The 71,923-nt window shown below is 46.1% G+C and overlaps 1 protein-coding gene and 1 long non-coding RNA gene across 2 annotated transcripts; one reads left to right on the top strand and one right to left on the bottom strand.

Annotated features, from left to right (window-relative positions):
- Nucleotides 1–42,580: 42,580 nt before the first annotated feature.
- LOC132341441 (uncharacterized) lies at nucleotides 42,581–56,199 on the bottom strand. Its single transcript, XM_059873030.1, has 2 exons — nucleotides 56,061–56,199; nucleotides 42,581–51,623 (listed from the first exon to the last, which is right to left on the bottom strand). The coding sequence occupies exon 2, from the start codon at nucleotides 45,837–45,839 to the stop codon at nucleotides 44,862–44,864; it is 978 nt and encodes a 325-aa protein (XP_059729013.1). The 5' UTR covers nucleotides 45,840–51,623; nucleotides 56,061–56,199; the 3' UTR covers nucleotides 42,581–44,861.
- LOC132341442 (uncharacterized) lies at nucleotides 55,669–60,627 on the top strand. The gene is made up of 3 exons (XR_009490212.1): nucleotides 55,669–56,829; nucleotides 56,948–58,924; nucleotides 59,758–60,627. It is a non-coding gene; the product is annotated as an uncharacterized LOC132341442 (long non-coding RNA).
- The last annotated feature ends 11,296 nt before the right edge of the window (nucleotides 60,628–71,923 follow it).

Genomic DNA, 71,923 nt, shown 5'->3' with positions numbered 1-71,923 from the left:
GAGGCACAATAGGCAAAGATCATGGGTTGAGATAAGAACAATTTACTGGAAACAGCAATGAGATAAGAAAATAAGCAGTAACAGCAACAATATTAATAACAAAGGATATAAGAAAAGGAATTATTCACACGGACAAACATTCCCAACAATAAACAATATCAGACGGCTCAGTCCTCTAGTTTTCTTGACTGGAAGGAACCCCTTCTCCCTGGAAGACAGAGTCCCTTTCCCCTGCCCCCAGCAGTGATGAGGGATGATATTCATTAACCTCAATGTCTTAGTCACACGCCCCCCACCATACTGCAGAAAATTAACCCTGTCCTGGCTGGAACCAGCCAGCACTCTTCAACTACCTTAAAGGAGGTTGTAGCCAGGTGTGGGTCAATCTCTTCTCCCAGGTAACAAGTGACAGGATGAGCGGAATCGGCCTCATGCTGTGCCTGGGGAAGTTTAGATTTGATAGAAGGATGTGTGAACTGAATATATGCAGGCAACACCAAGGTGCCCATGATCCACAGTTGAAGTGTGAAGTGTTCAGTGACAATAGGAGTTAATAGATCCTTTTCACCCACTAATAAGTGAAGAGATGCAGCACCACCTCCCCAAGCTCATAACATCCATGCCAGTGTACTCTTCCCACTCTTCTGCTGATAAGTCTCTAAAAATTCCCATAACTCTTTTGCGGTATAGGTCCGAGTGACCTGTGCCCCTCTGTCTGGCAGATTCTGCTGCCCCTCCATTTGTACGAGGGGTCACGCTTCTACCACTTCTTTATCTGCTGAGTGTGGCTCAATTTCACAGTCCGAGGACCCCACCCAAATATTTCCATTCCAAGCCTTGGGATCCCATGAAGGGTTCTTAATAAGAGAACAAACCTGAGAAGCTGAGACCTTACTTTTCCCATATTTTTGCCTATGTTCATTAGCAATGTGTGCCACCAGACATTGCTGCTTACAACAGCATTTCTTTTGAGCAGTAAATGCTTCTTGCACGAATTCCTTTGCATCCTTTAAAGCACTGTTCTTTTTCAGCTCTCCCACTCTAAGGTTATAACTTCATGGTCGAGAGCTCTGAGACCAGTGAATGACAATCATCCCAATCTCCCTGCTGACTTGGAAGCAGAATTCCATGGTGCTTTCCATGGTAATTCACACATAACCAATCTGATTGTCTGCAGAGTAACTGCTGCTGCATCATCAGCTTCAAGCCGTGCCTCCAGTAGAGCCACTGTTGCTAGGAAAGTGGCCACAGGAGTCCAATGCTCCGTGCTTGACCATCCCAAAATGGGGGGAGTCACTGTCAGAGCCTCCCCAGTTCCCAGCGTTTTCCATGGCCATGGCATGGCCGTTCTTGGCAGTCACCGACTACACCAAATATGTCAACCGAATATATGCAGGTAACACCAAGATGGCCACAATCGACAGCTGAAGTGTGAAGAACAGATTTATTCCATCATTTCACTGGCAAAACAGGGAGACATACACTGCTGAGCTTATATCATTTTAGCAGGGGCAAAAAGCACTTGGGCCATTCCTGGTTCACATATCAAAAAGGTCTGGCACAGGTGTAATTCTTCACAAGGCTGTGTTTTACAATCTCTAAGCTTCTGTCTTGGTTTGAAAAGACAGGTGTCTGCTTAAAGAAGGCAGGAGTCTCCCCTGAAATGGAAAATGTAAACCCCCTCCCTCCGAATTATTATAATTTTGAAATTAAAAGGGTCTCAGGCAAAGATATGGGAATAAGAATAACAGTTCTTTATTAGGAAATCTAAAAAAAAAAAAAAAAAAAAGAAAAAGAAATGTAATAGGACAAACAAAAAAAACCCCCACTGACAGAGTCAGATTATGACCTGACACCCTGTAGGTCAGGGTGTTGGTAGAAGTCCAATTAAATGGTGGCTGCAGTCCTCCTGGAGTGACAGATGCAGTTCTGTTGAAGCAGTGATCCTGTAGAAGGATGTAGTTTTCCTCTGAAGGTCTGGTGGTGATGTAGATGGGCCTGGTCTTCCTCGGAACACAGTGGAGAAGACAGCTGCTCTGCTGGGAATCCAGTGTAAAAAGGCTCCTTGTGCTCTTCCAATTCTCTGATTATATCCAGGTAGGAATGCTTGGTTCCTCCCTCTGGGCGGAGCTTCTCACAATGGGATGATGTAATTTTTATCAGTCATGCAGTGAGACTCAATGGCCCATTAACAGAAGCTATGTCCAGGAGGGAGGGTTGGTTGTGGAAGAGATAACGAAAACTGCCCAATTAACAGAAGATAACTGCTCCACCTCTAACAGATAGGAATAGAATACCCCTATTTCCAACTTATACAGCTTCTTATCTCCCTTTCCCCCTTGTCTGACAGGCTTAGGCCAGTGAAGAGTGCTTTTTAGGTCTTTTATAGTATTCTATCATCTTCTACACAAATTCACTTCTCAGGACAGGCTAAAAACAACATGAAATTCCCCAGATTGAATAACAATAGCACTCCCCAGCTGCAAGGTCATCTTGAGCAAAAACAATTCTAAAAACAACTCTTTCTCTGCATCAGTCTTCTGGCTTTAACCCTTTTTCCTCCAGAAAGGAAACATTTTTTCACTGAAAAGGTGGTCAGGCATTGGAATAGGCTGCCCAGGGAAGCAGTGGAGTCGTCATCCCTGGAAGTGTTCAAAAGACATGTCAATGTGGCACTTGGGGATGGGGATGTGGTTTAATGGTGAACATGATGGTGCTGGGTTAACAGTTGGACTTGATGACCTTGGAGGTATTTTCCAACCTTAGTGACTATGAAAATAATGGAAAACTGATAGAGAACTTGATTAATAGAGAATTCGAGGCTAGATATACAGTCAATTCCAAGAAACAGGGTCATGTGGAAAATAAGTCTGTTTATCAAAAGCTTATTTAATTATTTGAAATTGTTTGGCTGATAAATGTAATATTTGAGTCAAGGGGTCAGCTGAAAATATATTTAGGATAACTGAAAATTGGAGATGAGTCGAGGGGCCAGCTGGGAATATAATTGGTATAGCAGAAGATTGCATATATTAGTTAAGATTTTAAAATTAGTTAAGAAGCTAAGTTAGTAGTATAGCTGGCAAGAATCAAGTACCTTACTTAAAGAGTAATAAATACAGTAGTAAAGAGAAGCTGGGAGTGACAGGCATAGATGTAACAATTGTGAAGGAGCAGAGACCATATAAATACCTTGCCTTAAGAATAATCAAACAGTTAGGAGAGGCTTGGACCGTGAACAGCAGTTTAAAAAGTCCTGCCAAGTGGCCATGGGTGAAGAGTTCACCACGAGGAAGATGGCTTTCTTCCTCCCATACACCCACTCCCTTATTTCAAAATCCCACCAACCCAATGAAGGGAGTACAATTGCGCAGCCATAATGGATATTCAGCTGATTATAATATGAAGCGGGCAGGTAATGATTATGTATTATGCATCCTTAGAAACCACATGGATATGTCAAACTTTTTCTGTATAAATAGAGAGCAGGAGTCTGTGACTCCTTGCACATATGTTTGGAAATAATTCCACGTGTCCAACGCACTGCAATAAATACCCTTATTGTCAACTTTAATTAGTTGAAGAGTCATCTGTCTGTGCATCACAGTGAGCATATCACCAAATTAATTCAGAGAGTATGACAGAACAAACAGTACACACAATTAGCAGAGCATGCACTACACGTGTCCTGGTTTAAGGCAAATTTGGGAGAAAACCTCCAAAGGGGTTCCTCTAGAAAGCAAATTCAAGTGGCCCCCTCCCCCAACTGGTTCAGGAAAATATTTCCTTGGAGAAAAGTGGAAGAAACCTGTTTATTTAACAGGCAAAGCATTTACCAGCACAAAAAATGAACCATATTAAACAATAAAACCTCTTGCCACTCTGAAAAGAGGACAAACTCAGAAAGTCCCCTTCGTGGGCTGTAGCTTGGCTCACTCAGTTTGTTATCAGTCCTTACAGCGCTGGGAAATGCCACGGCCCAGGCCCAGCCTGGTGGGCCACAGGTGTGACCTGCCAGTGCTCTTCTGGGTTTTTAGTCCAGAGCAGGTTTGAACAGTTCCAAGAAAAAGAAAAACCACTGTCCAGGGAACTTCTCTGCCTCAGTTACCTAAAAACTAACTAAAAACAAAGGAAAGCTCTCTCCCACCATCTGTTCGTTCTGCAGACAACACAGTCCAGGAGTAGAATGCGGGGGAGCAAGTACAGTTTCTGATAACAAACTCCGCTCTTCTTCTCTTCCCCCCTTCATTCTCGGAACCAGTCTTAAAGGTGCAAAAGTTATTTCTGGGCTAAACAGGTGACTGGGGATACAAGCATCATAAAGTCACCCCATGTTAACAACTTCCAACATCCTCCCTGAAACGTGTTTGTAGCAAGATTCTGCAGTATCAGTATCAGGCTCTGGACAGAGTAGAAATTTTCCAGGGTAGAAATCCATTTTGATTTTGGTGAAATGTACATCTTTAAGTTAAGTCTCTAGTTTGAAAACATAGCTATTTAGTCTGACTGCCTGTTCTCACAAAGAGCCTAGGCTCAGAGAAACTGCTTCAGTGAAGGACAGAGATAAGGGAGGGGAGACAGAGGGAGACAGAGAGAGACAGAGACTGCTGAGGGGGCAGGTCAACCTGACTTAGGAATTCTTTCTGATAAAGAAGAACTAGCACCAAATGTCATACGAAATTTGTAAAATTGAATATGTATGAACCTATTGTGAAATTGTATGCATATGTATTTGAGAGGGAGATAAAAAGGGACTTGAAGTTCTCAGAGGTATGCACGCCTTTTAAGGAGAGCAATCTCTGCATGCATCCAGGGCTGCAATAAACATACCGGCTTTACAACTTTCACAAAGTTGTGGAGTTTTTGATCTTCTCCACAAAACAGCTCAAATGTGTTGAACTGTCTCAGCAATATGGAAATAAGTACAAAGTCACAGCAGTTTAAAATATTTTGTGAAAAAGTTTAGACAAATGGAAAATAACAATGGGATTAAGGTGGTTGTACAGAGCAATTTCAGATCCTGGTCACGTGAAAATGCATCACCTTTTTCATACAGCCAAAGTACCATGTGGAGCAAAGGCTGCAGTGGAAGCCTACAGAAGAGGACCTTTCTCCAGGTGCACACTGACTCTAAAGGATGATCAAGTCAGCCCAACATGAATTTCCAGGATGATGCTGAGACATGAGGGACTAATTCAGCCCATGTATGTTAGGAATGTTTATAGCTGAGGTTGTATGAAGGCTAGACGATATCATTACCCTTCCTGTCTTCAACATTGTGAATGGCATCTATAGCAGAAGAGCTTGCTACCACAATGGAAATGGCAACCCTTTCAAGTACAAATGTTGCTGAAGTCTTGTTTCTGTGTGCATATTAACACAATCTAAAATGCATTGGATCCTATTTCTAGAATCTTTACAAGTTTCACCCCAAATCTAAATGCAGCAGCAATCCCTAGTATACCCAAAGAAAAAATCTCTTGAGAAAACCCCACTCCACATCCAAGACTTTCAATTGTTCCACTATAACTAGAGAGAATTCCTAATGCCCTGAAAATTCATCTGAAGCCTGAAAATCAAGCTTGATTTCTATGTCCAGAACTTCCTTACAGAGTCTGAGTATGACTGGATTTGTTGCCTCTCTGAGGCTACTGGAGTATATTTTGGAAAAAGGTAGTGCTGTTGTTGCAGGTGTCATGGATTAAAAGCTGTAAGAACAGTTTGCAGAGAAGAGCAGTATTTTCATTAGACCAAGTGATGTAACCAGGGGCAAAAACAGGCACAAAGGAAATATAAGCTTCAGACTAAATAGTGAAAAACTGCTCTGAACTTTAGCTCACTTGGACCAGTTGTCCAATGAGTCTGAGGGACAAGGGTTGGTAGTCTGGAAAGTTGTCGTGGTTTGATTAAGAGGAAGTGAGTTTTTGGGATGCTGTGGTCAAACCAATAGGTGCTCCGAATTTAATATTGGCATCTGGTTTGTCCACTGAGGGTATGGATACGCCTCTGAGAACACAGGGGGTTAAAAGCTGTGAACTCCCGGGGGAAACCCTCTTGGGTTCCGGTCGTGGAGGAGAGCAGGCCTCCCCTGCCCAGCTCCAGGCTGGGCAGGGGAGGGGAGGCCATGCGGCTGGATGAGGTAGGCCAGGCCTGGGACAGAAGGGAGGAGGCCCCTGTGAGATGGAAGGGTGGAAGAGCACTGTGAGGCTTCGGGCAGCCACCCCCCCCAGAGGGAGAGAGAGGGAGAGAACCTGTGCCTGTGATAGCACGGCGGCTGGCGTGAAGAAGGGGGGTGCCCGGCAGGGCAGCCAGCCGTGGGAGTTCATGGACAGGCAGGGCTTGAGACTTTTAACCCTTTTCTTGTGGATGATGGAAACCTTGCAAATGCTGATCCTCCTGGAGTTGAATGAGGAGAGAGATGGAGATGGGGGAGTAGGATAACAGGAAATGGGCAAGTGTGGTGCAAGTGGGTGCAAGTGAAAGAGGTTTGAGAGAGGCTCAGAAGAATCCTAGGTGGGAGAAGATGATGGAGTGGCCTTTGGCTGGACTTTTCTTGTATAGCCATGGGCAGAACCACTTGTGTTCCTGTGACACAGAGACTGCATCTAGGGGGAGGCAATGGCTCAGAGCGAGGAGAGTGCTGTGATGTGAAGGAGTGCATGAATAGAGACGACGGGTGAGGAGGGTTGATGCCCTCCGTCTTCAGAGAAGAAGATGATCTCTGTTCAGGAGACCCCTCGGCCCCAGGGGGTGAAATTTGGGGGGGACAGGTGTCCCAAAAGGAGAGGGACTGTGCTCTTTTTGGAACTGGACAAAGCATCCTTTAAAAGGAAAAACCCTAGAAGCAGCTCTGGTCCATGTGCAGTGGTGAGAGCACTGGACATGGAAGGAAGAGGTCACGATTACAAATGTTCTCCGGGCTGTGCCACATGTGACATGGAAACACGAGAGGTTTCAACTGTTTCCTGGGGAAGTCTATGGTACAAGAGGGACTCCTCTCTTCTCGAGGAATTGAGAATTGATTATCTGAAGGGTGGTGACGGACTGAGAGTTAGTGATCTGAGGGGTGGTAGCTGAATTGAAAATCCAAGGTTTTGTCTTACTGTGATGTGTTGGAAATCTAGTGGGGGAAGGAGGAGGATATTTGGGAGGTTTTCATTCTGTGTTCTGTGTGTTTCTCTTATAGTCCTGGGTTAATAAAGTTTTTTTTCTTTTCATTCTTAAGCTGAAGCCTGCTCTGCTCTGTTTCTGATCACATCTCACAGTAGATACCAGGGAAGAAGTATTTTCATGGGGGCACTGGCATTGCGCCAGGCTCAAACCATGACAAAAGTATTGCCGGGGTCTCTCTTTCTAGCTGGTCAGAGTGACCCCGACTAAAGTTCGAAAGTTTCTTTTCCCAGCCCGGTGCTTGAAGAAGAAGTCAGGGCTCTTCATTTTTTCAGTCTCAAGATTGTTTATTGCATCTTATCTATAAAGTTCTTTCTCCCTGTCCAGCCGAGATCCGTTTGGCAGGACAGCCAGAGGCACTCCCCCCTCCTCCAGGGCGGTGTTATCTTTATATACTACAAACTACGTGTACAATATTTACAGTTATTTTCCAATACCTATCATCTATATTAGACAGTGAGTTTCTACTTTAGACCAATCTAAAAGTGCCAACATCACCAGACAAGATGGAGGTAGAGAAGAAGAAGAAAGGCTAGACACGCCCAAATCCCTCCATCTTGTCACCAGAAACCCCTATACCAAAAATCCTAAAACCTACAATTAGACTCTGTAATTATTTATTCTTACACTATTTACACTATTGTGGCTTTTATCTCTTTCTATAAAGGTGACAAGTTATTCCGTGGTTCATAATCGAACCCACTGGTGTTCTGGGCTGTGTGCCAGGGTCTCCGAGCCCCCTGGCAAGGGTCCCAGGAAACTCCGGACTCCCAAAGGAATGTCCTGAGTTCCGACAAGTATAAGAAAGCATTAGTGAGAGGAGGGAAGATATACTGCAGCCTGAACTCGTGAACAATAGATGGTTTTCATTTATGTCTGTAACACAAAAGTAGAGCAGACTCCTGAACCAGGAACAGGGTGATATTCTTTACACAAGTGGTTTCTCCCTGTTGAAAATGATATAACTTTCCTAAATTTGTTTTCTAATTAATGCTTTTAGGTAACTTTTTAATTGATTGTTTTAGTTGGTCATGGGCGGTGTCCACTTTTGCCAGCAAGTGGCTGGGTTTCTTCTCACGGATTTTGTTGTTGGTTTGTGTCCTAGGTGACCCCAAAAAAAGTGTATTCCATATTTTCTTTACATCAATCCACACAGTCTGTTTTGTCTGTATTGGGTGTGGCCGAGCTGGAGTTAATTTTCCCTTAGCAGCCCTCACAGTGCCATGCTTTGCATTGGTAGCTGGAAAGGTACTGATAACACCAGTGTTTTGGCTACTGCTGAGCAGCGCTGCAACAGCATCAGCCCTGTCTCTCTGACATCCCCCCCTCCATTAAAGGTCTGGGGGTGGGAAACTGTGAGGCCCCTAACAACTTGCTGAAAGGGGTTTACAGAGGTTCCTGTACTCTGGGTTAGATGCATGGGAGAAATAGCAACCAGATATTCTCAAGAGGTTAAAATTACTTTACTGGCAAACTTAAGAAAATCAGGGAACTTGGACAAAAGATTTAGTACAACAGCAAATCAACATAAAACACCTCTCACAATATAAATTTAGTCCATTTAACTTAGCAAACTTTAAACCTGTTCAATGTTAAGTTGCCTAAAATGTTCAAAGAAGATGTAATTAGAAGAAGGAGAGAAAATATATAGAAAAACACATATAGCTACTAACTCTTGGGTTCCAGCTATGTTCAGATACAGACTCCAAGAGGATGATATGGTTCAAACATGTGCATGCCTCATGCTCAGGCTTAAATACCTCTGGGCCTTCATGGGCCCTTCCCCCCAGGTGGGACTTCCGATCATTTGGCCACTCAGGAGCTGGGTTAGGCAGAGTGGAGCCCTGCCTCTGGTGTGCCAATGATTGGCAGGCACTGCAGGGCTGGGATGCTCTAGGACTGGGTGCTGCAGGACAGTTCACTGCCTTGCCTGGGCAAGGTCTGACTTGTCTCCTCCCTCACACACATTCATCCTCACACACATTCATCCCAAAATGTCTCGAGACATCAAGTTTCCAGTCTCTGACAGCAAGATCCTGGGAGGGGACAAAACTAGGCCAGCTGACCCAAATTAATCAAAGGGATGTTCCATACCATATGATGTCAGTTCAGATATAAAAGCTAAGGGTGAGAGGAGGAATGGGGGCATTCGTTATTTTACAAGGTTTGTTTTCCAGAGCAGCCACTCCTCATGCTGAAGCCCTGCTCCCCAAGAAGTGCCTGAACTTTGCTCGCTGATAGGAAGTAGAGGTTAATTTTTTTCCCCTTTGCTTATGCACATGCAAACTTTTGCTTTTCTATTTTTTGCTTTAGTAATGAAAGGAATGGGAGGGATGTGTCTTTACAAACAAATTGTGGGCCTGCTGGTAGATTTTACTAGTTTGAAAGCAAACCAGTGAGAGATTATAAGTCAGAACTATAATTTATTATGAAAATTAAAATAAAGACAATAGTACAGAAACACTGACTTAAACTGGCAGTCAGAATATGACCTGATACCCTGTTGGTCAGGGTGGTGGTAGTGATACCTAGATAGGCTACCTGGAACAGAGGCTAGACAGTGTTAAAGGAATAAAGTAGGTATTTATTAGAAAGGACTTCAAAGGATTCACCTTGGGTAGTACAAGAGCCTGGCCGTGGCTCCACCCAAGATGGACCCAAGATGGATGACTGGTCATGAGTTTTTACACTTTTATAAGTTTTGGTTCATTTACATATTGGGGTTAATTATCCAATTACAGCTTCAGATTATGAAGTCCTATTGTCCCAGACTGCTCTCCTCAATTTGCTGTTGTTTATACTTTTTGGGCCTGAAGTTGCAATGGTGTCCTTGGTCCTCAGGCTGGAAAAGGATTGTTTTGTCTAACTAAACTGTGAAGAGAACTTGCTAACACTTTATATGAAATTCAGAGTTACATACTAATACAGTACAGAATCTGGAAAATATGAAAGCTAAAACTTAAGGCATCAGTAGCAGTCCAATTAAATGGTGGCTACAGTCCTTATTGGAGTGATGAATGTGGTGCTATCTGTTGCAGTTAATGTTTGTGTTACCCCAGTTTTCAGTTTCGTAATCCAGGTTCTCCGATAATGGTTGCTTCCAAATCCCTTCCTATGTTCCAAGTTGGTTTCTCCCTAAGTTGTATCCACCCCTGATGTATACCGCTTCCCTTTCTCCTCCCCTTTACTCTCATTGGAACCGGCTCTGTAAACCACTCCCCTTACTCCTCCCCTAAGGTTATCCCATTGGCTGGCTGTTTCTACCTGCCCACTGTTTTTGGCCTGTTTATAAACCCCTGGAGGGCTGGTCTGTCCCTCTTTTGCTCTGGATTAAAGAACTATTGGGAGATCAGGCGGAGAGCATCCTTCGACTCTTACTTTTCTCCCTGATGCTGATACAGTTAATCCCACTGTAGAGCCACAGCTCTGAAGTTCAGCTCCTGGTGAATTCATCCTGGAGTTGTTCCATACACCTTGGCATGGTGGCTGGTGTTCTAAAAGAGCTTGCTAAAGACTCCAGTGGCTAGCATCAGCTGTCAAAGTGGTGATCCTGTAGAAAGATCTGGCCGTTCTTCAGTGGTGGTTGTCAAGCTCTTGGCATCTGGGAATACATTAGATAAAGCTGCTATTGTGTTCCAAACCTCTGATTATATCCAGGTAGGAATGCTTGGTTCCTTCCCCTGGGTGGAGCATTTTACCATGGGATGATGCAATTTTATCAGTCATGCAGTGAGACTTGATGGCCCATTAGCAGAAGATATCCCCTGGAGGGACTTATCAGGGATGAGTCATGGAAGAGATAAAGAACACTGCCCTACCTGTTTTTAACAGTTTATGAAGATGGTGATTGAATAAGGGGTGGACAATGTCTTAGGTTACAATGTAAGATGTAACCAAAAGTATGTATTCTATCACTATCTACATCATATCCAAATCAATACCCTCTTAAACTCTACTTTTATATATATATCTATTCACAACGAAACCTTACACACATTTCTCACATAAAATTAGGTCTCCTTGTGGTACACAACAGGCTTCTCTATCTTTCTGCATTACCCACCAAGTGTAACCAGGTCCTTTGAGCAAAAAACAGTCCCTTTGATGGGTTTGCCTTTGCCTGAGGTAGGACTAATCCAGTCTTTCCTAAAACACGTCTCGTGTGTACCACAGGGACTTTGCCTACATCCACTGTGTGCAAGGGTTCAAACTCGGTGGGACCAACTCGATTGATGGAGCCTAATGTGTTGACCATCCAGGTGGCCTTTGCTAAATTCAGTTCCCAATTTCTAAAGGTTGCCCCGCCAAGTGCCTTCAGGGTAATCTTAAGTAGTCCATTCCACCGTTCAACTTTCCCGGCTGCTGGTGCATGATAAGGGATATGATCTATCCATTCAATACCATGTTCTCTGGCCCAGGTGTTTATAAGGCTGTTCTTGAAATGGGTCCTGTTGTCGGACTCAATTGTCTCAGCAGTGCCATGGCTCCACAGGACTTGCTTTTCGAAGCCCAAGATGGTCTTCCAGGCAGTAGAGTGAGGCACAGGGTAGGCCTCCAACCATCCAGTGGTCTCGGAATTTCTGCTGGTCAGAGTGACCCCGAGATACATTAGAAAGTCTCTTTTCCCAGCCCAGCAGTCGAAGAAGGAGTCAGAACTCTTCTATTTTTGTTCTCAAGGTTGTTTATTGTTTCTTATCTATAAAATACTTTCTCCGACCCACCGAGGTCTGTCTAGCAGGTCGGGTTGAGGCACACTGCCTGCCTCAGAGGCAGTGTTATCTTTTTATACTAAAAACTATGTGTACACTATTTACAATAACTTTCCAATACCTATCACCTATGTTAGACAGTGAGCTTCTACTCTAAACCAACCTAAGAGTGCCAGCATCACCCAGAACATGGAGGCTCCAGGAAGGACAATTTTCCCCAGCCACAGTGTAGAACACATTCTTCATATCCTGTCCCGTTCTGACTGGCCCAAGGGCTGATGCATAGGCAATCTCCTCCTTAATTTGTTCAAAGACTTGTTATTGTCCAGGGCCCCACTGGAAATCATTTCTCTTTCATGTCACGAGATAAAGAGGGCTTACAATCATGCTGTACTCCAGGATATGCATCCTCCAAAAGCCCAAGGCTCATAGAAAAGCCTGGGTTTCCTTCTTGTTGGTAGGTGGGGACATAGAGGTAATTTTTTTGGTTATCTCCATTGGGATCTGGTGACATCCATCTTGCCACTTGACTCCTAGAAACTGAATTTCTTGAGTAGGTCCCTTAACCTTACTTTGCTTAATGGCAAAACCAGCTCCCAGGAGAATCTGGAAAATCTCTCCTTTCTCGAAGACTTCCCCTGCTGTGTTCCCCCATACAACTATGTCATCGATATACTGTAGATGTTCTGGAGTCTCACCCTCTTCCAGTGCAGTCTGGATCAGTCCATGGCAGATGTTGGGACTGTGCTTCCACACCTGGGGCAGCCGGTTCCAGGTGTACTGCATGCCTGTCCCGGTGAAGGGAAACTGAGGCTTGCACTCAGCTGCCAAAGAAATGGAGAAAAATGCATTGGCAATATCAGTGGTCACATACCACTTTGCTGCCTTGAACTCCAGCTCATACTGAAGCTCCAGCATGTCCAGCATGGCAGTACTTAATGGTGGCATGACTTCATTCAGGCCATGGTAATCCACCATCAGTCTCCATTCTCCACTGGACTTTTGTGTCACCGACATGTTTTATGAAAAATCCTTTCTTTAGGATTTTTTCCTCCTGAGAAGCTGAGGCCTCAGGAACAAAATGTAAACAATGATTATTTGCTGCTGTGGAATGCAACAGGTGGATCTGTGATTGGCCTCATCTGGTTGTTTCTAATTAATGGCCAATCACAGTCTAGCTGTCCAGACCATCTCAGTCAGAGACAAGCCTTTGTTATTCATTCCTATTCTATTCTTAGCAAGCCTTCTAATTAAATCCTTTCTTCTATTCTTTTAGTATAGTTTTTAATATAATATATAACATAAAATAATAAATCAAGCCTTCTGAACATGGACTCAACTTTCTCGTCTCTTCTCTCATCCTGGGACCCCTGTGAACATCGTCACAAATGGTGACCTCGAGGAAAGGACCACCACAAATGGTGCCTCGAGTGAAGAAACCACCACAATTGGACCCCGAGTGAAGAACAATTCTTCATTTGGTAAGCCCAGAGGAGCATTGCTACACTGGGTAAACCCAGAGTGTGTGGCATTGATGGTCACTACACAAGTGACCACAGAAGTGGCTTCTAGCCTGGAGCTGAAGAACTGAAGATCCTGAATTTGGACAGAGTTCACAGCCAAGGCTGACCACAGAGAAACCTTTTGAAAAGTCTCCCAGACAAGATGTCCGGAAGTCTTCACAGCACGGAGCAGCCTGCTGAAGCCCAGAGGACACTGTCACAAGGTACTGTTAACTCTTTCCTTCCTGAAAATGCTGCCCTTCGCACGATGTGGCTTCGGAGGTGGCAGAGGGTGCCTGCGGAGGCGGAGGCTCCATTCTCTCCCTCAGAGGAGAAAATTATTGCCCTCTGGCAAAAAAGAGGTCATGAAGACAGAGTTTCTATGGTGGAGAGACATTTCTATGAGTTTTTCAGGTGGGCAAAGTTCCATGGCTTTTTCACTGATGTGCTGTATTCCCTTGATTCATACAAAAGGGTAATGCATGAAATTAACTATCTGAAACGTTTTTTACCGGGGATTTGGATTTCCTCGGGTTTATCTTTCATTCAAAACTCTCTTCCCAGTTTTGAAATGGAAAGCGTCTTCATTTGAGTGGATTGCGAACTGCAGAGGTCAGGCTCCCTTTCCGCCGGACCCGGCAGGAGAGGAACCTGTCCAGGAGCACGACCTGCAGGTTCCCAGCCCCCCTGAATTGCGGCAGAGGGAGGGAGGGAGGGGGGGGGAGGGGGGAGGGGGGAGGGGGGGGGGGGGGGGGGGGCAAGGCTTTGCCCGCAGCTGAGGAAAAGTTTTTTTCTGCGCCTTTGGAGCATGCTCAGACGGAGCCAGTTTTTCCCCGCCTCATTGCTCTCAGGGGGGATGTGCCTTGGCTCCAGAGCCGCGGGCCTTGCCCCAGCCCGCCGCAGCCTGGACTGGCAGAGCTTGTCAGCGTTCTGATCGCGGAAGCAGCACCTCCCTCGGCTTTGCCCGTGTTGCTAGGCAACACACTCAACAGCAACGGTGATCGACAGCAGCCCGTCCCGGAGCCAGGGGCAGAAGCTGCTGCCACCCCTGTGCCTTCTCCTTCTGCATCGCAGCCGGCAGTTTCATTCACAGCGGTGCCGGCGGGGGCTGACCCCGTGCCGCCCCTGCCAACCCCTCCCGGGGTCGCACCTCCAGCAGAGCCCATGAGGGCTCCGACCGCGGCGGCCCCGCCTTCGCCTGCCACACCGGTGGAGGAGGTTGAAGCTGAGAACAGCGGCCAGCAAGAGGCACCGCCCCTGCTGCCCCCACCGGCTGTCTCGCCATCTCCCACGTCGGCTCCGCCGTCTTTGCTGTCTGCGCCTGCGCTGCAGCTTCCGGAACCTGGAGAAGACACGGTGCTGCCTCCAGCCCGGCGGGAGATGCACTCCCTCCAGCCTTGCAGCCCCCACCGACCCCCCCGGCGGCCTCGCCGCCTTCCGCCGAACCGGCACCAGTCCAAGATGATGCTGGTGGCGGCGACGAGCCCCTGGAGCCATCATCGGAACTTCCCGTGGCCCTTTGCTCCTGGCGGGGGTTGCCGCAGGGCCTGCGATCAGCTCGGATTCCCTCCTGAGTTTTTTGGGCTGTCCCGAGGCTGCCCCTGCGGGGGGAGCTGGGACAGGGGAGGGGGACGCCAGTCTGCCCCTCCTTGGGGGAGACGTGGCTGGGCAGCTGATTGCGGGCACGGCACGGCCCTCTGCTTTCAAACTCAGCGTTTTTCGTGGGCCAGTTCGCATCTGGTTGGGGGGTTCCCGTCGGAAATTGGAATGCCTGACTCCCCTCGTGTGCCCCAGCGGCGTGGGGGAGGTGACTCCTGAAAGTTCTGCCTCTGGTCCCCAGCCCAGAGGGGGTGGTACCGAGGGGCAGAATGGAGGGACATCTTTTGTGTGGGAGCTCAGCACATCACTCCTGATGTCCAGAGCTACCGAGAGAACCCTTGGGGGGGGCTCGAGAGTCCTGGAATGTTGCCAAAAGCACTTAGTAGCTTGATTTTGATCCATCTAGAGATGTGCCACCGATGTATGAGGAAATGGAACCTGCGAGAATCACTCGGGTGTAAATGGTGAAGGGAAGATATCATTATAGGGTGAATCACAAATTTTGGGGTTTTGTACAGGGGGGTTGCAGAGACAAGATGGAGGAATCAGGGTGTGCCACCAGGCTCTTCCTTCTTCTTCCTGTCTTCCATCTTCTGGAGTGGTGTTGGCATTTGGGGATTGGTCTGGGATGAGAGTGTAGTTAGTGACGAAGATGATAGGTATTGGGGACAAAAGGTAAATATGATATACGTAGTTTTTGTTATAAAAGATGCGGCCGCCTTGGGGGTGGGCGGAGTGCCTTTGGCTTCCGTGCTGGTCAGATCCTTCGGGCAGAGAAAGGACTTTATAGATAAGAGATAATTAATAAACAATTTTGAAGACCGAAAAAACCTAGCGTCCAGTCTCATCCTTTGAAGCCCAGCGTGCAAGAACCATCCTGAGCGTGTGTGGGGGCAGAGACAGACAGCCAAACCCATACTTTTGCATTTGCGTTGCAGAGGCAAGAGAAACAGTGGAGAAAAGACATCCCCTGAACTGAGATGAAGATTCTCGGGACAGCTTCTCTTCCCCAACTGCTGGTCTGCACCGGTTCAGGGGGGACGAAGCGTTCGGTCACTCGTGCTGCCCAGGCATTGGCAGCAGGGTACCGGGTTGTAAGAACACAGAGCCCGCTCTGCAGGCCGGGTCTGAGCCATTTGGCTCTGTTCCCTGGGCCAGGGCCTCTGCCCGGCCATCGGCTGTTGGGTTTGGGGGCTTTGCTTCCCCCGTCAGGACCTGGGCCACTGTTCTGTGGGCCAGGTCTGGGATCCCTGATTCTTCCACGAGGGCCAGGGCCCCGGCAGGGCCTCAGAGGCTCCTCTCTGCTGCTGCTCTTTCAGACAAAAAACCAAAAAAACAAAACAAAACAAACAAAAAAATTAAATAAAAAGAGTTGAAAGAGCTAGCAGCTCAAAGCTTTGAAAAGCCAAAAATTAGCCTCAGCCCAAGTGGTTCAATTAAGGGCTGTAGCCAAGACATTTCAGAAATTTTCTCAGAATTGTTTGATAACTGTCAATGGATTTTGATAACTGTTGATGATTTTCTTCAGCAGTTTTTTGTTTCAAGATTCTGCACCCCTGTTTCAGGACCAAAAGGGACTTTCAGAGATGTCAAAGAGGAACATCTTCAGTCCATGGACTTTCTCCTGAAACTCAGTTGTTTGGACTTGAAGCAAAGAACTTTCTTTGCATTGTTTTTGCATTTTCTTATAATGTAAGATTGTTTTGGTGATGTGATGGAATTTGGTGTTTTGCAAGTGAAGAATTTTCTTAATCGTTCCACATCAGCACTTGATTGAGGTTTTGATTGGCAACACTGAGCCTCTCAGGTGTTTTTTCTTTCCTCTGCATGGGCTCAGCAGATGAAATTGCAAACACTTTTCTTTTTAATTTATTTGAAATAAAAAGGGTGATATGTCACTGACATGTTTTATGAAAAATCCTTTCCTTAGGATTTTTTCCTCCTGAGAAGCTGAGGCCTCAGGAACAAAATGTAAACAATGATTATTTGCTGCTGTGGAATGCAACAGGTGGATCTGTGATTGGCTTCATCTGGTTGTTTCTAATTAATGGCCAATCACAGTCTAGCTGTCCAGACCATCTCAGCCAGAGACAAACCTTTGTTATTCATTCCTATTCTATTCTTAGCAAGCCTTCTGATGAAATCCTTTCTTCTATTCTTTTAGTATAGTTTTTAATATAATATATAACAAAAAATAATAAATCAAGCCTTCTGAACATGGAGTCAACTTTCTTATCTCTTCCCTCATCATGGGACCCCTGTGAACATCGTCACACTTTTGCACTGGCTATATAGGGCTATTAAAGGGTGAACAAGCCTTGCTGACCACCCCTTGGCTCTCCAGCTCATGAATCATCTCATGGATGGGAGTCAGAGTCTCTGTTGGCGTGGTAGTGCCAACAGTGTACTGTTGCTGTGGTGATTGGTACCTGTCGTTCTTTAACCCTCAGCAGTCCCATAGCAGACAGGTTGTCTGAGAAACCAGGCGGGGTATTCAGTTGTCTGATGACTTCTGTCTTTAGAGCAGCTATCCCAAAAGCCCAACTAAGTCCTTTTCTATCTTTGAAATACCCATTTCTGAGATAGTCTATGCCGAGGATGTATGGGGGCTCTGGGCCAGTCACGATGGGGTGTTTCTGCCACTTGTTACAAGTTAAACTCACTTCAGCTTCCAGTACGGTTAGCTGCTAGGATCCTCCTGTCACCCAGAAATAGAAATGGATCCTGCTCCCACATAACTTGATGGCATCAGGGTACATTGAGCGCCAGTGTCAACCAAAGCCATATATCTTTGTGGGTCAGATGTGCTAGGCCATTGGATCCACACAGTCCAATAGATCTGATTGTCCCTTTCCTCTACCTCGCTAGAAGCAAGACCCCTCTAATGCTGGTCATGGCACCCGTTGCTTTCTTCCTGTAAATATGTTTCCAAGGTCCCTTCAAGAGAATCGGTCATATTATCATTCCTATACCATCTGGAGTTCTGTCCACGAGAGACCAGAGCAGTGTTGACCCTAGATGAGCTTCTTGTGGTAGATGCTCTTCTTTTCAATTCACGTACCCAGACTGCCAAGGAGGAGGTGGGTTTTCCATACAACTTCCTCATGTCTTCTCCATGTTCTTGAAGGAAAAACCAGGGGTTACCTCATGGAGTGTATCCTCTCTCCTTCGCTGGGGGACGTCTGCTCCTAATGGCAGAGACTCTTGTTGGTTCTGGCGAGATGCGGTGAATTCTTTGCTTAAGCTCCTTTCTCAGTTTCTGATGGTCCTTTTCAATCAAGCTCCAGACTGGCTCAGCCAGCTTTGTTTCCACAGATGAGACAGGGGTGCATAACGGGATGGTGACAGCGCCCTCGTAAATTTTGTTTGTTGACCGACGTGCCCACCTTGTGCTCTCCTTCCATCCATTGCAGCGTCACTAGGTAACGGGAGTATATCCCTGGTCCAAGCTGCTCAAATTTCAACCACTTTTGCTACATGCACTGAACACCATCTGGACTCTTTGGGAATCTTTCATCTTCTGAGAAAATGATCTCCAGCACAGACAATTCCCTTAGGCATCAGATACCTTGTTAAATTGTGCTCTGTTTTCCTTGGTGCACATGGAGGTCTTCACAAAGGTATCTGTCCCTTATACTTGTCAGCAGTTGCCACCAGAGGCTGAGAGTTTCCTGGGTTCTCCTGATCCCCTGGTCAATGACCACATCCAAGAACAGGGATCCCAATTGCCTGGTCTCACTTCCGTCCAGAATGGTGTAATTGGCTGCAGCATCCCAGATGCAGAGCAGCCAGGTCAGGACAGACTTGTTCACCTGGCAAGTGAACTCCCACTGCAGGTCATGCAACTCACCCAGGGATAGAGAACGAGTGATGACTTCTGGCTCCATCTCTTCTGCTGGGTGTGAAGGTCCAGCTGCCTCCTCGTCAGTCACTATGAGGACTGATTTGCTCTTTGATTTCTTTTTCTGAATAGGGGCAACTGCTACCGGCTTAGGCTGTTCTGCTTCGGTGACGGTTTGTATGGAGACGCTGACGGTTCTTTTCACAGGAGTCGAAACACAAGAAGCTGCATTTCACAATCCTAAACTGTTCCAGAGTGAGTTTTGCAATACCTTTTCACTGCTGCTGCTTGGGAAAGCCCAACCTCGGGCTGCATCATTTTAGTGCTCACCAGGACAGTTCCCCCCCGCACCTCCCCCCATGCAGCAGGGACTTGAAACTGCAGCACTGACACCAACTGGGTCCAGCCATGCCAAAAGGGAGCAGGGAGGCTGACACTGCAGGCCTGGAGCCGCCTCAGACAATGCCAGCTCCCCCATCTGCCACAAGAACTGCTTTGTAAATGCCTATCTTACTATTTTTTTGTTCCAGGAGGAAGGTTGAGCCAAGAGAGGCTTCTCTCCCTTATCATCCTTATCTTCTGGTCCACGTGGTCTGTTACAGTGGCCTCCATCTTGGGAGGAGGGGGCTCGTCTGGCATCTTGTTTTTTTTGTTCTGAAAGGAGTTAAACAAAGAATTTTGTAATTTTGCCTAGTTTAGTAGTTTGTTTTTACTTTTTTTAGTAGTTTGCCTAAACATTGTAAGTTTCATTTTATAATTTACTTTTACCTACTTGATTTTGCTTAAAATTTGTAACTTTCAATGGCTAGTTTAGTTTTACCATACTGATGCCTTAAAGAACCTATAAATAAAACAATACACTTTTGAGATAATATTAGTATAGGAGGTAATATAAAGGTTGGTCTTTATTGGAGGCCTCCAGGAGCAGATATGGAAAATGTCCACAAAAATGCCCACCCCCCCCCCCCCATGGGGTGAATACAGTTTTATAATTTTAGGAAATTAGCATAACTGACCAAAAAAAAATCACCATTTAGAGACATAAGAGGTGATACAATTTCCCCTGGTTCAACTTTCTCTAAATCCTCCCCACTCAGATGGAAACTCAACTTTGTTTATGAAAATGTGTCTTGAAGAGCTGTTTTTTGGCCTTGGTTCCTAGAAAGAACCAAGATAGGCTAGGGGCTTTGTAATGTGTTTTGTCTTTCTGCCTATCAGGGCAGGGAAAAGTACTGGAAAAACTAGCTATGAATACAATAAAAGGCTACAGAGCTCCAAATATATGTCTAAAGAACACAGAGAATATAGAAAAGAAAAAGGCAAAAATCATTCAATATCAATATACCCACCTGTCTTGGTTTGAAAGACAGGCATCTGCCAAGGAAGGCAGACACCTCCCTTGGAATCGGAAATATGACCCCCTTCTCTCGAAATTATTGTAACTCTGAAATTACAGGGCTGTCCTAGGGTGATGCTTGTATTCCCAGTCGTTGTTCTGTTTATGTTGGATAGTGTGTTCTGCGCCTTCAAGACTGGCTCTGAAGAGCGAGGTTTTGTTTTGTTTTGTTTTGTTATCAGCCTGCTCACTCCCCCAACGGTCGGCGGGACACACAGACGGGGCAGTATATAGTGCGGCGTTTACTTTTTGCTTTGGTTTTTACTTTGCTCTTGCCCCTGCTTTGCTCCCGCTTTGCTCTTGCTTTTGCTTCTGCTTGTTAGTTAGTTTAGTTAGGCAGTCTGAATTTTCCCTGGACTGTTTTTCTTTCCCTTTCTTGGAACCAGTCGAGCCTGCTCCACACTGGTACCTGGGAAACACCGATAGTTTGCACTTTGTGGCCTGCAGCAGCTATTCCCAGCGCCGAAGGGACCTAGAACAGAGTGACCACTCCCAGGAGAGACTTTCGGAATTTGTCATCTTTTTCAGAGCAGTGAAAGAGTGGTGTCATCCAGTATTGTTCATTTTGTGTGCTGGAGGGGTGCTTGGCCTGTTAAATAAACAGGTTCTTTCCCCTTCTCTCTAAAGAATCCTTCCCAAACAGGTTGGGGGGAGGGGCCATGTGGGTTTGTCTTCTGGAGGGGCCCCCTTTGGAGGTTTTCTCCCAAATTTGCCCTAAACCAGGACAAAAATTGGTGCCCAATGCGTGGGGCTCAAGAGAAAGTGGAAAAAACCCTGGTCTGGCTGCATTTTGGTTGCCATTACTCTGTGTTGGTATAAAGCAGTTAATAGCCAAGTTTTTGAATTCGCAATGTCTCTTGGGGTGAAGGCTTGCATGCATTTCTGGTCCCTAGGTTTCTTTGAGATCTTAATACCTCTCTGGTCCCCAGGTTTATTTTCTTATCCAGAAATAGCTCTAGCATTGTCCCTAATACGTAGTTTTTACAGCAGAGGAGCAGTGACCAGAATAGCTATCCTGCTGGGCTTGGTGGTAATAACTTGTAAGAAGTTTATAAAGGTGCTGGGGTCTGTTCCAGGTATGGCTATGGTTATGCACCCAGTTGGTTAGAGGAGGAGCAGGAGGTGAGGCTTTTCAGCCTTTGCTTTCCTTCTCCTCTGAATCTGTTACATCACTATTGGAGAATGTTCAGTTTCCCCTGAATGTTAAAGACACCATCTTTCCAGTATTTAATCTAGTAAGATTCCTTTATACAGTCTGCAGCTTCTCTAGAATGAGGGCTGAGATTTCTAGAGGGGCTAATGAGACCCCCGACCCAGGAGTAGACCCAGGCATGGAAAATCCTGAGTGGTGTGGGAAATGGGAGGATATGGGCCAAATCCTGAAGGAATTTTCTGACCCTATAATCTGGGACATTCCACGTGAACAAATTCAGAACCCAGCTGAGATGGGGAAATACCTGAAAGAGAAGTGCCATGATGACCCTAAGGAGAAAAAGATCCTTGCAGTAAGCTGGGCCCTGGCATATGCTTATCCCACACTGCTGGATACTCTAGGGCAGCAGACAGAGGAAGGGGGGTAGGGAGATAAATCAAAAGCTATCCCAGTTACTCAGGCTACAGCCAACACCCCAGGCTTGAAGCCAGCAGCTAAACTAGACAATAAGCCTAAACCAATGGCTGTTGCTACTAGCACTAGAAGTGGAAAGTGCACAGACAAGACTGATTGACCAGTGGATGATGATGATGATGCAGGAGAAGGACCCTCAATGCTTCCTGACCTAAAATCAGGAGTCAAAGCAACAGACGCAAGATCAGAAGCTAATACTGAGTCCTTTTCCCTGAAGGACCTTTGTGGCCTAAGGAAGGATTACACTCGAAGACCTGATGAATCCATAATTAGTTGGTTAGTCCATCTTTGGGATGCTGCAGGCGAGGCTACAATTCTGGATGGCGCCGAAGCGAGGCATTTGGGATCCCTGTCACATGATCCTGTCATCGACCAAGGAATGATGAGGGGGGCTAATCCTCACAGCCTCTGGGCACGGGTCTTGGAAAGTGTTGCACAAAGATACCTGTGTGCAGATGATCTCTATATGCAGCAAACCCAGTGGAAGACAAGAACAAAGGATCCAACACCTGAGAGAAATGGCAGTGGCAGAGATTATCTTCTCAGATGACATAACAACTAGGAATCCAGACTTGGTACCATGCATGTCTGTAATGTGGTGAAAACTTGTATGACTTGGGCCATATGAATATGCTTCTGCTTTAGACATAATGAAGCGGGATGAAAGGGATGAGACCTTGCTTGATATGGCAAAGAAGCTCCAAGTGTATGCAAATGCTGTACATGGCCCAACACATGCCAGAATATCAGTGGTGGAAACACATCTGCAGAAATTAGAGGACAAGATAGAGGTGAATCATAAGCTCAGAGATGAGATTAAAGAAGACCTTCTCTAAATCTCGGCAGTACAGATCAGAGGTTCTGGTACTGCGAGTCTCTGTCCGAAGATTCCCTCATCTGCCTCCCAGTCATCATGAAAGGGACAGAGACTAGGGACCACTGAATAAAAAGGACCCTCATCTGAAATTCTGGCCCTGTTGGAGAAAGTTACTTGCCAAAGACCCCAAGGCCTGAGCACATTACTAAGTTATTGTTCACAGGTGTGTTTGCTGTATGCTATGTTGAACCCAATGATAAGAAGAAAAGGGCACTTTGCCCTTTTGCAACAATAGCCCTAGAAGTTGTCCCACCTCTCGGCTTGGCTGGACTTCTCCTGAGGTTTTGGGTGGTCCTCCACAGAAGACCCCTCACCTGTTTTACAACCACTGTGACAGACAGAGTGAGATGTAAGAAGCCTCTCCATCAAAGACCGAGACATGAAATCCCTATGTGAAAAGGCCCCTCCCCACTCTTTCCAAGGACTGGGACTGAAATCCCTAACCTGGGGGAGGTGTGTGGGGGAGGCAAGCTAACCAAAGCAAGATGGATGTTGCAGGTGCGAGCAGTGCACCAAGAAGACAATGGTTGTCGCCCACTGCTGAGAACGTGGACTGTGTGTACCCTTCTTCAAATACCATTTTTCCTCAGAAAATACAATAGACTACTGTAAAATAAAAATGAAGCCACAGGGGCAAGCTTCTTAGCCGGATAGCTGATCCCTCGTAGGGTAAGCGCCCCAGGCAAGCAGTCTTAAGGCCGGATACCTCAGCCCTATGGAGGCTGGGGTGCCCTAGGCCGGACTGCGGCACAGCCGTGACCCCTAGCAAGCTTAGTGATTGTCAGCTCTTAGTGAAAATCAGCTCTTTTATGATTTCAGCTCTTAGCTTGCTCGTAGGGGCTGTGGCTGGCCATGGCTTCTGGAAGGCAGAGGAAAGAGAGAGGAGAAGGCGGCCAAGGGTTCCACGATGGTTTATTCTGAGGGTCTCACGAAGGGTCTTGAAGCTGCTCTTCTAAAGAAATGGGCCAAGACAGCCTCTTTTATAGGGTTAGGGAGGATTGAAAACTGACCAATTGTAAGGGTTAGGGAAACTAGCCTATGGGGTCACAGAGAGATAAGCAGGCCTGGAGGACCAGAGTGAGGACTCCTGGTTCAATTCCTATGACTCAGCAAATACCTATCTCTAAACATCCCTCCATGGAGCCGTAGCCGGCCCTGCGCCTGCTACAGACTACTTTTGATTCGATTTGAAGATTCACCCCCTTCCCCCATCAAAAAAGAGTATAATAAGAGTTGGGATGAAGTGCAACCTCTGAGATCTCCCTGGACGTGACCTGGCGAACTCTGACGGCTGGACATCGAAGCAATTTGCCATTTCTATGTTTGCTAGCTATATACCTTTCCCCAATTCCTCCCCAACGCATTTTGCTGTGGTCATTCAATAAAGGTGCATTGGTTTTTGATTAATACTGCAAACCCCTGTGTCGTGTGGGTTTTTTGCACTCTGAGATCACTCAACAAACCATCTTGAAACCCATTCGTAAGGACGGATCATGACAGGTACCCAACGCAGACATTCCCCAAATGGACAGAGAAGGTACACCCCACGAGCTGAGCTGTGGTTCTTCCTGCATGATTGTGGAGAAAATATGAGGAGATGTGATGGAAAATCTACTGATTCTCTGGCACAACGGGCGCATGAATTGAAGGAAGGCAAGGCTCAGAGAGGAAGTTCCACCAAAAAGAAAGCAGCTCCAGTTGCCCGTAGCCGAACTGCCAGGTATGATGATGATGATGACATCTGATTTCCTTGAAGGAACCTCCAAGACATATGCCCAAGGAAAGAAGGATAACCAGGCTTAGAGAGGCCCTGCCTCTGGCCAGGTAGAGGCTAGGGAAAATCGTGTTTTCTGGACTGTGTGGATTCATTGGCCTGGCACATCAGAACCACAAGAATAAAAAGCTTTGGTCGATAGTGGTGCGCAGTGCGCATTAATCCCATCAAGATATGTGGGGGCAGAAACTGTTTCTATTGCTGGTGCGACAGGGGGATCACAGGATTTCACTTTGGTGGAAGCTGAGTTGAGCCTGACTGGAAATGAGTGGAAGAAACACTCTGTTGTTACTGGCCCAGAGGCCCCACGCATTTTGGGTATAGATTACCTACAAAGTGGGTATTTCAAGGACCCAAAAGGACTCAGGTGGGCATTTGAGACAGCAGCTGTAGTGACAGAGGGCATCCAGCAATTGAACACCTTGCCTCGACTGTCCGAGAATCTATTTACAGTAGGACTTCTGAAGGGAGAAGAGCAACAGGTACCAATTGCCACTTCCACAGTGTATCGACGACAGTAAAGAAGAACTTGAGATGCTGTGATGATTCAAGGGGTGGTCAGCAAGACCCACTCACCCTTCAACAGCCCCATTTGGCCTGTGCGTAAATCTGAAGGAGAATGGAGATTGACGGTGGACGACCATGCATTGAATGAAGTTACTCCACCACTGAGCGCTGCTGTGCCAGACATATTAGAGCTCCAGTATGAGCTTGAGTCCAAGGCAGCAAAGTGTTATGCTACTATAGATATTGCCAAAGCATTTTTCTCCATTCCTCTGGCAGCAGAATGCAGGCCTCAGTTTGCTTTCACCTGGAGGGGAGTGCAGTATACCTGGAACCGACTGCCCCAGGGGTGGAAGCAGTCCTATCATCTGCCATGGACTGATCCAAACTGCACTAGAAAAGGGTGAGGCTCCAGAACACCTACAGTATATTGATGGCATCATTGTGTGGGGGAACACAGCAGCAGAAGTGTTTGAGAATAGAGAGAAAATCATCCAAATCCTCCTGTGAGCTGGTTTCGCCATCAAAAAGAGCAAAGTAAAGGGACCAGCTCGTGAGATTCAGTTCCTAGGAGTAAAGTGGCAACATGGACAGCGTCAGATTCCTATGGATGTCATCAACAAGATCACAGCTATGTCTCCACCAACCAACAAGAACGAAACACAAGCTTTCCTAGGCGCCATATATTTTTGGAGAATGCATATTCCTGAGTACAGTCAGATCGTGAGCCCTCTTTACCTGGTCACCCGCAAGAAGAACGATTTCCACTGGGGCCCTGAGTAACAACAAACCTTTGCCCAGATTAAGCAGGAGATTGCTCATGCAATAACCCTTGGCCCAGTCAGGACAGGACCAGAGTTGAAGAACATGCTCTACTCTCTAACTGGGAACCATGGTTTGTCCTGGAGCCTTTGGCAGAAGGTGCCTGGGGAGACTCGGGGTCGACCACTAGGATTTTGGAGTCGAAGCTACGGAGGGTCTGAAGCCAACTACACTCCAACAGAGAAAGAAATCTTGGCTCCCTATGAAGGAGTCCAAGCTGCCTCAGAGGTGATTGGTACAGAAGCACAATTCCTTCTGGCACCCCGACTACTGGTGCTGGGGTGGATGTTCAAAGGCAAGGTTCCTTCCACCCACCATGCCACCAGTGCTACATGGAGCAAGTGGATTGCTCTTATCACACAGTGCACCCATATAGGTAAACTGAATCGCCCTGGGATTTTGGAGGTAATTTCAAATTGGCCTAAAGGTGAAAATTTTGGTGTCACAGATGAACAAGAACCAGTGACATGGGCTGAAGAAGCTCTTCCATATAACCAACTGCCACCAGAGGAAACACGCTACGCTCTTTTCACTGACGGTTCCTGTCTCATCGTAGGGATGAATCAGAAGTGGAAAGCAGCTGTATGGAGCCCCACACGACAGATCGCAGAGGCCACTGAAGGAGAAGGTGGATCAAGCCAACTTGCGGGACTCAAAGCTGTTCAGCTGGCCCTAGACATTGCAGAAAGAGAGAAGTTGCCAAAACTCTACCTCTACAGTGATTCATGGATGGTAGCCAATGCTCTGTGGGGATGGCTGGAGAGGTGGAAAGAGGCTAAATGGCAGCGTAGAGGAAAACCAATTTGGGCTGCTGATGAGTGGAAAGACATCGCTACCAGGGTAGGGAGGCTACCTGTGAACGTTCACCATATCGATGCCCATGTCTCCAAGAGTAGAGCTAATGAGGAGCACCAAAACAATGAGCAGGTAGACCAGGCTGCAAAGATAGGGGTGTCCAAGACAGACCAAGATTGGGAACACAAAGGAGAGTTATTCTTTGCTCGATGGGCCCATGATGCCTCAGGCCATCAGGGTAGAGATGCCACTTATAAGTGGGCATGAGACCGAGGGGTGGATTTAACCATGGACAGTATTTCACAGGTTATCCATGGCTGTGAGACATGTGCTCCCATCAAACAGGCCGAGCGAGTGAAGCCCCTATGATATGGTGGGCCGTGGTCTAAGTACAAGTATGGAGAGTTATGCAAGACTGATTACATCACACTGCCCCAGAAACGCCAAGGCAAGCGCTATGTGCTCACAATGGTAGAAGCCACCATGGGATGGTTGGAAACCTACCCTGTGTCTCATGCTACTGCCCGTAACACCATCCTGGGCCTGGAAAAGCAAGTCCTGTGGAGACATGGCATCCCTGAGAGGACTGAGTCAGACAATGGGACTCATTTCAAAAACAGCCTTATCAACACCTGGGCTAGGGAACATGGCATTGAGTGGGTGTACCATATCCCCTACAATGCACCAGCTGCAGGCAAAGTGGAGAGGTACAATGGACTGTTAAAAACACAGTTGAAAGCATTGGGTGGGGGATCTTTCAAAAATTGGGAGCAGCATTTAGCAAAGGCCACCTGGTTAGTTAACATCCGATGTTCCACCAACCGAGCAGGTCCTGAACAGTCTGAGTCCCTGAATATAACAGATGGAGATAAAGTCCCAGTGGTACATGTTTGTTAGGGAAGACGGTGTGGATCAATTCTGCCTCAAGTACAGACAAACCCATTCATGGGGTTGTCTTTGCTCAGGGACCAGGTTGCACATGGTGGATAATGCAGAGAGATGGAGCAACATGATGCGTACCTCAGGGAGATCTGATTGTGGGGTGAGACTCATATGCAAATATCACTGTTTATTGGATGTTACTGCCATTGTCTGTACATTAAATGACACAGACAGGAGATAGAAGGAAATGTGTAAGTGTCAAAGGTCTGAGCAAGTGAAAGATGGAGTTTTGAGTGAGTAAAATGAAAGTGGGGAATCCTGCAGCTCTGCAGTATGGGGCCTGGATTCAGTGGTCTGGTGTGGGGATGTGATGGGAGCATGATGGGTACTGCTTGTAATTTTTTGGGGGGAACAGATGGAAGTTTTTATGTGAATAAGATTCATTATGTTTGGTAGTATGTTGATGATATGAGGATAAGGGGTCAATGTCCTAGGGTGAAGTTATGATGCTTGTATCCCCAGTCGTTGTTCTGTTTATGTTGGATAGTGTGTTCTGTGCCTTCAAGACTGGCTCTAAAGAGCGAGGTTTTGTTTTGTTTTGTTATCAGCCTGCTCACTCCCCCAATGGTCGGCGGGACACACAGACGGGGCAGTATATAGTGCGGTTTTGCTTTTTGCTTTGCTTTTTGCTTTGCTCTTGCTCCTGCTTTGCTCTTGCTTTTGCTTCTGCTTGTTAGTTAGTTTAGTTAGGCAGTCTGAATTTTCCCTGGACTGTTTTTCTTTCCCTTTCTTGGAACCAGTCGAGCCTGCTCCACACTGGGACCTGGGAAACACCGATAGTTTGCACTTTGTGGCCTGCAGCAGCTATTCCCAGCGCCGAAGGGACCTAGAACAGAGTGACCACTCCCAGGAGAGACTTTCTGAATTTGTCATCTTTTTCAGAGCAGTGAAAGAGTGTTGTCATCTGGTATTGTTCATTTTGTGTGCTGGGGGGTGCTTTGCCTGTTAAATAAACAGGTTCTTTCCACTTCTCTCTGAGGAATCCTTCCCAAACAGGTTGGGGGGAGGGGCCATGTGGGTTTGTCTTCTGGAGGGGCCCCCTTTGGAGGTTTTCTCCCAAATTTGCCCTAAACCAGGAAAAGGCAAAAATATGGGAAAAGGAAGAACAGTTCTTTACTAGTGTGTATATGGATAACAATGCAAACAAACAGCAATGGCAGCAACAAGAAACAAAACCAGAAACCCAGTAACATCCTTCTCTTAGCTGTCAAGCACCTTCCCCTTTGGTGTAGTTATGGTCACAGACAGCAGGGGCACTGGCAGGCTCACAGCTGGGCTGGGTGGGTGTGATAATTCCCCCACGGCTGCAGGGGGCGCTGTGGTGTGAGTTCAGCTGTGTCTCCCTCACGTGGTAATGGTGGGCGGGCTGGATGGAAAAATGTGCTGCAGCAGGAACCTCGGAGCAGTGGCTGAAATGGCAGAGGCAGGCACACCCGGGGTGGCAAACAAAATGTAACAGAAAACTCCACAACCTTACCTGGAGCTGTGGGGATTGGGTGGACACGGGTTACTTGGTTAGAGTGTAGTGAAAAAGCCTGAAGCAGCGGCAGAAAGCAGTGAGGTTTGGCAGCTGCAGCCAGGCTTCTCTGTAGCAGCTGCCGCATGCGGCTGGGAAACACGCCCTCTGTTTTATTAATAAGGTTTAGTGATTGGCTCATGCAAATGAGGAGGAGTTATTAAGTATGATGAGAAGAAGTTCCATTAAAGTTTATTGTTCTTTTGACAGGTACTTCAGTTGTCCCAGTTTAGTTTTTGTGAAAAACATGGTTCACTCTCCTGTGAAAATTAAAGAAGTTTAATAAAGAACAATAGGAAACAAAGACAGTAAAGCAAAGATTATGGCCGGGTGCATCCTGGCACTCAGCCCAGACCACACCATTACCTTCAGGGATACCCCTTAAATACCTTTTCTGTTGCAGATTCACAGACCCTTATGCATATCCATATTTTTCCATAAACTATTTTACATATTCCAGGAATTACTTTACATGGCCCCTCCTTGGGTCTGCCTTTTTAGAGCATGAGTGTTTCTGTGAGAAACAACTGCTCACTTTGAAATTTTAAAAAGGTTTATTAAACCTTGACAAAAATACAACAAAAGGACTAAATAAGGAAAAAGTTGCAGCGCTGGGAACTGCCTGCCTGCATACCACGTGGCTGGTTTGTCTTCAAGATGAATGCTCAGTCTTTTATACCCCTGGGGGTTGCATCAGCCAGCCCTGGCCTCTCCCAAAGTCTGTCAGTCATCTCTTCTTTGCCATTTATTGGTGGAGACTGCTTTCTTGTAACTTGATTGGAGGTCCGGTGTTGCCATGCTGCACCCCTAAGCAACAAGCTTTTCCATTCCCAACTGCCCCAGGTAAGGGACACGTGCACGCCTTCTTAGTTACCTGTCCTAGACAACCCTGGCTGTCTGATGGCAGCAATATGGGGGGGGTTGGGGGGGGGGAAGGGGACCATGGGGAGAACAGAGGACATCTAAACTACAATAACATAACTATACATCACTAAAGCTTTTCTTAGTATTCACACAATATTCATCCCTTAATTGCGAGAGCCAATCACATCATTATCCATCTATAACGTTTCTTGGCTGTGGTTTTTGCTCCTTCTCTTTATCACTTCAGTTTAGGCCTTGGCCCATATTTTCTTCAGACAGCAGATGCTGATAGTTGGCATATCAATAGCAGGGTCCTCATTACATGTTCACTGGATGTTATCCCGACCAAACAGACAGTTCACTTATAACTATATCAGCTACCACTACTACTATGTCTTATTTTTTTGTTGTTGTTAAGAGCAGAAATAAAGAGTTATTTTAACACTGTACATATGGCACTTGTGAAAAACGCCAATCTCTTGTTTTTAAAATTTTAAAATTTTAATAGTAATAAAATGGTTATACAAATAGCAATATAATTAGAGTAATAAAAATTTGGACAATTAGGATTAGGTCAATACAAGACAATAAAAACAAAGAGTTACGGAAAGTCTGGGTACCTTTTTCTGAGCAAAATAAGCCCGAAAAAAGGACACACGTTAACAGAGGATTAACCCTTAAAAGCAATAATGTAAGACCCTGCCTTGGGGAGCTGTTTGGGTCCACTCCGGCTAGCTATTGACCCTAGCCCACACAATCTTTGTTCTGGATTGCAAGGCAGGATGTATTCTATTACCATCTGTATGGCAGTTGTCTAGGTGTTAAGTGGGCAATTTCCCCTTATCTCTCTCCCTGAGAGATCACAATCACTCCTCCCTCAGCAGGGGGCATCCCGTGATAAGAGGCTATTGAATGTCACTGCATGGCTGATAAGAACTGTAACATCCCATTGTGAGATGCTCCGCCCAGAGGGAGGAGCCGAGCATTGCTACCCAGATATAATCAGGAGATTCTGACACACCAGCACAGCTTCTCCACTGGATTCACCAGAGGAACAGCAGCTGCTTCTACTTCCACGGATCTGTGGAGGAAGAATCACCCTTTTTTCTACAGGACCCCCTGCTCCAACAGAACCACACCTGACACCTCAGGAGGACTGCAGCCACTTTTCCAACTGGACTGCTGCCAGCACCCTGACCAACAGGGTGTCAGGTTGAGTTCTGACTCTGTCATTTTAGTGTACTGCATTGTTTTTATTTTATCATTTTATGTTTTTTCCCCCCTTCCCTATTAAAGAACTGTTATTTCCTGCTCCCGTATTTTTTTGTTGCCTGAGAGCCCCTTAATTTAAAATTCATAGCAATTTGGAGGGGTGGGGAGGGTTTGCATTCTCCATTTCAGGGGAAGCTCCTGCCTTCTTTAGCAGGCACCTGTCTTATCCAAACCAAGACAATCTTACATAGACGAAAGCAAAAGACGAGAAGCGCTCTTTTCTTCGTGGGGACAGACGTCCTCTGTTTATTGACTTGCTACGGGACACCGCAGACTCTGGTGACTTCTCAGGTGAAAAAGAGGGCGCAGCCCTTTGGCAGGAGACTTTTATGCCTGGGGTAATGGGGGGTGGAGGAGGAGGAGGACCACGGCCAATGGGATACCAGTAGGGAGGGGAGAGGGGAGGGACTGACCAGGGAATAGACCACCAGGGGGGTATTGGGGACAGCGATGGGTGAGGGAGAAACCATGTGATAGGAGAGGAGGAGGAACAAATCATGTGATATAACATACAAATCATGTGAACAGTGCAAATGACCAAAACATCCAGTGCAAACAACTAAATAACTATTTAGTGCAATACAACACAATCGCCCGTTGCATATTCATACATCTCATACATGATGAATAAATTCCATTCAAACAAAGGAGTTTGTCTGGTCAGTGTCAACTTCTTCCTCTTAATCCTGACAGCACCTTCAGAGCTGATCCAGGCAGGAAGAAGTTCATTTCTTCTGATAAGAGAGCAGTAAATTCTTTTTCTCTGAAAGATTTAGGTGTCCTGTGGCTGCTATCTCGGTGCAAGTCCTTTCTTTAAAAAAAGTATCTTACATAGCATAATTTCTATTTTAACATTATGTTATAGCCTAAAACTATATTTACCACACTACTTAAGAAAATTAATATAGCATTACTATCTAACATAACACATATAATATTCATTTTAATATTTGTGAAAAGCCAATCATATAATATGCATTTTTCACATTTCCCCCTCTTATTCTTTGTAAAACATTTGGCTTGAGCAATATTTCTTGTCTACTTGCATCTTCTGGACTATGCTGGCAAAATAAAACAGGGGATTACACAAGGAAGAAATATAAAAACAGTTGTAGCACATTAAAGGAAAAAACTTACTTTTTTAATTTTGGACTGGTACCTGGGTTATTATATATATTATTTTCTTTCTTTCTTTGATTTATTTTGCTTTTTCTAGAATGACTTTTCTGTGGTCATCAATTTTCAACAATCTGATATATTAAACTTTCCACAAACACCCCCTTCTTTTAGCCAATAAATACTCCAAAGCCAACCTATTCTGATACACTACAGTTTTTGTTTGGCTTTGCTGACTTAATATTATTCCAATGCCTGAGCAGCTTTATTTGTTATCATTTCTATAACTGCTTGGAGTCTTATAATATGATTCAGCATATAATTTGGGGTCAATACAGAGTTAGATTGCTGTGCTGGTTTTACTTTTTTCTTTACTAGTCGTTTTTTTACCTAATCCCGAACTGTATCTGTAAGATTAAATGTAAAACAAATTCGTCTCTCTCCTTTTGGACATTAAATTCTCCATCAATTACCACTTTTTCCTAAGTTTCTTGCAATCCAATAATTTTCTCCATTTTGCCTACAGGTTCTTAATTTGGATGGGTTATAACAGTGTCTGTTGACATGGGTGTGTGTAATAAAAGAGGAACTTTGGTTTCTTTCCATGTAATACTTTCTGTAGCATTTGTGACATGATCTTGCCAGTGTCCCGAAAGGGAAAAGACAACAAATGAGTGACAGAAACAGGAATAACAGTGTGGAAACCCAGGGCACCGGGAATATTTCCCTGTCTGCTCTGGGGTGCCCTGACCCCCAGGGGAACACTGACCCTCATTCATGGAGAACGTTTCCTAAACTTCAAGGTAGACTAGAATCCACTAAAGTTTGAAGTAGATTGTAGAGAGTAGTATAGGTGTATCACTTAGGTGGGAAATTTAGGTTTTGGGATTTGTAGTATGTTGTGGATGGAAGCAAGATGGAGGGCAAAGGGTGTCATCCTGGGTTTCTTCTTCATGCTTCTTCTTCCTCCTTCTTCATGGGTTTGGGTGACATTTTGTAATTGGAATGAAAAATCCACATTGCAGGCTTTTGGGGATCAGTTATTGGGTTAAAAGGGGAAAAAATCTAGGTGTCACGTCTTAATTGGATAGTTTAGCTTTAAAAGACCTTGTAACGAAAGATTGTTAGCTATTTTTGCGGTGCTTTTTCAGTGCACTGAAACTTGTGTGGACAGCATGCAAAACTCTAGATATGATAATAATAAACAAGAACCTGAAGACCGAAAAAATCCAGTGCGTCTCTCTTTCCTGACACAAGACCACTCCAGGAGGGTCTCCCCAGACAATGGAGCCCCCTGGGAGGGCCCAGCCTGAGTCCCAGAAGTCAGGGGATCGGCAATAGGTACCCCGGCAACTGGCGCCCCATGTTGACCTCACTCATCTCAGAAGAACTCATCCCACGATCCCCTGGAACGGAGCCATCCCAGCCAAATTCCTCCAGAGGTGAAACAACTTGACTATCAGACATCTGAATTCCTTGTGGCCAGAGGATTCGGACCCGGTGCTCTGCAGGACGGAAATCGGGACTGATAGCTGAACTCCAGATTCGGTAAGCTCTCAAAGGGGCTGTTATAAATGATCAAATCGGCAGTCAAACTTATAATAAAATTTAACAAAGATTTATTACATTGTTAACAAAAATAGAATTTCGAAAAACCACCACAGCCAAGGCAGCGTCAACCCCGGGTGTCGGCGCTGGGTGAACTGAGATCCGACCGACAAAGTGTCAGCGTCTCCCCAGTGGTTCACCCAGACTGCTTCATGCAGCTAGCTTATATACAGTTTATTCTACCTGAGGCAGAAATGACCGAATGTTCCTTTGTGTCCCTTCACATGTAGAACTGGGACCATACAGATGCAGAAATATACAAAAGCCAGTCCAGATGTCTGGATGGCTGTCTGAACTTCTTCGGAAGAGCCTGCATTCACATGTAGCAGAGTGGCGCCGGTGCTTGAGTTTGGTAGATGCAATCTTCCCAGGTGCAAGTCCTCATGAGTGGCTTAGACATTGCAGGGAAGTCAGCAATCATGGCCTGGGAAGGTTTCATTCATACGTTAACAGACTTGATATTATCTTAACGTTGTCCGTTGTCCGGGAACTAATTGAATAGAAATATTGCAAATTATCAAATTGGCAGCTAAATTTATAAAAAAAATGTATAAATTTATTAGATTGAAACTAAAAAATAGAATATTATAAAACCGCTACAGCTAAGAGAGCATCAACCCCAGACTTTGACGCTGGGTGAACTTGGGTCAAACCGATGTAGTGTCAGCATCTCTCCAGAGTTTCACACTAACTGCTCCAGGTAGCCAGCTTATATACAGTTTATTCTGCCTGAAGCAGAAATGACCTAAGATTTCTGTAAGTCTCTACATATGTATAACGGGGACTATACAGATTCAGTCCCATACAAAAGTCAGTCCATAGGTTTGGATGGTTGTCTGGACTCTTCGAGATAGTCTTCTTTTCAGTTGTAGCTAGGACGTCGCTGTACTTCGATGTAATCTCTTCCAGGTGCTGTTCTGTGAATGTTCTGGACATTCCTGGGAAACGGTTGATGATCGCTCAGGAAGGACTCATTCATTCGGTAATAGTCATGATTTTATCTGGGCGAGTCTGGGAAATCTTTTGAATAGAGAGGAAAGCCCTGCTTCTGGCCATGGGGATCAGAGGCATGGTTGGATCTTTATGATTTTTATGCAGTTACAAAGCATGAATTATCTCTATCATATACTACAGAAATAAGACTCTGCTCCCAGCCAGGGTGGTCAAAGATATAACTTTGATTTTACAATATTTTATACACTTATATAGCATGAATTATCTCTACCATATACTACAGGGCCCAACATGGGAGGGAATCTCGCCACCAAAGATAGAGACTCTTTCCAGAAATTAAAACACTTAGTCAATCAGCGCCCAGCATAAGTTCAAAAACGGATTTGGGATCCCTGTTGCTCTGGGCAAAAGAAACCTATCCAGCTCTAAAAGAAAAAGATCTATTTCAACCCTGTTTTCGGGCAGATGTTAGCATGAAGTTATGAGTGCGTCACCCAGCAAGATGCAAATGCAGGGGCGTTGTTGGCTGCTTCTAGAGCTCTTTATCAAGTGACTTATGATGCAAAATACCCAGAATCTGTTGTACATCCACTTTTGCAGACACCTAGGGGAGCTGAGGGCTTTTCCCCAGGGGCAGAAGGGCATGAGCCCACAACTCCCCCCCTTCCCCCACCCAGCCCCTCAGAGACTTCTCCAGAAACTCGTGATCGCCCACAAACCTCCCTCCCCACCAGGCCCCGGGGGAAGACACTCCCTCTGTGGAGGAGGGGGACTTTTCCGGGGAGGAGGGGGACTTTTCTTGGGAGGAGGATGATCGGGTTACCGCGGCCCAAGCAGACCCCGAAAAAGAACAACCCCCCAAGTTTTGACTACTCCTCGGTAGAGAGGAGGAAGCTGATAGGTCTTTTTCTGAATTCCTTACATCCGTGCAAATTCCTAACGTGGGGGGGGGGGGGGGGTGTTGAAGCGCCGCCCCTTTCACAGCCAGTTTCCATATCCCCGCCCCTTTCCCCGCCCAGGGAGGCGTTACAGGCGCCCGAGGCTTCGCTGGCAACGCCTTCGGTTTTCGGCGGGCCAGCCTCAGCCTCCGCCGCCGCCAAGACTCTGAAAAAGACGTCAATAGGGCCCGCTCCTCCTTGCCTCTCGGTTAGAACGGTTCTGGGGCCGGCTGACGTCATCCAGGTTCCTCCCCCTCCCGCCCCTGAGGCCCGAGTTGCGTCACGGAGGGCGGGGCCCACGGCAAGTGGGTCTGATGTCAACACATGGCCCTCCCGTCGGTACGCCCAGGCCCAGTCCCAGCCAGGGGCCGCGCATGCGCCCTGCGCGCCACCGGTCTATCCACGGGCCCCCCCCCGCCACCGAAGCCGCGGCAGCTGCGCCCATTCCCTCTCCTGCAGCAGCGGCTGTGCCCCGCCGGCGCCCGATGCGGTCAAGCATTGCTGACCTGGGGTAAGCCCCATCCCCCGAAAAAGCTCACACCGCTCGCTCACGTCCCCGCCAAACGGAGCCTTCCAAACCACTCCAAGCCGCGGCAGCCACTGCGAGGCAAAATCATCGTAATGCAGGACATGCCCAATCGACAGCAAACAATTAAAGCCCTCAAAGCTTCTCTTTCAGAAGAAGACCAAGACACCATAGTCATCTTCCCAGGCAAAATGGGAATGACTGGCCAGGACACAACACACACTGAACAGTGGACCAGCACTCAAGCCATGGATGCTTCACAGCAACAACAATTCCCTGCAGCCCAGGATGTCAGCGATGAAGACATCATCTCCATCACAGCGGGACAAGGCATTCTTATGTCATCTAAAGATCCACCTGGCTTTTGGACATCATCAGGCACTTCAGCCTTTTACATGCCTGCTCCAAAGACTTGGCTTTCAGGGCAAAAATCCAGTTCCTCAACCAAACCACGATTTTTTTCATTTTCCAAAGATTTTGTAAATCAACTTTTTCTCCAGCTCCAGGAGTGTGCTCATTGCATTCAATCAAAGAAACACCATACCCGCTCTATTTCAACAATACCAAAGCAGTCAACAAAATCAACTATTGCTTCCTCAATTCCTCGACAACCACAAACTGCAACCCCTTTCTCCTCCCCTCAAAGAGAAGGGGGAGGGATGCCTGGGATGCATTCACTCTTCGGGTCAGAAAAGGATTCATCCAGGCAAATTGAAAGCCCACAGGTACCCCGGCATAACAGAGGTCCAGTATGGCTTATACTCCCACCTCCCATTTCTGTGGGGTTGCAACCTATAGCAGGTGTATTTGATCTTCTTGGTGGGGAATATAGAGGCCAATCTTGTCTTGCCCTCTATTTCCTTGTCACTTTCTCTTAGCTAATTTCAAGGTATATAGTTTGGTTTTTTTTTTACACCCCTTAACTGTGATTTCCTACTGTTCTTCAGGTATCTCTCATTCAACAGGCACTAATAATTCCCCATCCACAAAATAAAGTTATTACTTTTACACTTCTTGCAATAAGAGCATAAATTTTGTGAACTAAAATACTAATTATTCCCACAATTCAAACATTTACTTATAACCCAGCTAGCATGTCCAGTATCAGGATGAATCTAATAAAGTTTACAGTATGGTACTGATGGAAATGGTAATTCTCCTTCTTCCCTGTACAATTCACAGGCTAAGGTCAGAATATAAGAACTCAGACCAAAACAGTCCTGATCCTTCTGTCTGAAGTATTCCTCCCCAAGGAGATGTTTTATTCAGGCAATGCTTGAAACCAGTGATGTAAGCTTTGCCTTATTTCTTAATTAGGTGTTATTCTTTGTGTATTTATTGGATCATTTGGGTTTTCCCAAACCATTACCACCTAGTTCCTGTTTGAAAGTCAATTTGGTATCACCCAGTTTAGATATGATAGTCCATTCCTCAGATTCCTTCACAAGTCCTATGATTTTGCTGGCATGAATTCACCCTCTTTCCGTGGTTCAGATTGCTGTTTCAGTAGTACCTGGAAAGGACTTCTTAATAGCACAGTGATAAAAGAAAGACAATACTGCATTAACTTTTACCATTAGCTTTCTTCAAAACTTTCTGGGTTTAGCTAAAAGCTTTCTCCACAGCAGCCTCTTCTTCTTGTATCCAGCTGTGCTAATAGCTGCAGAGGCAAATTCTTCTTTCTGTGAGCTACAATTAGTTAAACAAGAAAGGTCAGGCCGATTTTAACACGCGATGAATTGCATCCATTGCTTTTTACTATTTGAGCAACATTTAACTGTTTTAGCCTTACAGACCCATTCTTCAGAACAAAAGCCTCCTCCTTCTTTTTTTTTTCCACCGCATTTCTTTCAATGCTGTGTCTTGCCCTTCCCCCACTGCTGCCACTTTACTGCAGGGCCCCGGCAAGGGCAGATCCTGCCCTAGCGTTTTCCGGACCCCAGTTCGGCATTGAATAACCTCCTAACAACCATGTGTCAAGACACTTCCCTGCCCTTCATGCAGAAACTGCATTTACACTTCTGTTCTCCTCTAACACCAAGACATCATCACTCCACATTCAAACATCCCAGAGTCTGCTAACCATCCCTCCCCTTTCAACTTCTCTCTTTCTTCTTTTCTTACTTTCTTTTCTTTTCCCAATCATTTTCTCTTTCCTTTGATTCAACACACCTCAGACTGTACAAGGTATCCACACAAGTAGTTTATTTCCAAAAGTAAGCTTATAACTTTCTTTTTCTAGGATTGCAGTAGCTGTTATAGCTTGAATACATGCTGGCCAGCTGTGGCTTACTGTGTCTAACATCTTTGATAAATAAGCTACTAGTCTCTTTACTCCTCCCCACTCCTGAATTAAAATGTTATGACCGACTCAATTTTCTACATTTATGTACAAATGAAAAGGGTTTTTCTAACAACTATAAGCTTAAAGCTGGTACTTAGGCTAGTTTTAACTTCAACTCTTCTAATTTGACATAATTTTCTATATAAATATTTTATTGCTTGTGTAATATATGATAGAGATAATTCATGCTTTGTAACTGTATAAAAATCATAAAGATCCAACCATGCCTCTGATCCCCATGGCCAGAAGCAGGGCTTTCCTCTCTATTCAAAAGATTTCCCGGACTCACCCAGATAAAATCATGGCGATTACCGAATGAATGAGTCCTTCCTGGGCAATCATCAACCGTTTCCCAGGAATGTCCAGAACATTCACAGAACAGCACCTGGAAGAGATTACATCAAGGAACGGTGACGTCTTGGCTACAACTGAAAAGAAGACCATTTCGAGGAGCTCAGACAGCCATCCAAACCTATGGACTAACTTTTGTATGGGACTGAATCTGTATAGTCCCCGTTATACATATGTAGAGACTTACAGAAATCTTAGGTCATTTCTGCTTCAGGCGGAATAAACTGTATATAAACTGGCTACCGGCAGCAGTTGGTGTGAAACTCTGGGGAGACGCTGACACTACGTCAGTTCGACCCAAGTTCACCCAGCGTCAAAGTCCGGGGTTGACGCTGTCTTAGCTGTAGCGGTTTTATAATATTCTATTTTCTGGTTGTCGATCTAATAAATTTATAAAATTCTTTTATAAATTTAGCTGTCGATTTGATCATTTACAACAAATTGCTGACGGCCCCACATGATCTGATATTGGGGTCCAGGAACTCCTTTTCCCGCCCGGGGGGCGCCCCGCTGCTTTTTAGCGGCCTGGACAGGAATCGTATTTCAGAACCAATCAGATCCACAAAAAACCGCAGACCGGAGCCGCAGATGATGATTGGAGCCACTTGCTAACGGAGCCACAGCCAAGGGAAATAAGGGCCCATTCTCGGCTCGGAAAGATCTAGAGACATCTCCAAGATCCGAGGTTTTTTTCATCCGTAAAAATCAATGTGCACGAAGAGATTGACGCAAGAAAAGGACCGTAAGTATTGCATGGTTGGATGGAACGTGATCGGACGCGTGTGTGAGACGTGACATTGTCACGGAGCGAGTGCAGACCCCACAATTGCAGTTCCACTATCCCATGAGGGAAGTGGTCAGTCAAGGGGAAAGCGAGAGGTTCTGGTTCGAAACACATGAGACCCAGGGCTCAGGGAGAGTCTGGATGGAAAACCGGTCACGTTTGGGATTGGAAAGGGAGAAGCGAGCCTGGAAGGTTCCAGGAATTCGTACGCCTTCTGAAACCGGAGGAAATAGGTAAGAAAGACTACCAACAAGTCGACAGAGCAGTTAACTGTCTGACTTGGTCAGGCTGGCGACTTTTCACGAGCCAGAAAACCCAATGTTGGAAAAAGGATCGGGACTCAAGACGAAAGTCCCGGGAAAACGACAGAAGGTAAGGAAAATCGTAACCTTCTTTGAGAAAATGGGGTTGGGAAAGAGCAAGGAACAAAAGAAAACCCAGGAGAAAATCCCTCAGGTCCCCAGGAGAGTGTTACCAGAAATACCCCGAGATAGTCCTCTGGGTTGGATGGTGGAACACTGGGATGAGAATCCACGGAGGTGGGGGAAATCCAAGGAAAAGATGATCCATTTCAGCATGGAGAAATGGGGAGGGAGGGAGAACGGACAGTACATGGTCTGGCAGATATTCAGCATGTTTGAAAGTTAGACCTGTGAGTTTTCTTTGACCATGTGAACGGTCGCAGTCCATGGGATCCTGAGGAATTTGAGTATGCAGACATGTGGAGGCACGCTTGCCCGGGTTTGTACCCAGTGCGAGCCTGCCGGCGCGCGGCGAAAGCAGGGAGGGAGTGGGAACCATTGGAAAACCTTCCACCCCCTTACCTTGTGGCTCCACAGCAGCCAGATCCCGCGCTGGCGCAAGCGGCGCCAGGGATGCCTCCTGAGGTGGGGGTGCTGCAAGTTCAGGAAATTGCATCACCGCCGCCACCAGAACAAGCGGCGGCATCCGCTCCCACACATGGTCACGTGACTGTTACAAATACCGAAGGGATGCTCTTTGAGCAATGATTCCATGATGGTAACAAGGGCAAAAGGGGATCCTTTTGAGGTCCCAATCATAAAAACATTGAAATAAACATGGAAAACAGAAGGCACATTGATAATATTTTATTAGCAAAGGACACAGAATTTAACTTGCTGGGCGGGACATGATGGTCGCTCGAGGGGTTGGGCTATCGGTGGAGAGAGCTCAGCTCAAAGTGAAGCTTTACAGCCTCACTGCCCCTGATGAGGAGAAAATAGACCCGAGGGTGTGGTATGTCCCAGGAGAAGCTGGGAGGTTGGACATAGAACAGATTTGGGTGGAAATTGAAAGACCCGAAGAACCTACACGAGTCAAAAAATATCCCCTCTCCATGGAAGGGAGGAGGGGCTTGAAACCAGTGATTGACAAATTAATAAAAAAAGGCACACTTGCATGTCACGACATAATACCCCAATTTTGGCAGTGAGAAAACCAGACAGCAGCTTTAGGCTGGTGCAAGATTTACGGGCTGTGAATCAGAGAACTAAGACTCTGTTTCCCACCGTTTCGAATCCTTACACTTTGTTAAACAATCTCTCCCCTGAAGATACGTGGGACAGCGTGATTGATTTAAAGGATGCTTTCTGGACGTGTCCTCTGGATGAGGGCAGTCGCAATTATTTTGCATTTCAATGGGAAGATCCAGAGACGAATAGGAAGCAGCAGCTCAGGAGCCCAGACAGCCATCCAAACGTATGGACTCACTTTTGTACAGGACTGAATCTGTATAGTCCCCGTTATACATATGTAGGGATCTACAGAAATCTTAAGTAATTTCTGCTCTAGGCAGAATAAACTGTATAAAAACTGGCTACCAAGAGCAGTTAGTGTGAAATTTTGGAGAGACACTGACACTACGTCAGTTTGACCCAGGTTCACCCAGCGCCAAAGTCCGGGGTTGACGCTGTCTTAGCTGTAGTGGTTTTATAATACTCTAATTTTTGGTTGTCAGTCTAATACATTTATAAAATTTTTTTATAAATTTGGCTGCCGATTTGATCATTTACAACACCTTCCTCTAACTTTTTCTTTTTTATCTTCTTTAGCCTTTCTCCTGTGTTTTGAGAAAGAATTTGGGGAGGGCTGCTTTTTAACTGAGCTCCTAGTGTTTCAATAAGGTGCTTCCTCTAGAGAGAAAGAGTTTCCCTGAACAGCCGGAGCTGTAGTTACCAAGGAAACAGAGCTCAGGGCAGGACCGGGCGGGTGAGGGGAGGATATCCCGCCGAGGCTCGGTCCTCCAAAGGAGGGACGTAGGCGTGGTCTGCTGCAGGAATGGCCAGAGGAGGGAGCATTTCCGGGGGATACAAGATGGGAGCACGGGTAGCTTGCATGTGGTTAATGGTGGCTGAGTCAACAGCTCTCGGCAGAGGCAAAGCAGCAGCGGCGGCGCCCAGCGCAGCCGGCACGGGCAGGGCAGCCGGGGATTGGGCACTGGGGGAAGCGGTCAGGGATGGGACGTCTGGGACCGATGGGACCACTGGCACTGTCGGGGCAGTGGTCATAGACCATGCAGCAGGAGGGACCCCAGGCATGGCCGTTAGGGCGGCTGCGGACCAGGCAGCCGCGACCAGGGCAGACCAATTCACCGGCGGGGCCAGGGCTGGGGTGTGGGCAGGGACAGGTGGAGCTGCCGTGGGCAGCAAGCCCGCACTTGGGACGGGAACGGGGGCAGGTGGAGCTGACGTGGGCAGTGAAATAAACAGGGCAGGAGATTTTCCACCTTTTAATGCCTTTATTAAAGCGATCAGCTCAAAGTGGGGTTTTGGCAGATCTGCATAGTTCTGCCGCCGCTCCCAGCAGTGACTCAGAAGAGGAGGATTTGCAGCTCTGTCCCCTAGGGGGCAGAGCCGGGAGTCCTGTCCTCGCAAGGGCAGTGGGGGTATACCCAGTTTTCTCAGTTTGGGTTATCAGTCCAGGGGGTCCTGGGTCTGACTGGCATCATTTTTAGTTGGGGCGAGGTGTGACTGAGGTTTTCAAGCGTCTCTGCCGGCTTTGGACCTCGGCCCTGCTGTCCAGACACCACCCTGACCTCTCAATTCCGCTTTGGCTCATCTTTTTTGGGGTATTTTCCAGGATTTGGTGAAGGTCCCGTCCCAGTGCAGTTTGGGTTTTGAGATAAATTTGCATGTCTCCTGAGATGCAAATCCTCCTGGCAACAGGCTAGGGTGGTTCTGAAAAACAAGAATTCTCTACAATAGAGAGTTAAACGGCGGTACTTAAGGATACTTAAGAGGTTATTCCAACATTTCCCTAACAAAGAACTCTTGGCCAGCGATCAATTCCCAGCTCAACTGAAAACTCCTCTGCAGCCCCTTCTCTTAAAAAAAACGGTAACTTGTTTGTTCATAACAGTTCCCCCCTCTTTTTCTTTGATCGAGCTTAAACCTAAGCTCGCATCTACTTTAATTTTTTGTATTGATTATAAATTTATTGAGCAGTCTTGTAATCATAGTTACTTAACTTTGCTACATTCTTTGGTTTCCTCAGGTTGGCCTGAACGGCAGGTACCACTATTTTAAAGGCACAGAGACATAAGCACAGAAAAAAAACCAATCCTCCAAGTATACACACAGTGGGGAAAGTCACTTTTTCCCATAAATCTTTTTTGAAAGTCCATAGGTTATCCCACCAACTGGAATCAAGTGTAGGAGTTTGTTCTTGGTTGTTTACATGTGCTAGTTTTTTTATCTCGTTTGAGAGGTTTCTAATAATTGTATTCTTTATTTCTAATACTGCCTGGAGCTTGATGATTTTATTTAACATAGATATCGGGGTCTGAATTGGGCCCTTACAATTTTGACTTCTCTCAATTTCTATTGTACTTTGCTTCTTCTGTTTGGTTTCTCTTAAATCTTTGTATATAGGAACTCCTAAACTTGATCCAGACTCTTTGTGTAATGAAATGTTGTGTTATCATTCCAGTAGTGCAACCACCAGACCAATCTCCTGACAATTTAGTGTATGCTGTAATACCAGAGATCAAAACCAGGGGTTTAGGGCTTTCCCAACATTTACACAGTTCTTTCATTTTCCTAAAGGGGTTTATCTCTTTTTCAGTACACTCATATGCTTCATAGTAAATACTCTTGTCCCTTTCTTTTTTCTTAACAGACAAAACTGCTAAATACCTTTTACAAACCATTTTTCTTACCACTTTTACCATCTCTTGTCTTTTTACCAGATTTATCAAGCTTGCTTCAGTAGCATCACGTTCAAAGCTCAAACCGGCTTCTCCTACAGGGCACTCTCCCAGGAGTTGCTGCATAAAAGTGGCAGTATTATGGGCCATCCATCTTTTCTCATCCTTTTCACAAAAGACCAATTGAGAGAGGTTAACACATTTAGGGTTAAAACTTGTATGGACTCTCGACAAGGAGCTTATTTCTCTCTCCTCGAGGGGTTGGTAGCACTCACAGCACGGCTTTCCTGGGCTCCCCAGAGCACCAGCAATTAAAGCCATCATTACTACCCTTCCCAAGAGTCCGGTATGGGTCATCTTACACAGCATGCCCCCACCCGGTCTTGCCTCTTGAGGATTTCACTTAGACGAAGTTTTCTTTTTAAGCCTTTTAAGAGTCTTTTTTTTTTACCCGCTTCTCTGGTTACCTCTCTTGGTCTGTCCTTACTAATTTTTATTTCTCCTAGGGAGGGTACTCTGTAGAAGATTACCTTGGAATGTTTGATTTTGAGTTGGGGGAGTTTACCCAGAATTTTTATCAGAATTACTTAAACTTTTTTTTTTTTTTTAACGTTTTACAAACTTCATTTAAACAGAAAACTGTCTTACAACACTCTTAGATATGTTATGATTCTGATACCAAACTCTTTCTATACAGTTCAGTCTTTTTGACTCTTCCTTCTGAGAGTCAATTTTAAGTCATTTGGTCCTTTTATAACTGTATACTCAGGTGAATCAACTGGTGCTGTAGTTGAATCTTGAGCAGTGCCCGGAGGTGGGAGTGGTGTGCAATCTGGTCCTGTGCCCGGGGGTGAAATTGGCCCTTTTATCCTCTTAACGTGAGTCCAATATTTTTCTCTGGTCCGCACAGCTGAATTGTTACGAGGAGTACCTGGAAGGGGCCTTCAAATTTAGGCATTAATGATCCAGTATTCCATGACTTTATCCGAACCCAGTCTCCTGGGTTAATGTTATGAACCTTTGCTTCAAGAGGGGAAGTCTGGGGGAGGTATCCTCTTTTTCTAAGTCCTTCCAGGGTCCTTCCAATGATTTCTAAATACTTTCTGGTAGCCTCTTCTCCTTCTAGATAGTCTCCTGTGCTATAGGGTGTTAATAAGAATGGCAGTCCAAACATCATTTCATAGGGTGAAATCCTTATGTAAGACCGAGGTCTTGTTCTGATGCGCAAAAGGGCTAGGGGCAAACACTTCAGCCAATTCAATTTTGTCTCTTCTACCAATTTAGTTAATACATTTTTGAGTGTTTTGTTCATCTGCTCCACTCTCCCAGAACTCTGGGGGTGCCACGGAGTATTTAATCTCCATTCTATTCTTAAGGCTCTGATTATATTTTGCAATGTTTGGGCTACAAAGTGTGAACCTCGGTCTGAGTCTATGGTGTTCACTATTCCATATCTGGGAATAATGTTTTCCAAAATTACACTTGCCACAACTTGGGCTGTTTCCCTTCTAATCGGGAAAGCTTCCACCCAATGGGTGAGATGATCTACTATAACCAGTAGATATTTGTACCCCTGCACTGGGGGCATCTCAGTGAAATCTATCTGTATGCTTTGGAAAGGTCTTAGAGCCAATTCCCTTCCCCCAGGGACTACCTGTCTCATGACTTTCTGGTTCACTTTTTGACAAATGAAACAGCCTTTTGTAATTGCTTTTGCTAGGCTATATACACCTATGCACAGGCTATTTCTTAAGAAATGATCACATAGCCCCTGAACTCCCCAGTGGGTTAGTTTATGTAGTTCTGTTAGCACTGCTCGAGCAAGTGCTTTATTCAAAAACATCTGTCCATCTGAACCACTCCCCTTGTTGTCCTTGATGTAACTTTAAATCTTTTATAACCTCTAACTCTTTTTCACTAAATATGGGTTCTTCTCTTCTTTCTCTCTCTCCAGGTGTGGTTTCTGCTTTAAGAACTTTCACTGGATCCCCTGGTTCTAAAGCTGCTTCCTTTGCTATCTGATCAGCCAATCGGTTTCCTCTAACTTCCAGACTGTTTCCTCTTTGGTGCCCTTTTATATGGACCACCGCTATTTTTCTTGGTTTCTGTAGAGATTCTAATACGGACCTGACCAGGTTTTCATGGGCTAGGCTTTTTCCTTTTGAACTTAGATATCCACGCTCCTCCCATATTTTCCCAAATGTGTGAACTATCCCAAATGCATATTGGGAGTCTGTATAAATGGTTCCCCGGTCCCCCTCCAGTAAGTCTAATCCTCTTTTCAGGGCATATATTTCACAACTTTGAGCTGACCAGTTTGGGGGTAGTTTCCCTTTTTCATTAATTTGTAAAGTCTCTCCATCTATGATGGCATAACCTGAAGCTCTTTTCCCATCTACTACCCTTGAAGAGCCATCTATGAACAAGATTCTTCCAGTTGCTAGAGGCTGATCTTCTAAATCCTCTCTTACTTTTGCTTGGAGGTTAATCAATTCAAGGCAATTATGTTCTAAATTCTCTACAGGCTCTCCCATTAGAAATTGTGCTGGATTAAGGGAATTGGATGTAATAAATTCCAAGTCACCTGTGTTCATTAGTATAATTTCATATTTTAATATTCTGGCATCGGTTAGCCACTGCTGAGCCCTCTGGCTCAGCACTGTTTTAAGATCGTGAGGAGTATGTACCCTAATTTTTCCTTGTAAGGTTAATTTTTTGGTCTCTTCAATCAGGATAGCAGTTGCTGCTACTGCTTGTATACAGACTGGCCAGCCTCTAGCCACTGGGTCTAACAATTTGGAGATGTAAGCCACGGGTTTTCTGCAGCCTCCCCACTCTTGAGTTAGTACACCATAGGCTATACCCTCTTCAGCACTCACAAACAGGTCAAAGCCCTTCCTGAGGTCTGGTAGGCTTAAAACCGGGGCAGAAGACAATTTGTTTTTTAGGTTTTCCAGTTGTTGATCATCTGCTGCTGTCCAAGTCAAAGGATCTGGAGCTACTAATTTACTGTATAAAAATTTTACACTCTGCGTATATTGATCTAACCATAACTTGCAATATCCAAACAGGCCTAGAAGTTTTCTCACATCTCTTTTTGTTTTTGGGGCTGGGAGAGATAGTATGCCTGAAATTCTATCAGGACTTAACTTCTTATATCCTCCTCCTGTTATGTGCCCCAGATATGTTACTTCAGATTGCACAAACTGTAGTTTTTCTTGGGAAACTTTTAGTCCCTTCTCCCCCAGAAAATTCAAAAGCTTAATACTAGTTGTTCTGACCTGTTCTTTTCCCTTCCCCGACACCATCAGGTCATCAACATACTGCAGGATTTGTACTTCTTCTTCAGGAACAAACTGTTCTAACAAACTCTCCAGGGCTTGTCCAATGAGATTGGGTGATTCTGTGAACCCCTGTGGTAATCGGGTCCACCTTAGCTGTTGTTTCCTTTTTGTATTTGGATCCTCCCATTCAAAGGCAAACCAATCCCTACATTCCGTTGCCAAAGGACATGCCCAAAAAGCATCTTTCAAATCTATGACTGTGAACCAAGCACGTTCTCTTGGAATCCGACTTAGAAGACTATACGGGTTGGGCACAACTGGATGTCTAGCAATGGTCCTTTTGTTGACCTCTCTCAGATCTTGTACCAGCCTATATTTCCCTTCAGCTTTCTTAACTGCCAGTATAGGGGTATTGTGTGGTGACATACAGGGTTCTAAAATTCCCTCTTGCAACAGTTGTTCAATAACTATTGCAAGCCCCTTCTTTCCTTCTAGGGAAATTGGATACTGTTTAACCCGTATGGGTGAAGTATCATCTTGCATTTTTATTGTTATCGGTGTAATGTCCAATAGGCCCCGCCTTCCCCCTTCAGCCCATACCTCGGGATTTATTTCTGCGATATCCTCTTGGGATATCTTCATTATTTGTACCACCATCCTCCCTTCTCTTGGGACAATCCCAACCCCCAAATGAACCTGCAGATCTCTTCCTAACAAACTTTTTTCTAACTTAGGCAGATAAATAAAATTAGCTTCATACTGTCTGGAGTTTCCCATTATTTTCACATCTTCTATCACTGATGCTCTAAATGGTTTCCCTTCAGCCCCTAACACTTCACAGAATTTTTTTCCCACTGACATACCTCCTGGTACTTTTTTCAAACAGGACTTATCTGCTCCTGTATCAACCAAAAATTCAAATTCTTCATTTAGGGGTCCCACCTCAAAGTTTACCAAGGGCTCCTCTAGATGTTGCATTGGGTCCCCTAAAGTATAAAGCCCTTGACACCCCTAATCGTCACCCCTAAGAATCCTCCCTAAATTGTCTTGTTCCCTGGCTATTGCCTCATCAATACTGAGCTTTCTACATGACTTTCTAATGTGTCCAGTTTCCCCACAGTAATAACAATGCTTTTCACTCAAAGGGACTTGAGGTCTTGCCATTCCTCTAGTCCCTGACTGTACTGGCCTATCCTTGCCTCCTCCTGGTGATGGACCCGACCACTCTTTTGTTCCCTTGTATCGTGGGATAGTATTGCTTGCCCCTACACTTTCTCTAGCTACTGTCACCATGATCTTAGCCTTAGCCTTTGCTTTTTCTTCTTCCCTCCTTAAATACACCTTTAATGCTTCTCTCAGTAACTCATTAATGTCCTTCTCTTGCCAATCTTCAATATTTTCCAGTTTTCTCCGTATATCAGGCCAAGATTTGGTAACAAATTGGACCTTTAGTAACACTTGGCCTTCCGTGGTGTCTGGGTCTATTTTGGAATACAGCTGGAAATTCTGCTTTAGGCAATTAAGCCAAGTAGCAGGAGTTTCATCCTTCTCTTGTGCACCCTCAAATGCCAATTTGGTATTAGTTCCTTTGGGAACTGACTCTTTGATCCCCCGAATTATCAAAGACCTATATTCCATCATGGCCTTCCTCCCCTCCTACTGATTAGGGTTCCAGTTGGGATCCATTAGTGGCAATTTCTGTTCACCTGATGGCACCTGGGGTCCTGGATGGTTATCTTTCTCCCAAATTCTTATGCCAGCCACCTTAATCATCTGGACCTCTTCTGGGGAGAATAATATATTCAGAATGGAATTCATCTCCCCCCAAGTGTAGATATTTGGACCTAAGAATTGATCCACTTGGTTAGCTATACCCACTGGGTCCTCAACTAAATGCCCTAACTCCTTCTTAAATCCTCTCACCTCAGAAGCAGTTAGAGGAGCGTTCACAAAGCCAACACCTCCTGCTACCCCTCCCATAAGAACTTCTCTGAGGGGAAAAAGTCTCTCTACCTTGGAGGTCTTAGATCAGGTATTGCAGTATGGCCCATCCTCAGACACTGAACTACCAATTTGAGAGACATCAGGATTCCCCTGAACTCTCTGCAGGTCACCAGGTGTATTTGGTGATAACGGTTTATCAGGCAAGGAGGCATTTGTGTCTCAGCTAGGAGGAGGTAAAGGGACAGAAATAGGACGGGGGAGAAGAGCCTGAATGCATATTAAGTGGAGCTTGAGAAGGGGTAGTGAATGTAGCCTGTGGAATAGGCGCTTGTGGTGGTGCAGAAGGAACTGAGGGAGCTGAAGGGGGTGCCGAGGGAGTGGTTACTAGGGGAGATACTGGGTCTACCGCAGAGGAAGCCAAAGGGATAGAAGGAATTACAGGAGGTGGTAATGAGATAGCAGCCGGGGGAAAGGCCGGATCTGCTCTTTGAGGTGCCCGAGGAAGAGGATTATAAGGTAAAGGGGCACCCGGCGGTAAATAATCCAGGGGATCCCATCTTTTACTAATTCCAACATCCCCTCCTTCATTCCCCTCTTTCTTCCTCTGAACCTTACAAATTCTCACACCCTCATCCCCGATAGCATTTTTTAACCAACAATCTACATACAATAATTGCTCGGGATCGGTGTCCTCCCGAGCTGTCAGATAGTGACTCAGCTGCTGACACATCCACTTGTCCTTTGTCCCACACCAGGGCCATCCCCCCTGCACTTCTAATTCTGGCCAAACTTCTACACAGTAATGGATCATCTTAACCTTATCTAATCCCTCTGTGGCCTCTATAGAATCCCATCTCTCTAACAGTTCTCCTAAGGGACTATTGGGAGGTATATTCCTCAGCCTCTTGCCGGCTTTCTTGCTTTTACATCCTCCCATTTTTCAGGTCTCAACAGAAAAAAATCTCAAGAAAAAATTGCCTGAAGCTCAGGACTTTATATTTATACTACTGCCTGATCTCTTGACTGCCTAACTAATGTCAGGTCTTATGTCTATCAGGACTTTAAACACGGAACCCCGGCCCAAGAGCCCGATTCGTGCCTGAATTCCTTCGTCAGGAAAAACCACTGCCTGATTTCTCTACGTATCAGGACTTAAAACCCGGCTTCCTTCGCTGAGGCCTGACTTCCCTCGTCAGGACTTAAAACCCGGCTTCCTTCGCCGAGGCCTGACTTCCTTCGTCAGGACTTAGTTTGCCTGCAGGGCTTTGGGCTTGCTCGAATCCTTCTTGAGACTTACAATCTGCCTAACTTCCTTCATCAGGACTTAAAACCCGGCTTCCTTCGCCGAGGCCTGGCTTCCTTCGTCAGGACTTAGTTTGTGTGCCACTCACCCAAAATTCCTCCGCACGCCCGGAGGGGGGGGGGCCCTCTTTCCCCCTTCGGAAGCTCTCACTCACACTAATTCCACACGCTTCCCTCCGTTCCCGGCCGGCCCCCTCGCGGGAGTCCGAAAACGCGGTACAAGGAGGTCTGTCCTAGGTTGACTATATGATGCTTTTATCCCCAATTGTCTCATTCCGTTTCTGCTGAATAGTAAGTTTTGCACCTTTAAGACTTGCTCCAAGGATTGAGGGGGGGAGAGGAGGCGCGCAGTTTGTTTTCAGACACTGAACTCACTCCTACACATTCCTGCTTCTGGACTGTGTGTTTTCTGCGGATGAACAGACGGCAGGACAGGGCTCTTTTTTTTCCTTGCTTTTTAGTTAGTTTAGCTAGCTGAGGCAAAGAAGTTCCCTGGACTGCGCTTTTTTTCCCTTTTTTCCCCTTTCTCTGGACCTGTTCACACCTGCTCTGGACTGAACAACCATAAGAGCACCAGCAGCTCGCCTCGGTGGGCCGGGCCGGGCCTGGGCCACGGCATTTCCAGCGCCGGAGGGACTGATAAGGGACTGAGTGAGCTGAACTGGAATCTGGGGAGGGGACTTTCTGGGTGTGTCATCTCCTTTGGAGCAGCAAGGGGTTTTATTGTTTAATATTAAGTTTTCTTGTTTAATAAATAGTTTTTTTCCACTTTTCTCCAAGGAAGTATTTTCTCCTGGACCGGTTGGGGGAGGGGTGGTAGAATCCGATTTCCTAGGGGGGCCCTTTGGGGGTTCTCTCCCAAATTTGCCCTGAACCAGGACAAGGTCCCACTCGCTTCGAAGATCTGGAAATAGCCAGTCCTCGTCTCCTTCACACTCCACCGGTATTTTCTCACCAATCCGGCGCTCCTTGGCGTCACTGGTCCTGAGCTGATCTCCTCTGCTCCTTATAGCCAGCTGTCCCATAGGTCGCAGGGTGGGCGACCGTCCCAGTCCTGTTGTCCTCTTCAGGCATGGAAATCCCGGACACCTCCCCAGCTGAAATTAACAGGGCAGGAGATTTTCCTCCTTTTAATGCCTTTATTAAAGCGATCAGCTCAAAGTGGGGTTTTGGCAGATCTGCATAGTTCTGCCGCCGCTCCCAGCAGTGACTCAGAAGAGGAGGATTTGCAGCTCTGTCCCCTAGGGGGCAGAGCCGGGAGTCCTGTCCTCGCAAGGGCAGTGGGGGTATACCCAGTTTTCTCAGTTTGGGTTATCAGTCCAGGGGGTCCTGGGTCTGACTGGCATCATTTTTAGTTGGGGCGAGGTGTGACTGAGGTTTTCAAGCGTCTCTGCCGGCTTTGGACCTCGGCCCTGCTGTCCAGACACCACCCTGACCTCTCAATTCCGCTTTGGCTCATCTTTTTTGGGGTATTTTCCAGGATTTGGTGAAGGTCCCGTCCCAGTGCAGTTTGGGTTTTGAGATAAATTTGCATGTCTCCTGAGATGCAAATATCTCCCTCTCCCCACCGTCCGAGGGGAGGTTGTCATCCTCCTGGCAACAGGCTAGGGTGGTTCTGAAAAACAAGAATTCTCTACAATAGAGAGTTAAACGGCGGTACTTAAGGATACTTAAGAGGTTATTCCAACATTTCCCTAACAAAGAACTCTTGGCCAGCGATCAATTCCCAGCTCAACTGAAAACTCCCCTGCATCGCCTTCTCTTAAAAAAAAATGGTAACTTTTTTGTTCATAACAGGCAGCGAGCTGGGACCGGGACAGGCGGAGCTGAGGCGGGCAGCGAGCCGGGACCTGAGACAGGCACCTCGGCCGCGCATGGAGGGGGCAAGACCTGCAAAGGATCCCACTCTTTTTCTGTTTTATCCTCTTGTCCCTCTCCCTTTTCTTTCACCCCTTTTTTCTTTTATTGCTTTGTCTCGGGGGTTTTTGATATTTTAAATATGTTATTTTCTTACGATCTCCCCCTTAGCATGTGGCATTTCTTCTGGATTAAACGGTTCTTTTGAATTTCGAAATAAATCCAGATCCTGACAAATCTAAACTTCTACTTGGATACTTTGAAATGGTCGACGAGCTAACTCACCATCTCCAAATCCTGGTTTTCTCATCACCTTTTTATTTATCTTTTGGCAAATTATACATCTTTCAGTTACTTGCTTTGCTACTCCAAAAATCCCAATGCACCCATAGTTCCTTAAAAAATGATCACACAAAGCCTGAGTACCCCAGTGGGTTTTCTGATGCATGTCTTCTAATATTTTCCTAGTAAGCATTTTATTAAGTAATTGTCCTCCATCAGGAAGTTTCCATTTCCCTGATTCATCTTGTTCACCTCCTATCTTGTTTAATTCTTTTTTCTCTGCTTCACTAAACTTTGGAATTTCCAATTTTTCCTCATTTGGAGTTAATATTAACATAACTCTTTCAGCTCCATTTTCTGCTGTATCTTTAGCTTTCTGATCTACCAAATTATTTCCTCCTATTTCTGGGGTCTTTCCCTTTTGGTGTCCCTTAAATGTACTATAGCTATCTCTCTTAGGTAATATTAATGCCTCTAAAACCTCTAAAATAAGTTCCTCATGTACTAACCCTTTTCCTCTTGAATTAAATAATCTTCCTCCTTTAAAAAATTTTTAAAAGCATGTACTACTCCAAAGGCATACCTTGAATCAGTATATACAGTTCCTTTATTTTGTGTTAAATATTCTAGTGCTCTTTTTAAAGTATATAATTCACAAGTTTGAGCTTTCTAGTTTAAGGATAATTTTCCTTTTTCCATAGTTTGCATGTTTTTCTCATCAACTACTGCATACTCTGTATTTTCTCCTTTTGCAAGGAGTTGAATCTCTGTCCGCTAACATAACTCCCAAAGGGCTATTTTGGGGTATCTCTGCTAGTATGCTTTTATTCCCCCTCCCCCCCTTCCCCCCCCCCCCCCATATCCAACTTACTGGTTTTCTGTTCCATTTTTCAAGATCTTATCTATTCATCCCCTGCCTCTGTTTTTCACTTTTCTCTAACAACCAAAATACCACTTTTCTTTCAACTACAAACATACAAAAATAAAAAACCTTTTTCTCACACTACTTTCCAATACATACACTTCCCTCCAAGGAGATTTAGTGAAGCTTAAAATACACAATCTACATTACATATACTTTCATTCGTCTACATTCACTCTTTATTTTTCATTCACTTCCACACATTCTTTCACACCCTCAGGACACGAAGTGTATCCCTGTTGCCAGAGAATCGTGGGTCCCTGTGGCCCCCCCGGCCTTGGGGTTGGCCTCTGGGTTTCAGTATCGCCGGGCCTCTGGGAAGGGCCCTGACTCTGATCGCCTCTGGTGCTAGTTCACCTGTGAGGCTGTCTTCGTGTCACTCACACTCTTTAGCCACAGCCCCCTCCACACGCCCGGGGGAATGATGGCTTGTTTATGGGTTACATACACCTCTTTCCACAGCCCCCTCCTTCCCACCCGCCTGGAAAGTTGAGGCTGATTTTGTGTTTGACTCACTCTCACACACACAACAAGACAACAATAAGGTACCTTTTACTTTCAAATCACCTATTATAATTTTAGGTGTTACTGGCCAGTCCCGGTGCTCTTGGATATCCCTCAATCCAGCTGTGCTGTCCAACCCTGGGTGCTCTTGGGCATATCCTCAATCTGGCAGAATTTTGTTCAACCTTGGATGCTCTTGGAATGTTAATCCCTCAACCCGACAGGTTTTAATTCTGGATGCTCTTGGTCACTCTTATCCCTCAGTCCAGCAGAATTTTTAGAGGCCCTTTCCTTTTGTCCCGTTTCCTGGTGGATTGGGCTAGGAAACTCTTCTGCTCCCTTCCTCTGAGGGGTCCAACCTGTCGCAGTCCTCGGCTAGATGGTGACAGTGGCGGGGGGGCGACAGTCCCCCTGTTTTAGGGCTCCGCAGAATTCCAGCTAGCAGGGGAGGCGCAGCATGGAACAAAAAGACCACAGCAGCATCACAGGCCTCGGGTGGCACTGGGTTACTTTATTTGATGTTACACTCCCTGAGTCTCGGGGTCCCAGGCAAGAAGCTGGGGGCAAACAGCAGCTTATAAAGGGGGACAGGTTTCAAGGGAGGATACAATGTAAGAACTGTGGGTGGAACACAATGCAGGGAATACAAGGGAGGAAAACTGCTTGGGACAGGAGGGGTTAAAAACTGGCTGTGGGAGGAAGGTGTCTGAAACTTGGCAGAAAAGTAGCTAAATAGCAAAAAGATAGACCGACACCTGGCTCAACTAAATAACAAAGGCAGATCTGTGTCCCTCTAAAATCAGGGGGAGAAAAACCCCCAAAGGACAAATCAAACAATAACCTTCAAAATAAAAACACAATGCAACACAACCCTTCCCTGAGACCCAGTCCCAGTTACCCCGGGGGATTCTCTCACTCCTTTTATCACTCGCTTCGTCTCTGTACTGGCTGCTTTTCTAGCAAAAAGACGGAAACGCAGCATGGGAGATCCCACACTCAGGTAGCAGGTCTGGGGTAACCAGCCCGCCTCTCATTCACACACACATATTCATTCCCCCATACCTGACCCCTCGGAAAGTTCTTACCAATCCTTTATCCTTTCTGGGTTCTTCGTGTGCACTACTACTCTTAGGGGGCCAAATACCGCGGTTTTAGGGAGCCTTTTTCCCTTTTCTTCGTTCTATTGCCTGCTTTTGTCCACCGATCGTAACCTGCATCTGTTGGTCAGACCAGGGGAAACAGAGCAAGGCTGCCAAATCAGGCAGGGCGCGCCTTCCTCACTCTGACTCTCCTAAAGCACCGGCAGCAAGGTGTTAGTAACCATCCTCTGCTACCGTAATTGTGAAAAACGCCAATCACTTGTTTTTAGAATTTTAATAGTTTAATAGTAATAAAATGGTTATAAAAATACTAATATAATTAGAGTAATAAAAATTTGGACAATTAGAATTTAGGACAATATGAGACAATAAGAACAAAGAGTTACGGAAGGTCCGGGTACCTTTTTCTGGGCAGCATAAGCCCGAAAAAGGACACACGTTAACAGAGGATTAACCCTTAAGAGCAATAGCCAGTTGCATATTCATACACCTCATACATGATGCATAAATTGCATTCAAACAAAGGATTCCTTCTGGTCAATGTCAACTTCTTCCTCTTAATCCTGACAGCGTCTTCAGGGCTGATCGAGGTGGGAAGAACTCAATAAGAGAGCAAAAAATTCTTTTTCTCTGAAAGATTAAGGTGTCCTGTGGCTGCTATCTCAGTGCAAGTCCACTCTTAAAAAAGTATCTTACATAGCATAATTTCTATTTTAACATTATGTTATAGCCTAAAACTATATTTACCACACTACTTAAGAAAATTAATACAGCATAACTTTCTAACATAACACATATAATATTCATTTTAATATTTGCGAAAAGCCAATCATATAATATGCATTTTTCACATGGTTGCATGGAGATACCTGTTCCGTGCCATCCCAGCCCTGGATAGTGGGTCAGAGATGGGGAGTTCGGAGGGTGGAGATGGCGCCGACACCCCGGGGAGAAGATCGCCAGACCGGGCAGCTTTCAGTTTTTCTCCGGCTCCACGTGGTCCGGCAAAAGGCGTGGGGACTCCCTGCGGAACCTGTCTCTCGTCTGGAGATTAGGTTCGGCCGACAAGTCTTGGTCCCTACGTCTCTGGGAGGTCGCTGTCTCCTCTTTCCGCCACAGCAATGCCGCCGAGAGCGATAGCCGCGTCTCGGTCAGGCCCGGGAGACGGCGCTTCCCTGCTTGCGCCGCTTTAGGCCCCTCCGTCGCCGCTGGCAGCGTCGGAACTATCACCACCGCGGCTGACAGGTCAGTTCTCCCCTTTCCTGCGAAGAGTTCCTAGTGGGCCGCTGCGGCAGCCAGCCCCGCCTTAGCCCACCCTGCCGGCCGGGGACCGACTCTTTCATGGCCGGCAGGAGATGCAGTTCCTGGCTTAAGATCCCCATCCCCACATCGACGGTGAGGGAGGAATCAGCTCCACCGTCGGCGGTCGCCACGACAACACTGATCGCTCTGTCAGCTTCCTTGTTGTCAGCCACGGAGCCTGCGCAGCTCTACCGGCCACGCCCATCGTCAATGCCCTCTGGTGGGTGTCTGTTCCAGCCGACCTCACACCCCTGGCTGGCTTCCCCCTCCTTTTCCATGGCACCTGCATGGACGACAGCGACCGTAACCCCTGCATCAGCGCCGTCTCTCCAAACGGTAAATCACACAGCAGGAGCTGTGTCTCCTTTTGCTCTCCCATCTTTGGTTGCGGAGCAACTGCCTCCTCCTCCTCCCGGCGTGGTGGCTGACTTGGTTGATTTAATGTCTTTTACAGCTTCGCCGTTGCAGCCCGCGGCGGTGGTGGTAGTGCCACCGGCCGCGGCCGCCCCGCCCACCAGCATGCCTCCAGCCAAGCCATCCGTGGCTGGGCCCCCGGCTGCGGCACGGCCGGCGGCTGGCCCCTGTGCATTTGGGCTTGCAACCGGCCCTTCGGCTTCGCGGTCCACAGTCAGTCATTCGACTTCAGAGCCTTTGGCCGACCCACCACTCCCTGCTGCCCGCAGGCTGTCCTCCCCATCCCTAGATGAGGACAGCAACAGCAATGAATGCCAGCAGCCAGCCCCCCGGCGGGGACGTGCCTTGGTGGTGGAACGCCGGCACGGACCGGCGGAATCATTGTCTTGTTGGGTGACAGTGCACCCCAAGAACCCTCGCAGCTTTTGGGATGCAGTTAAGATACGAGCTTCAGAAGCTGGGGATGGGGTCCTGTTGGACAGGACGGGAAGGCCATGGTGTACAGCTGACACCACACTTGCTCCGGGGCAAGGGGCCACAGATGTCGGTCAGACAGCTTAGCTGGTATCTGTGGGGGAAACACAGGTGGTTCAGGAGGACCATGTTCTGCCACGAGGCAAGGTGCAAGCTTTTCCTGTGTATAAACCTGTCCCAAATTCAGGACACTTCGACAGGCATGATGTGATTGCCTGGCGAGTGATCCAGGATTTACAAGAGAAGGTTGCAAAATATGGCCTTGGCTCCGTGCAAGTTATGCAGGCTCTCTGAATGATAAACTCAGACCTGCTTGCTCCCTTTGATATTAAACATATTGCTCAGGCACTGTTCCAGCCTGTGCAATATGAGGGTTTTTTTGACAGCTGGAGGCAGGCTGCTGAAAAGGTTGCAGCAAGCAACAGGCTTCTGCCTTGGGAAGACCCTAGGTATGGCGTGGGGGTGGACGCTCTCCTCGGAGAGCAGGCCTTTTCCAATCCTGATTTTCAGGCTACCTGGGACTCTGCCATTCTTGAGCAGTGTCAAAGGGTAGGATTTAATGCACTGTTGGAAACTATTGAGACGACCTCTCCCAGGCCACAGTTTACAATGATAATTCAAGGAGCAGGTAAGCCTTTTTTGCCATTTGCTGAGAAGCTTGCAGCTGCCCTGGAGAAACAGGTTGAGGATAATACCTTAAGGTGGATTTTATGCAAGCAGTTAGCTCGAGTCAACTCAAACAGTGAGTGCCAGAAGATCATAGATGCTCTTCCAGGTGACCCGACACTAGCAGATATGATCAATGCATGTGCCAAGACAGGTTCTGTAGACCACAGGGTGTCTGCTCTGGCGGTTGCTTTACAGCCAGGCCAGATACCCTTAGGGGGCGGACAACAGAAAAAGAGCAAAAATAAGGGCAAGAGAAAGCAAGGAACACCCAAACCAACAGGGCTGGGTGCCACCTTCTTGTGCTCTCGATGCCTAAGGGAAGGTCATTGTTAAGACCAATGCAAGGCTAAATTTCATGCCAATGGCCAGCCTTTGGTAGGCCCAGGAAATGGAATGATGAGCGCACAGGGGAATTTCGCACTGACACGAGTGATTCCTCAGAGCATGGCGCCGGCTCACGTCTGCCCAGCCAGCTCGGAGGCATCACCCACAGATCCGCCGGCGTGGATGTATGTACCACTGATGCAGTCGTCTTAGAATCCTGTTGTGAACATAAGGTTCCTTTGGACATGTTCGGAACTTTGGGACATGGACTGGGCATGCTGCTTGTGGGAAAATCTAGTGTCACCCACCAAGGAATCTTTGTTCACCCGGGAGTCACTGAGTCTGACTTTTCAGATCAGATTTGTGCCACGGTTTCCATGCCCTCCCCCCCGTCACTATTCCGGCAGGGACTGGGATTGCTCAACTTGTGCTTTTTCAGTCATGTGTCTCCAGGACTGACCAGCAGACTCATGGGAGTGGTGGCTTCGGATCCACAGGACTGCCACAAGCCCTCTGGTCTGCAGACATTTCTGCTCAGCGACCCCAGATGGTGTGTACCCTGACCCTACCGGGTGCCTGCCCACCGATGACTGAGCTTCAAGTTTTGATTGACAGAGGGGTGGATGTGACAGTCATATCCCTCTCTGCATGGCCTCCTACATGGCCTTTGTCCCCTGTGGGGTCACTCGTCATAGGGGTGGGGGGTGTGGCGCGTACCTTGTTGAGCCAACGCTTTGTGCTGATCAGTAATGCGAATGGGCAGACAGCTGCAGTTAGACCCTATGTCATTCCATCTCCGATCAATCTCTGGGGGCGGGATGTATTGGCTGCCTGAGGAGTGTGAATTGGGATGGATTTTAATTTAGGCCACTGCATTGAAAGGGGGAAAGATATCCTACGCTACCTTTATGGTGGCTGGTGGACAAACCCATTTGGGTTCATCAGTGGCCCCTGACAGAAGAAATTCATCCCCCTTCATCTACAGGGACATTAAGCCTTCTACTAGTCCCTGGAATACTCCCGTCTTTGTGATAAAGAAAAAATCTGGGAAATAGAGGTTGTTACAGGACCTCTGGAAAATTAATGCGGTGATGAAAAGCATGGGGGCATTGCAGCCTGGTATGCCCTCACCCACCATGATCCCTGCGGGATGGGAGATCTTGATCATTGATTTGAAGCATTGTTTTTTCACAATTTCTTTGCATCCTGATGACAAACCAAAGTTTGCCTTCATGGTGCCTTCAATGTGCAAACCAGAAAAAAAAAAAAAAGGGGGGGGAGATGCCTGAGAGGCCTGGAGAAACCAAATCAACCATCTTACAGCGCCACAGAATTCAGAGAATCCTGTCATTCTAAATCATTTTCTCTCATTGCATTCTTCAGGTGAGACACACCTGCCTCGAGTGAAACACGGGATATGAGACCTAGCCACTAATAAGTGGGAGGGCCTGTACGACCTTATCACTTGGGGCTGCGGGTATGCATGCGTTTCCACAGATATTGGAGTACGATGGGTACCTGTGAGGTGTGTCCGCCCTGACTTGCAACATCACAAACAGAATGTGGCCAACAGACAACCACCGAATGATGGTCAAGATGCCAACCATCAATCAGATGGCCCCTCCACGACTGGGGAGTGAACATTCCATCCTTTCTTTGCTTCTGAAAAAGGACTTTTGGCAGGCTAAGACTGTCAGTTCTTTGAACCAATTAATGATAAGTTGTTATTACATTATTAGACTTAGTATTGAGATTGTATTAGAATAAGTAAATGATTTTAGGATTGATAGTGCATTTCTTGTAAGAGGGAATAACAAGATCTGATCTCTCTGACCATTTCAAATCGGCATCCGATTGAGGTTCTTATTTAAAACTAGCAACTGCTAGAGGAACCTCTGGAGCTGTGTTTGTTCTCCTTCCTGCAAGGGGCCCCACAGAGGATTACAAACACCGCCTCCTCCTTTAAAAAAAAAGAGGGACCTGTGGATGAGACAGCCTGGTCAGAGAGCGAGAAAACCAGATAAGTTTTCTCACAGCAGACATGTGAGACTTTCAGGGAGTTGTAGTGAAATGATGATAGCTTGTTATTATAAACAACCTGCAGGTAGTGTTTTCCTACTCTCTGTTTTCCTGTTTTTCTCAAGGATTGTTTATAAGAAAGGTGTTTTTGTTAACTAGCAAATGAGGTGAAATGTATTGGAATAGTCTATAAAAAGAGAGGTTTTCGTATTAAAGCTACTACTGTGCAAACCAGCCTTCTTGGAGTTTGTGTTGTTTCTGACTCAATAGCAACATATAGCTTATTTAGCAAGTTTGCAAAAGTACAGAACACAGCTTGTAACAGGAATGTAACTTGTTTGGTAGAAACAACTTTGAACACAAGAATTTAGTTGCTAGGCAAAGGCCATAAAGATAAGATATATATTGTGAAAACTCAGTAAAGCATGACTCAAGTATTGTGGAAATCCGATAGAGCAGAACTTTTTGCTTAAGGAGCTAGCAAGAACCAGGTTCCTGGTCTTGGCCAGGACAAACTGACCTGAGAGTTAGCCAAACCTCCACCGCGCCTGCCCAGAGATGAGGTCAAGCAGCGAACACCTGAGGAAGACCTCTTACTTCATAGAGAAGACCCCTGCCCATGACCCCCAGGGGGTGTGGCACCCCAGAAGACTAATTATATTATGAAGCGCAAGGAGGTGGAGAGTGAGCGAGGGAATTGGCGGGTAGGGAAGTCTGGGCTTGGGGGATCAATGTGTATTTAAGCCTGAAACCTGTCACAACAAGTTACGCATGTATGGTGAAAATTTCCCCAAGCGTCCCAGCTGGAATAAAACATACCTGCTTTACAATTTTAATTGTAAAGTCCTCATTCACCAACTCAATAGTTATTTATAACAGTTTCAAAAGATACTTGTATTCTATCAAGGCACTATACAGTCAATTTCCAAGATGCGCTGAAAAATACGTTGTTAACAAGCCCTGAGTCAGAAGTTGCTGCAGGGTGAGAAGGTTATGGTTTTTATCAAATCTTGATCCATAGGTTTCACTCCAGTGTTATGGGGAGGAGGGGAGGGGCAGCAGGGTGGTAAGAGGTTCTTCCATTTTGTGTAACTCAGTTTCATTATTACTTTGAAAAAACATGGCGGGTTGATCTATGAAAATGTGGATGTCCCTCCCCCGGGCTTTCCCACACTGCGCAGGCACCCCAGTCTCTACGCTGGGCCCGCCCATCCTGCTGCCACTTTTTTCAGCTGTATGATATACACTGAGAACAAAGGGGCTAGCACAGCGGGGTTGTGCTTGGCAGATGCTGGTGCTAAGTGGTTCCGGTGCACTATCAGACCCGCCATCGCTGTGTTTTCCACGCTGCCCACAGCAAGAAGCCCGCATGGGCCATAGAGCCGCCTGCGCCGGGACAAGCTGCTGTTTCTGGCACCCTGCCTGAAATAAACAGAGCAGGAGATCTTTCTCCTTTTAATGCCTTTATTAGAAGTGATCAGCTCAAGGTTGGAAGGCTCGACAGGTCAGCGCTCATGTTGTCATCGGTCCCAGGAGTGACTCGGAGGAGGAGGAAAATACAGCTTTGTCCACTAGGGGGCAGAGCTGGGGGTAGTCTCCTCACGAGAGCAGGTGGGGTATTTACCCCTGGATCCCACTACCGAGTTTGCAGTCTCAGGTCCTGGCTCCGACCAACACCTTCTTAGGTTATGGTGAGGGGCCACTAAGGTTTTCGGAATCTCTGCCGGCTTTGGACCTCGCCCCTGATCTCCAGACACTACCTTGATCTCTTAATTCTGTTTTGGCTCTTTGCTTTTGGGGTCTTTTCCTGGATTTGGTGGGGGTCCTGTCGCATTGCATTCTGGATCAGAGGTTACTTTGCATATACTCCTGAGGTCTCCTCCCTTCCCACCGCCGGGGGGGGGGGGGAGGGGGGGGAGGGGGGATGCCATCCTCCTGGCAGCAGGCAAGGGTGGCACTGAGAAAGGAGAATTCTCAACAATAAATGGTTAACGACTGATACTTAACAGGTGATTACAACATGCAGCTAACAAAGCACTCCCCTTTGCCAGAACTGGTTAAACTTGTAATTCTACAACCTTTTAAAAAAAAAGGGTAACCCTTTTTTTGTACATAACGCTGCCAGTGCCTCAGGAGGCCTCTGCAGCCTCCGGGGAAGGAAGCGGGGTTGGGGCGGGGGGGGGGGGGGTAAAAAGTCGCAGTGCTGCTGAAGCAACCTCAACACAATGAAACTGTGCAAAGATGGCGCTAAGAGTAACAGGAACTAACAGCAGTACATCCTTCTCTGGTCCAGGGTTGAACTGGTAGGGATCAAACAGCACTGTAGGGGATGGGCTGACCTCGGTATGAAAAATGTGTATTATATTATTGGCTTTTTGCAAATATTAAAATGAATATTATATGTGCTATGTTAGAAAGTTATGCTGTATTAATTTTTTTAAGTAGCGTGTTAAATATAGTTTTAGGTTATAACATAATGTTAAAATTGAAACTATCTATGCAAGATATTTTTTAAGAAAGGAATGAGGTACTTGAACTGAGATAGCAGCCATAGGACACCTAAATTTTTCAGAGAAAGAGAATTTATTGCTCCATTACCAAAAGAAACTAACTTCTTCCCGCCTCACTCAGCCCTGAAGATGCCATTAGGATTAAGAGGAAGAAGCTGACACTGACCAGATAGAATCCTTTGTTTGAATCGAATTTATGCATCATGTATGAGGTGTATGAATATGCAACAAGCTATTGTTTTTAAGGGTTAATCCTCTGTTTACGTGGGTCCTTTTTTGGGCTTATTTTGCCCAGAAAGAGGTACCCCGACTGTCCGTAACTCTTTGTTTTTTGTTTCATATTGTCCTAATCCAAATTGTCCAAATGATTATAAATTTATTATATTGCTATTTTTATAACCATTTTATTACTATTAAACTTTTAAAATTTTAAGAACAAGTGATTGGCATTTTTCACATGGGAATAGTCCGGTATGTTGGAAGTGGGTGCAAGCGGACTTGAGGGTTCAGAGCAATCAGTTTCTGAAGTTGTGAAATGGCGGATCTCCGGGTGACTCTCTTTAAGAGCCACCATATTACATATTAGCTCCCCACGTGGCGAGGTGCCTTCAAGTATTGGCATCACCATCCCTGGCAATATTAAAAAGTTTCTTACCCACTGCCTGCCAGGCTTCCAATTGAAAAGTCCTAGCAGAAGGGAAATCTTTTACATGCGTGGACACCTAGTCCAGCAAGTCACTTAGCATCGGAGATATCTGTACTTTGCCGATGCAGGAGCTGCAGGTCTAGGCTCCGTCTTTGTTTTAGGGATATTTTTCCTCCCATAATTCTTCCACTGCTCACCTGATAGGTGATAGGCATGCGCTTGGGTTCCTTTGCTAAACTTTTCCTGGTCAACCCCTGTTGTATTGCACTAAATAGTTTATTTAGTTGTTGCACTGGGTGATGGGAAATTTTTACTGAGCATGTTAGGTCACGTGGATGGGTTTTTTCCCCCTCCCTCATCACATGGTCTCCCCCTCACACACCCCCCCTGTTATACACACCTGGTGGTCTGTCCCATGGGTACCCCTCCCCTCGCCCCTCCCCAGTGGCATCCCATTGGCCGCGGTCCTCTCTACCCCGTCCCCATCCCCTTGGGTATAACACTTCCTTGTGAGAGTTCCACGGTCTCTTTTCTACGTGGGTGGTCGCTGTCACTAGAGTATTTTGCCACCGAGCCAATAAACAAGATACTTGTTCCCACGTGGAGAAGAGCGCTTCTCGTCTTTTACGTTTGTCTATGCAAGTCCGTGTGGGCTAGAGTCTGAGCTAGCCGGATTTGGACTCATATAAGGCCCAGGAAAACCACGGAATATTGCAAACCCCAATCCTGGTTCAGAGGAAGTCGCTAATGGTGAGGTCCAATTCTTTCACCGCCTGTGATAAGTCCTGATTTGGGTGCCATTCATAGCAATGGGGAACAAAGACACATGGATCTCCTTTCTTGTCCCAAAGAAGATTGTTTATTATAATAAACTGAACCCTTTTGTGTTCTAAACCTAACGCAAAGCAAGCATTCATTGGCTGCCTGCCTCTTCAGTGTCACTGTTCATGTAACCCTTTACCCAACCAGCTCTCTGATCACCTGGTGCCCATGCGCCTCCCCAACCAGTCACTGCCTCATGCACAAGGCCAGCATGTGCCAGCCATACAACCCAATCTCTGGTTACAGGACTTGGTTTGTAACTCGCTGTTAGGTGAACCTTTCCCAGAGTGCTTTCTGTTGAGCAAGAGCGAACAAGATTTCTTGTCTCCCACAAATGACTGTGGATGCTGACAGTCTGGTCAGAGAAAGTCAGATAAACTTTCCCAGGCATTGTTCTGGAGGAGCTTGAAAAAGCTCAGAGAAAGAATTAAAATAATCTTTAATTTAATTTTTGCAGCTCATGTTTTGAACGTGTTGTTTACTTGTAAGATGTTTACAAGAAGGGTTTTGTTCTTAATTAGCCTATGATGTGAGGGGTGTTGACTGAGGACCAATCAGGTCCAGCTTTCTCGGAACAGTCTATAAAAAGAATGTGATGTATAATAAACTTTGCATTTGCCTTCTGAGACTGGAGTCTGTGTCACCTCATTCAGACGTCCCTAATACAAGTGTGACAAATGACAGCAGCAACAACAAACAAAACCAGAACCCTAGCCACAGACTTCTCTTGGCTGCAGGCACTTCCCCTTCGGTGTAGTTATGGTCACAGCCGGCAGGGGTGCCGGTGGCTCCTGGTTGGGCATGGCAGGTGCAATGATTCCCCTGCAGCTGCAGGAGGCACTGTGGCATGAGATCATCCATCTCTCTATGTGGGTAATGGTGGACACGCTGGTGAGAGAGATAGAAAAGGGGTTTCCTTTACAAACTCACGTGAAGCAGCCACTCTCAGTGCCACTCAGGAAACTAAATGGACATTAGCAGGAAACCTCGGAAGCAGAAAGCTGGAATGGAAGAGGCGGGCACACCGAGGGTGGCCAACAAAATGTATCAGTGTTGTGGTTTGACACTGGCCCAACACCAGGCACCCACGAGAGTTGCTTGCTCAACCTCCACTGCCACAGCTGGGAAGAGGAGAGAAAGAAAATTAATAAAAGGTTTATGAATTGATATAAGGACGGAGAGGCAACACTCCAAGGGAAAGACAAGCTCAACTTAAAGTTGCAAAGTGAATTTATTACTTACAGAATCAGAGGAGGATAATGAGAAGTAAAATAAGTCCTTAAAACACCTTTTCTTCCCCCAGCCCCTCCCTCCTTCCCACCAACAGCACAGGGAGACAGGGTGGGGAAGAGGTTTTACAGCAACTTCTGTGAGCCAGAGAGAAGTTTGATAAGAGGATCCATGTTTATTCCTGAAAGAATTTTCTACTAAGGTCATTGACATAGAAACCAAGGAAGAAAGAAGGATAAATAAGAGAAACCTGCAACTGTCTGTTCCAATAAGCACTTTGTCTTTCCTGACCAATGAGTAAAGTGTAAATTTATGAGTTTTGTAAGAATGTATAAAAAGCATGCATGCTATAATAAAACCAGGGTTTGAAGCCTTCCGAAAATGGAGTGTTGCTTTGTATTGTGACCGGATCAACTACGACAATTGGTGACCGTCAAGGTGATGTGGGGACAGCCGAGAAAGGCTGCCAGCAGCCAGAAGAGCTGTGACAATTGGGCTGTGGGGTGAGGCACAGCCAGTGATGGGGCCCAGTGTAGCTTTTGAGAGCAGCAGGGAGATGCTGCCAGTCTGGACAAGATTGATTTTGACACCTGGAATGCAGGTGAGCCACTGGGGACGACGGGAAGCTCCAGTGAAGCGTAAAGCAGCATGGGGAGCTGCTGTAGGTCCGGTCCAAACTTTGACACCTGGAATAAGGGTGAGCCACTGGGGAACATAATGGAGAATCAGTTAATAAGGGAAGAGAAACTGTTTTTAAGTTTTGCTGAAGAAGGATTTTCAAGCTTTTAACTATGCCCTTCGTAGTGTGTTGTGGAAAAATCATAGGACTTTGAAACTGATGCCAGTACTGCCCTTAGTGTCAAAGTATGGAAGACAGAACAAGAAATGGGAGTTGATTTGGAACAGCAGAAAGATGAGATTCAGCTTGAGAATGTGGTTTTCCCTGAGGAGTCTGCTGGATTTGCTTTTGCGGGGATTTCTTCAGGGTCTGTTATCGTGGGAGACAGGCTGGTGGTGCTCCTCAGTGTGTCTCTGAAGGACTGTGTTAAGCCTGAGTGCCTTTCTTTGGCACAGCAATTAATGAAACTGAATGCAAAGTTAAAATATGTTACTTCTGCCAAAATGCATTCACAGAAGAGACAAATTGAAGAACAAGCCAAGCTGTTTGTCCCCCCCACTCCCCCCCCCCCGAGTCGTCTGTCCCTCCACTACCTCCTGAACTGAACAGACGAATGGATTTATTAACGTTGTTGAAAACACATTCACTCTCCTGTGAAAATTTTTAAAAGTTTAATAAAGCACAATAGGAGACAAGGACCATAGACCAAAGGGTATTCAGGCCGGGTGCATCTTGGCACTTAGCCCAGACCACACCATTACCTTCAGGGATACCCCTTAAATACCTTTTCCCTTACATCAGCCTGTTGCATATTCATAGACCCTGATGCATAGTAAACTTTTTCCCCAAAGTAGTTTACATATTCCAGGAATTATTTTACATGGCCCCTCCTTGGGTCCTCCTTTTTAGAGCATGAGTGTTTCTTGGCTGTGGTTTTGGCTCCTTCTCTTTATCATTTCCAGTTTGGGCCTTGGTCCAGACTTTCTTCAGACAGCATATGCTGATAGTTGGCATATCTGTAGCAGGTGTTCTCATCCTATGTTCATTGGATGTTATCCAATCCAAGCAGGCATTTTAACACAAGCGTACTTTTATCAACTATTTCACTACTATGTCAAAGCTTAATTAACAACAGAAATATAAACTATATTGTCACCGACATGTTCTATGAAAAATCCTTTCCTTAGGATTTTTCCCTCCTGAGAATCTGAGAGGCCTCAAGAACAAAATGCAAACAATTCTTATCTGCTGCTGTGGAATGCAGCAGGTGGATCTGTGATTGGTCTCATCTGGTTGTTTCTAATTAATAGCCAATCACAGTCCACATGTCCAGACTGTCTCGGTCAGAGACAAACCTTTGTTATTCATTCCTTTTCTATTCTTAGCTAAGCCTTCTGATGAGATCCTTTCTTCTATTCTTTTAGTATAGTTTTTAATATAATATATATCATAAAATAATAAACCAAGCCTTCTGAACATGGAGTCAACTTTCTCGTCTCTTCACTCATCCTAAGACCCCTGTGAACAATGCATCACTATATCTTTATAAAAAAGTTACTTTAACATCACACATATAAAATTCATTTTAATATTTGTGAAAAGCCAATATTATATGTATCTATAACAACGCTGTATTCTTAATTTCCTGAAATGCTGGTGATAAGATCTCCTGGAGGAACTTCTGACCTTCCCCCTCCCCACCCAGCATCCAGCTGCTGCAGGCACCCGGGACAGGGTGCTGTGTGTGTGGGGGAGGGACGTGACTGTTCAGGGCCGCCTCCAACCACCCGGCAGCCCCCCCCCCCCCCCCCCCTTGTTGCGCTTTTGGAGGCTGTGCGGGGGGGGGGCGAGAGCTGCGCCCAGACAACGGGGGCTGTGTCTGCTGCAGTTGGAGGAACTCCATGGGGGCAGGGCTGGAGCCGTCCTGTGCCATTTCCCTACCCCCCTTCAGCTGATGGCTGCCTTAGGTCCTTCTCAGGACTTTCAAAAGTGTTGGGAGTTGCTCAGAGTTCTGTGTCTCCACCTAGACAAACCTGGATCACTCCCTTATCAAGGCCCTGATGTGCCCCTATGGCACCCTGGGGCCACTTGTTTGATGGTGTGAAAAATGTTTTTGTGATTCATGTAAATTGGCAGTGAAATCAGCAAACGCTTATATCTGCTGTGTCGAAAATAGACACAAAGAAAGGTTGTGAAACTTTCTGACCAAAGAGCCAAATAAAGCATTGACATAAAAGAAGTATAGTAGAGTAAAAGATGAGGTAGCAAGACGACTGATGCTTAGAATAAAATAGAGGAAGTTGTGGTAAAGCTAAGAGATATTGCAACAAAGCAACCAAATGCTTATGTATAATAAATAGCTTGATGCACTTGACAAAATCATGTAGCAGACACCAGTGTAAGTCCTCCCTCCAGATGACCACAAGCAGGATAGGAAGCCAACGACCACCTGGAAAGATTATGAAATTGCTGATCCCAGCTTATTGATATTTGCTGATTTGGACTAACCAAGCACATTGGAAAATGCTTTGTAGGCTTAAAAACAGTACACATACTTTACTGAAATTGTAAGTGGTGTGTGCCATGAGTGGAGCGGTGACTCCCCGGCCACCCAGCGCTGTTTGCTTGCTTTCTTTACAATAAAAGATATAGAAATAAAATTCAGATTGACTATTGAAATTTTATATCAATGGGACATAAATATTTTGACAAAAATTATGTGCAGTGCTGCTACACCCCAGTGTTACATCACACTGCCCCAGACATGCCAAGGCAAGCACTATGTGCTCACAGTGGTAGAAGCCACAACTGGATACCTACCCTGTGCCTCATGCTACAGCCTGTAACACCATCCCAGGCCTTGAAAAGCAAGTCCTTTGGAGGCATGGTACCCCTGAGAGGATTGAGTCAGACAACAGGACTCATTTCAAGAACAGCCTTATGAACACCTGGGCTAGGGAACATGGCATCGAATGGGTGTACCATATCCCCTACCATGCGCCAGCTGCAGGCAAAGTGGAGCAGTGCAATGGATTGTTAAAAACCACCTTGAAGGCACTAGGTGGGGGATCTTTCCAATATTGGGAGCAGGATTTAGCAAAGGCCACCTGCTTAGTTAAAACAAAGGCTTCGCCAACTGAGCCCAATCTGAACCCTTACAAATGACAGATGAGGATAAGGTTCTGGTGATACACATGAGTGGTATGCTGGGAAAAACTGTTTGGAATAATTCTGCCTCGAGCAAAGACAAACCCATCCATGGGGTTGTCTTAGCTCTGGGACCAGGTTGCACCTGGTGGGTGATGCAGAAGGATGGAGAGACATGATTTTTCCCTGGACTGTTTTTCCTTTCCTTTTCTTGGAACTACTTGAACCTGCTCTGAACTGGGACCTGGGAAACACCAAGAGTTTGCACCCCATGGCTGCAGCAGCTGCCCCAGCGCCCAAGGGACTGATAGCAGAGTGACCACCCCCAGGAGAGACTTTCTGAATTTGGCATCTTTTTCAGAGCTATTATCCAAAGGTATCAGCTGTGGTTTTTCACCTCAGAGACGCCTTCAGCTGGCTGGCAGTTAGGCACTCAGAATGAATCCAAGCAAAGTAGAAACTCAGTTTACCTCTAGTGGAAAAGGTTCAGGCGATGGTGAAGAGAAAAAGAGTGGATTCCGCCGGAGGGGTAAATCCAGAGTTTATTCCAGGGTGACAGAGTTCTGAATCTCGGTAACAACTCCAACAGGATCCCGACCGCATGTTTCCAGTGCCTTTTAAACCCACAGGGAGGGGGGAGGGAGAGGATAGGTGAGCCACCAACCAGGTGGGAGGGGGAGGGTCTCAGGGGACAATGACACCTGGACAGGCCAATGACCCCAGGTCTGAGAAGCATCTTTTGAACTTCTGCCAATCACACGATGCCCTAGCTGGAATGTGGAACTTGACAGACAGCAATTAGAAAGAGGGCAAGGGGGCAGGGGGAAGGGAAGGAAGAAGTTGGCACAATATCCTATCCCTATATCCAGAGGGACAGGATATAGCTTCACACCACAACACAGAGCAGTGAACGAGTGGTGTCATTCATTGTTCATTTTGTGTGCTGGGGGGGGTGCTGTGCCTGTTAAATAAACAGGTTCTTTCCACTTCTCTCCGAGGAATTCTTCCCGAACCGGTTGGGGGGAGGGGCTGTGTGGGTTTGCTTTCTGGAGGGGCCCCCTTTTTGGAGGTTTTCTCCCAAATTTGCCCTAAACCAGGACACCTGTTGGAGGGAGGGGCCATGTGGGTTGGCTTTTTGGAGGGGCCCCTTTTGGAGGTTTTCTCCCAAAGTTGCCCTAAACCAGGACACTCATTGGTCAGGAAAGACAAACAAAGTGCTTGTTGGAATAGACAGTTGCAGGTTTCTCTTATTTATCCTTCTTTTTTTCTTGGTTTCTATGCCAACAACCTTGGTAGAAAATTCTTTCAGGGGTAAACATGGATCCTCTTATCAAACTTCTCTCTGGCTCACACAAGTCGCTGTAAAACCTCTTCCACAATTCCCCCTTTTTTTTGTATTTGAACCACAAACACATCTGCTAAGGACTTTTGCAGGGCCCTTGCAAAAATCAAAGCAGACAGGGGAAACACAAAACAATTATGACAACCACCAGCAAAATTAACATCCCAACTTCCAACAGTACCCCAAACCGTTCAACAATATCCCAACTTGCAAGGAAACCACTCAACCATTTCAATCCTTCATTCACCTGCAAATTACTAACTTCTTCCTTCAAATCCAAAACTCCTGTGAACTGATCCACTATGATCTAACAAACCCATACAACACATACCCTCAAAATCCTGATGTTCATAATCATGCACCAACAATAAAGATGCACCAACAAGGCAAATAGAAAATGAATTTTCAAATGCTGTTACAGACCCCGCAGTCCCTTAGAGACGCACTTAGGGCTGGATGACACTTTCACTTTTAGGTGAATAGATTTTTCTCCACACATTATTAGAGACTGTTGAGAACGATGAAAGTTTAACAAGAAAGTCTCACAGATATGTATGCCTGGCAGAAAGATTTTTGAATGTGGAGTCTGATGAAGGAATAGAGTTGAAAGCAAGTTTTGATATAGAAGAAAAGAATTGCTGAGCCAGTCTTACTGAATAACTAAGAAGGCAAAGGGTATGTTTGTTAGAAGGGGATTTTAGGACATAGAGCAAAGGATAAACCCACCTCAAACAAGGAGATGTTTTTACCAAGCAGGAAGATAGCACAGGCAAAACAAGCCTGCTGATGTGGCAAGTAGAAAAAAGGTCTCAGAATTTTCCACTGCAAGAAAAATGAATAACAACTTCTAGCTTAAACTGTAATGTACTAACTTTTAGTGATTGGAGAATAGTAACATGAATATGGTAATTATAGTAGTTATGATAGGCTATAGATATTAGTTAAGGTATAGATTGGTTCTACTGTATTAAGATGCTAAGCAAAGAAAAGTATATAATGCGTTGTAACCAAAACCAAAGGGTCTCCAGGCCTGCCTGCAGCTGGAGCTGACAGCTGTAGGCACAGGCCCTGTTGCCCACGACCCTGGACTGCTGTAACCTCTTGGATGGAATAAACTGCATTTTGGAGAGACGCCTGGAGTCCCGCATCTCTCATTTAGGCTCTTACAGGAGACCAAGTCATCTGCCTAGTCACCACTTAGAACTAAGTAGGAT

This window comes from Haemorhous mexicanus, chromosome W (assembly GCF_027477595.1).
Source record: "Haemorhous mexicanus isolate bHaeMex1 chromosome W, bHaeMex1.pri, whole genome shotgun sequence".
In the NCBI taxonomy this organism is placed as follows: Eukaryota; Metazoa; Chordata; class Aves; order Passeriformes; family Fringillidae; genus Haemorhous; species Haemorhous mexicanus.
The sequence above is the reverse complement of the archived record's forward strand: the minus strand, read 5'-3'. Positions and strand labels throughout refer to the sequence as shown.

Coding starts and splice junctions, on each gene's coding strand:
- LOC132341441 (XM_059873030.1), bottom strand. CDS start 45,839: ATGTTTTTGAATAAAGCACTTGCTCGAGCAGTGCTAACAGAACTACAT.